Source organism: Dendrobates tinctorius, unplaced genomic scaffold, assembly GCF_039654945.1.
Source record: "Dendrobates tinctorius isolate UK_male_01 unplaced genomic scaffold, ASM3965494v1 ptg000075l, whole genome shotgun sequence".
Classification (NCBI taxonomy): domain Eukaryota; kingdom Metazoa; phylum Chordata; class Amphibia; order Anura; family Dendrobatidae; genus Dendrobates; species Dendrobates tinctorius.
The window spans coordinates 33,273,455-33,345,543 of record NW_027361743.1 but is presented as its reverse complement, the minus strand read 5'-3'; the positions used below and the strand labels follow the sequence as shown (position 1 = coordinate 33,345,543).

The 72,089-nt window shown below is 43.5% G+C and overlaps 1 protein-coding gene across 2 annotated transcripts; it reads left to right on the top strand.

Moving 5' to 3' along the window:
* Window positions 1-11,428: 11,428 nt before the first annotated feature.
* SLC7A1 (solute carrier family 7 member 1) lies at window positions 11,429-65,182 on the top strand. 2 transcript variants are annotated; one of them, XM_073583162.1, is made up of 13 exons: window positions 11,429-11,700; window positions 19,772-19,899; window positions 36,779-37,154; window positions 40,960-41,118; window positions 43,305-43,476; window positions 44,392-44,519; window positions 44,608-44,830; window positions 45,944-46,083; window positions 48,248-48,350; window positions 51,431-51,639; window positions 55,274-55,440; window positions 58,200-58,308; window positions 59,802-65,182. In XM_073583162.1, exons 3-13 carry the CDS (start codon window positions 36,785-36,787, stop codon window positions 59,960-59,962), a joined length of 1,941 nt encoding a protein of 646 aa, XP_073439263.1. In that variant the 5' UTR covers window positions 11,429-11,700; window positions 19,772-19,899; window positions 36,779-36,784; the 3' UTR covers window positions 59,963-65,182. The 2 variants fall into 2 exon arrangements, with proteins under 2 accessions (XP_073439263.1, XP_073439262.1); XM_073583161.1 differs by lacking the exon at window positions 19,772-19,899.
* The last annotated feature ends 6,907 nt before the right edge of the window (window positions 65,183-72,089 follow it).

Genomic DNA, 72,089 nt, shown 5'->3' with positions numbered 1-72,089 from the left:
AGCAACAGTTTTCCTTGCAACCAATCACTAAGCATCTTTAATTTCACCAGAGCTGGTTAAAAGAAGCTGAGCTGTGATTGGTTGCTATGAGCAAGTTTTCCCACTTGACAACACCTCAGCAGATACTGACATGGTGGGAGAAATCTAGCATCCCTGGGAACATATGCTCCCAGCTATTGTCTGCCCCCCAAAAAGGAGCAGAGAGCACATGACAGAAATGAATCCCCGCTCCCATGCCCATATACACATCACATATCCTCCATCCTATAGGCACATCTTCCCTCTTAAAGGGATCATTGGTATGGAAGTCAGAGCAAATCCATCCAGCACTTTGGTTTTGACCCCAGGCCTCTCTTAAAGGGATCCCCGGTATGGAAGTGAGGACCGTTCCACTCAGCTCTGTGGTTCTGACCCCAGGAGCTCTTAAAGGGATCATTGGTATGGAAGTTAGGGCAAATCCACTCTGCGCTTTGGTACTGACCCCAGGCTCTCTTAAAAGAATCTCCTGCATGGAAGTAAGGGCAAATCCATCAGCGCTTTGATTCTGACCTCAGGGTTCTATTAAAGGGATCATTGGTATGCAAGTCAGGGCAAATCCACTCAGCGCTCTGGTTCTGACCCAAGGCCCCTCTTAAATGGATCATTGGTATGGAAGTGAGGGCAAATCCACTCTGTGCTTTGGTACTGACCCCAGGCCTCTCTTAAAGGGATCTCCGGTATGGAAGTTAGGGTAAATCCCTCGGCGTTCTGATTCTCACCCCAGGCTTCTGTTAAAGGGATCATTGGTATGGAAGTCAGGGAAAATCCACTCAGCACTCTGGTTCTGATGCCAGACCTCTCTTAAAGGGATCCCCGGTATGGAAGTTAGGACCGTTCCACTCAGCGGTCTGGTTCTGACCCCAGGCTGATGGGGGATATTAGTGGTAGTAGTCCGGTGGCTCTGGCTGACCGGATGATGTGGGATATTAGGGGTAGTAGTCTGGTGGCTCTGGCTGATGGGATGATGTGGGATATTAGGGGTAGTAGTCCGGCCGCTGTGACGGGATGATGTGGGATATTAGTGGTAGTTGTCCGGTGGCTCTGGCTGACGGGATGATGTGGGATATTAGTGGTTGTAGTCTGGTGGCTCTGGCTGAGGGGATGTTGTGGGATATTGGGGGTAGTAGTCCGGTGGCTTTGACAGGATGATGTGGGATATTAGGGGGAGTAGTCTGGTGGATCTTACTGACGGGACGATGTGGGATATTAGGGGTAGTAGTCCGGTAGCTCTGGCTGACTGGATGATGTGGGATATTATAGTGAATGTGGCTATATGGAGTGGGCGGGGCTCTACACTCAGCTTTATGTATATAGATATAATCATTATAATTTGCTATAACTAACTGTAGTTAGTTACTATGCCCGGGCAGCGCTGGGCTCTTCTGCTAGTCTACTATATAATCGTCTTTGCCTGTCTGTAACGGAAATTCCGCGCCTCTGAATGGTCACGCCCGGCTGGCCACGACCAATCAGCGCATTCGAACGACGCATGCCCCCTGTCGGGAGATATGTGGCACGGAGAGAGAGAGATTCTAGAATACCAGATGCGTTAGAATTGGGCCACCACCTAGTTGAACATAAATGTTACACCAGTTGAGCAAATTCCAGAGAACTGCTCTAGCCGCACTGATAAATTGAATCGCAAAGAATCCTATTGGATTTTTAAAATGGGGACTTTACATCCGGACGGACTACATGAAGTCATTGAGGGAATATATAAAAAATATATAAAAAAAAAATGTGTTTTCCATAAATCTAATTAGCACTGCTTTTATAATCTATGTGTTTTAAACTTATTTTAGTCACATATAACCATTTAAATTCGCTATATAATTATATTGTAATTTTATGATTTTCATTAACATATTTTATATAATATCTGTTATAATCTAATTTTATTATGTTTTTTATATATTTATATAATACCTTTGCTTTTACTATCAATATGTCCTCTTGTAGACTTCTAACTTGTATAGCAGCTCTATAGTGGGTGTGTTAGTAACTCATTTTAGCGGTCCACACCCTATTTAGCATAATACTACTTCTTATAAAGCTATCCACAATTTTGGAACACTTATGACAACATACCTGAGAAAGACATTTTATACTGTCGAAACGCGTTGTATGTGCTTTTTCTTGAGAAATAATAAAAACCTTTTTCAGATAATAAGAAGCCTTGGATCCTACACCTACGGGAGCACAAATAACCTGGTATAAAATTTATTGGATTGCATTTGATGATAATGGATTTGATGGTGCTCCAGGGATCATCAGATACTAGTTTGTTTTTTTTTTAACCCAACCCTGACTTGTACTTCTCAACAATTTTGTCCCTGGCTTTTCTGGAGATCTCCTTGGTCTCCATGGTGTTTGGTCAGTGGTGCCTCTGGGTTGATGGTGTTGCAGCCTCTGTGGCCTTTCAGAAAAGATAAAGTGTATATACAGCACTGACAGACCATGTGAGACTTAAGGTACTGTCACACTTAGCGATGTACCAGCGATCCCGACCAGCGATATGATGCGGTCAGGATCGCTGGTACATCGCTAAGTGGTCGCTAGTGAGCTGCCACACAGGCCAATCTCACTAGCGACATCGCTGGGGACGGGGATCGCTACTTACCTGTCACACCAGGTGATCCTGCGTCCTCCCGCCCGGCTCCACGCGTCGCTCGTCGTCACAGCAGGAAGCGCCACAGGAAGCTGACGACGAGAAACAGTCCTGAACGTTCTCGCGCGATCAACGATAACCAGCGGGGGAGCGGGTCGTAGGTAAGTATCAGACACAGAGATATCGCTAGTAATATCGCTATAACGTCACTAGTTATAGCGATATTGCTAGCGATATCTCTTAGTGTGACATGCCCTTTAGATCGCACACAGGGGGATGTCCCGACACTAAGCATGTGACGTAAGGGGTGAAGATATATGCACATGATAATTTTTAGTTATTTGATCCCATAAATTTAATTTCTGACTATATTTTTCTTCCTTCACCAACTTAGACTATTTAGAGCTGATGCATCACACACATAAATCACATTACAAAAATGTTCAAACACAGGTTGCAATATAACAAAATAGATAAAAAGCCAAAGGGAGGGAATACTTTCGCAAGCCACTGTCAGTGACTTCGTTCGGCGATGGACTCGGATGCAGTGAAGTATCAGAACGCTGTATGTGAGTGGTGAGGGGGTATTGTGTGTTATCGGCAGTACTGTAGTGAGATAATGCACACAGTATGCAGCAGCATCATCCTCGTTACTTTTCTTTAAAAATAAACTTCCGCGCGTTCGATCTAGATGGGAAGGGTGAACCTCAGAAGCAACTCCTCTCGTGGACACTGTGTGACTCTGATCTGTAACATCAACATCACACAGATCATATATGTAGCATGGAGGCCATATGCTTCACCTCTGGTTATCGTGCACCAGGGAGACCGCGGTGTGACATAAGAGAGAACTGTGTAATGTGGGCTGCTCAGATACAGATAAGCAACTGATAGCAGAACAATTCAACCGACTTCTATAGAAAGATAATGCTAGTTTACGACTTCCTTAGCATGAAAGTCACACCCGACCCGAGTCACACCATATTCTTGTGCCAGGTATCACATGGCGCCATTAGTTGTCAATGCCTAGCAATGTGCAGTATATATTGTGTATATTAGATAGCTGTTGACTAAATGCCTGTTCAGCCAACGGCTATGTCTCCTGACTCCCTTCATACACATTTATGCATTGTGCGTGCATGTAATCGCCGTCAGAAGAGGCGATTATGCCTGGTAATAGCATATTTTCCCATGAACCGGTGTTCCTGCGCCCCTCTTACTGTACACAGCATGACCTTTTGTCCACTTGCTCAGAACCCTCCCAGGCCTCATCAAGTCCCGGCCTAGCACTAGAGGTCCAGGATATCAGCACTCATGGTGGCAATCAGAAGATGCGACGAGGACACGACGGGTGACGTGAGGCACAGAGGGACCAGAGGGGTGAGTGGTATGAGTCATATGTAGCAACTATTGTGTACCTTGCCCTCACCATCTTCCACTTCTGTTATAAAAAAAATCAACCAAATCTCTCACCTGTCCCAGGTCCCACGCTGAACGGCTTTGTCCTCTACTTCCTTCTCCTCAGTGGCTCAATGTTACTCTACAGCTGTATGCTCCCAGAAGCTGGCAGCGAAACGCGCATCGGGGTGAGGGGACGCCGAGGAGATCCCTGTGGCCACCTGTTACCGGTAATCTAACCTTTATTTTCATAGGTTTACCTGTTTGTGCACTTAGTAGACACTTTTGTTTCTGCTATTAGAGCATTATCATTACATCTAGCTACTAGTTTCTATGTGATTGAGACTTACATTACCCTACTGTGATATTACTTACCGATCTCAGGCAGTGCCAATAAGTGAGGTGCTGTTTATATTTAGCACTATGCTAGCGGGAGCTATTACATGTGCATTTATCACCATTATTATTATTAATAATATTTTGTACATTTTTGGTTCACCTCACCTACTGCTTGATGTCCCTTTTATGGCATTTTTCCTTTTTATTCCTTGTTTTTAATACTATATATTTAATAAAATGTATTTTAATTGTACTTGTGTTGGATCTCTTCCTATTCTCCCGAATGTACTACATGTGTGGGAGTTTTTGCTGTTGCAGCTGTACGCAGTATGGGACTGGGGTGCCAAGGGCCCACCAGAAACCTACTCCAGGGCCCCCCCTTTTAACTACATGCAAGTGTAACATTATTCTCAATCACAAATTTATATAACAAGGAGCTGGGTAGATTGTTAAATTAATGAGATGCCGTCTTTGTATATAGTGGTTCAAGTATGTAGTGCCAAGTGCTGCTCATCTAAGAGGTGGTGGATCACTCTTCCACAGGAGCCCACCGGATGATTCTCCTGTTCTCCTGTGGGCCGGTCCAAGCCTAGCTGTACACCAATCAAAGACCCACAGATTCAAGGGGCTTAATTATGTCATACCAGCATCAGTTTTCAAGCCTCGCCAGAGTTGTTAACATGTTGGCAGGGTTACTGTGACTGAAGAGTAAGCGTGGCACAGCGAAACAGTGGCTCTCTGGTCTGCAATAGTTTTCAACTGAGAAATGCAACAAGGGAGGAGTGTAGGTCTAGTCGTGTGATAAACTTATAGTACTGTAAACATCAATGATATATTATCCACACATCCCAAAGGACCGGACCTCACGTGTGACTAACAGAGCAGTCAGTAAAAACCAAAGGTAGAGAAGAGGGAAGTGCAAATCTGACCAAAAAAAGTCCCAGTAAAACAGAAATAATGAACCAAAATTACTATTTTATTTAAATAAGGTGATAGTCAAAGGATAACAGAACAAAGTAAGAAAAAATTAAAACAATATAATAAAAACAAGGTGCGCACACACAGGGATATGGACAAATGTCCGAAGGAGAGACCGAGAATCGAGATACAATACATACATAATACTGTAATACTGTGAAGTCCATGAGGATTGGCACATAGATAACTAACTTCATCTCTATGCTATAGGTATAAGATGTCAACCAGTACAGTAAATGATAAATAGAGCGAATAACAGGCAAATGCAAAAAGTGGTCAATTTTGTCAAATGCTATTTGGTTTGTAATATTGCATGATTAGTGGGTATAAGATCCATGCACATATAAAGTGCTAGTGCAATGAAACAAGGTAATAGACCCTGACCTTTAATATGAAAAAAAAAGATCAATCAAAATTCCTGCAGAATCATGAGTCCTATGTAGGACAGAAATAAAACTAAGGACTTACAGTGTCAGACTCCTTCATCCAAATTGATCTTTTAGTCCCAATTTTTTTTATATTCACAACAGGAGAAAATGGACCACAAAAATTGTTGTGAAATTTCTCCTAAGTACTGGCGATACCCCATATGTGGAAGAAAACAACTATATGGGCGCATGTGAGGGTTCAGAAGTGAAGGAATGACGTTTCAGAATGCAGACTTTGATGGATTGGTCGGCAGGAGTCTTGTCACGTTTGCAGAGCCCCTGATGTGCCTAAACCATGGAAATCCCCCACAAGTGACCCCATTTTGAAAACTAGGAATTTATGTAGATACTAGATGGTGGCCCAATTCTAATGCATCGGGTACTTTAGAATATGGCCAGCGAGGGTTATTCTCACCTTCCGACGGCCCCCGATCTCCTCTCCACGCTCCCAGCATCTTCCGGTCCCAGTAATGCTTAGCGCGAAGGACTGGAGATGACATCACTCGCGAGAGCACAATGTCATCAGCGGTCTTTCGCACAAAGCACTACTGGGACCGGAAGATGCCGGGCACGTGGTGAGAGGAGGGAAAGAGTCCTGGGTCGTCGGGAGGTGAGTATATCACTTTTTTATTTTAATTCTATTTTTTACAGGTTTATCGTACCCAGGGCCTGGAGGAGAGTGCTGTTTGCCATTTTTCTATTTATCAGTCAGTAATATTCGTCACCAACCAGCGCTCGACAGCTGTAGGACGCATGCATGGATGTGGTGCAAAAGGGGGAAAAAAAATAGATGGGAAGTCCATGCCAAAAGCAAGCGCAAGTGCTAATCATCGTTGTTTGTCTGATCAGCGGCAAAGAATGTGGGGGAAGCAGTTAGGGAAACAAAGTTGTGGAAAATAGCGAGCATGAGTGCAGATCAGTGATTTGCGTCACTGATCAACACTCGGCAGCTGCAGGGTGCACGCATGGAGGTGGTGCAAAGGGAGGAGAGAAAAATGGACAAGGGACAAAAAAAATCCAAGAAAACAGCAAGCATGGACATTGATCAGTGATTTGTGTCACTGATCAACGCTCGGTGGGTGCAGGATGCATGAGTAAGAATAAAACTGCCAAAAATCAAGCAATCAAGTACTCTGCTGCAGAAGGGGAGTGGGGAGAGGTGTGCAAGGGGCTAGAGGGGGATTGGGGAGGATGAGGAGCGATCAGGCAAGGATCAGGGATCAAGAACTCTTCTTTCTTTTCAGCTGGAGCAGGCACAGGCAGCAGCAACTGTGATGTCACAGGCTTCTATGGCATCACAAGGCAAGCATGCAAGGTACAAGTGCATGGTGGTCACTGCTAGTTCAAATCACCTGTTTGCCCTGATTGGTGCAATCCATGTCATAGTCGATCGCACCCCAATCAGAGCTGACCCTGGTGACTACCTAATTGCTAGGTTCCAGCCTATGATCGGTGCCCAATCGCAGGCATTTAACCCCTCTGATGCCATGGTCAGTAGTGACAGCGGCACAGAGAAGCATCACGCAGGGAAGCAGGGAGAGGGCTCCCTGCACGCTTCCATCGATTGCATTGGCCTGATGGTCTCCATGGAGACCCCCGGTACCAAGATGGCCGTGAGGTCCTTCCGGGTCCTTGCAGGGAGGTAGTTTGTGAGTGCCTGGTGAGAGCAGGCACCGTCATGCCTCCTTCCCTGCCTGTCAGATCGCTGATCTGATGCTAAGCAGTGAAATTGTCAGATCAGTGATCTGACATTGTATAGTGATGACCCATCCTGGGAAAATGTAAAAAAAGTAAAAAAAAAATAAAATATTAGAATGTGTAAAATGTAAAAATATTTTTTTTTAAATTTCTAAATAAAGAAAAAAATAAAGTGTTTTTCTAATAAATACATTTATTTATGTAAATAAACACTAAAAGTACACATATTTGGTATTGCCATGTCCGTAACGACCCACTCTATAAAACTATCCTACTGGTTAACCACTACAGTAAACACCGTGAAAAAAATAACTTAAAAACTAGGCAAAAAACAATGCTTCATTATCATACTGGCGAACAAAAAGTGCAATAAAACATGAACAAAAAGAGGAATGTAAATAAAAATGGTACAGATGAAAATGTTATTTTGTCCTGCAAAAACTAAGCTGCCATACAGCGTCATCAGCAGAAAAATAAAAAAGTTGTAGCTCTCAGAATAAAGTGATGCAAAAATAATTATTTTATTTGTAAAATAGTTTTTATTGTGTAAAAGCACCAAAACATAAAAAAGATATAAATGAGGTATTGCTGTAATCGTACTGACCCAAAGAATAAAGCGGTCTTATTAATTTTACCACACGTGGAACTGTATAAAAGAAAAAAGAAAGCAATTCCTGAATTGCTGGTTTTTGTTCCTTCTGTCCCCCAAAAATTGGAATAGAAAGTGATCAAAAAATGTCATGTGCCCAAAAATGATACCAACAAAAACGTCAGCTTGTCCTGCAAAAAAGCCCTCATATGACTCTGTCGGCTGAAATATTAAAAAATTATAGCTCTCAAAATGTGGTGATGCAAAAATTAGTTTTCGCAATAAAAGCGTCTTTTAATGTGTGACAGCTGTCAAACATAAAAACCCGCTTTAAATCTGGTATTGCTGCAATCACACCGACCCAAAGAATAAAGTCACCTAATCACTTATACTGTACGAGGAACGACATAAAAATAAATAAAACCAATTCTTCACATGCTGTTGATTTTTTTCATTCTGCCTCCCAAAGATCGCAGTAAGGCTCGGCGCACATTTATCCTGCACTGAGCGTTTACAACAGCGTTTCTGTGTAAATCTCTGAAATACATGATTCAGACAGAAACCCCGGCAATGGGGCAGATGGAGGCACTGTGGGCACCATAGGACCTGTGATCCGGCGGTGTCCGTCTTTATAGGATTGCCTAAAAGTGCTATCGACCACAGTTCTGTGCACTTCTGAAAAGAACAGAGTAAATCTGCTGCCTCATTATAGTGAATGGATCCCTCGGGGGTTTCATCTGTCACGTCACTCAGAGATTTAGATGGAAACCACAAAGTGCTCAGCATAGAGCGCCGGATAAATGTGATCCCTAATAAATAATAATGATTTTATTTCTATAGCGCCAACATATTCTGCAGAGCTTTACATTTCAGAGGGGACTTGTACAGACGATAGACATTACAGTATAACAATAATCACATAGAACATAACAGATACCAAGAGGAATGAGGGCCCTGCTCGCAAGCTTACAATCTATGAGGGGAGACATGAAAGGTGGATGGTGACAATTGCTCTCATTGTTCAGATCAGTCATAGTACATCAGCCTAAGTACGTAACAGTACAGACACAGAGGGCTATTAAATGCATAAAGCATGTGAGAACATGATATAAGGAACCTGGTTATGGTAAAAATCTTGAATGGGCAACACAGGGATAGTTAGGTTAATGCGTTCAGGCGGTAGGCCAGTCTGAACAAATGCGTTTTTAGGGCACTCTTAAAACTGTGGGGATTGGGGATTAATCGTATTAACCTGGCTAGTGCATTCCAAAGAAATGGTGCAGCATGTGAAAATTCTTGGAGACGGAAGTAGGAGGTTCTGATTATTGAGGATGTTAACCTCAGGTCATTAGCAGAGCGGAGGGCACAGGTAGGGTGGTAGGCTGAGACGAGGGAGGAGATGTGCGATAGTGCTGAGCCATGGAGAGCTTTGTAGGTGAGGGTGATAAGTTTTTACTGAATTCAGGAGTGGATGGGTAGCCAGTGTAATGACTGGCACAAGGTTGAGGCATCGGTGTAAAACAGTTTACACAAAAAAAAATATTTTAAATAAAAGTTAAATTATTGTTTACACTGGTTGTCTGTCATTTCTTTCTGCGGCGAAATATGTTTAAAAAAAAGGTTAAATACAGGGTATTTAAAAGGTAAAAAGGTATTCAAAACCAGGTATATAACTGTGGGTAAATTTTAGCTTTTTGCCACAGTTGTGTTCCTGGTTGTGTTTGAAGCAAAGTATTTCACCTGAAAAGTTGTGTTTATTGTTGGTGATTTCCTAACAATGTACACAACTTTTGTTAAAAGGTGAAATACTTTGCATAAAACACAACCAGGTACACACCTGTGGCCTAAAGCTAAAAATAGTAAGACCATGACAAGATAGCCAACTTTGGTTGGCAAAGGTATATACTGTTGGTCCAGAAGGTACACAAGTTTGGTTAGGGCACAAATCTTTCACACTCTGTCATCCTGCCAGTGTACTCTGCCTTGAGGTGACATAAAGTATAGTGCAAAATTGTCCCTCATTACTGAAACCGTCACAGAACTTCTAGTGGTAATATTTCCAATGACAACATCCATCTTCGCCAGTAACTTGCTCTTCTCTCCAACCTGCACTTTCTCCTCTACAACCTGTCAAAGAAGGGCTGTACGAACATGCTATATATAGTTTTCCAGTAGCCAATCCCGTTCGGAAGGCCACAAGGGTCAATTTTAAAAACCAGATCCGGCGTAATCCGTCGAAAAACGGATGAACCGGATGAGACAGATCCGGTTTTGTCTGTCAAGAACAAGACAGATCCGGCAGAAAACCGGATCCGGCACATCAGGTTTTACAAAACATTTGCCGGATCCGGCATTCCGGCACGACGCCGGATCGCGCCTGACGCCGAAAACCTGATGTGTGAAAGTAGCCTAACTGATGAATTATGAGTTACTTTGGGATGTCTTTATTGTCTACATCCAGGTACGGACTGGGGCTGAAATTCAGTTCTGGCATTTGAAATCACAGTCCCATGTTGTCTCCAAGCACCAGATGCAGATATATTACAAATATCACCCTGGATGGAGTACGGCACGTTTTACTACGAGACCAATATTCCTAATGATACCCGTGGCCTGCCGGGGTATGTGATGGAATCAGCCACTTTGTGCTCCGTCACAACTCTTAACAGTATAGGTGTCTTGAGAACATGGATTCTACTAACGATGTAGCAGACAAGGCGGCCCATGACCAGACAGGCCCTTGTGGCATTTGCCAGAATTGCCAGATGGCCAGTCCGGCCCTATGTCCCTTCTTAATTGGAAAGTGCTGCAGAATATGTTGTCGCTATATAAATGCCGGTAATATTGTTTTTAATATTACAGGCGTTTAGTATGTGTAGTTGAAGGACTGGGGCGTACTGCCCATAGCGGCAGACCATGCAGCCGCTATGGGCCCCGTCAGCTGGGGGGCCTGGTGCTTTGTACCACTGCCTCCCCCACTTGTCATCGCAATCTTACTGGTATGTGCAGCTAATAAAGTCATCTGTGGAGGAATTCTCACATGACCTATATGGTATCTGGTCTAGCCTCCTCTGATCCCATGGCATGGTTCTATTCTCAGTCACACTTGTGAGTCACCTCTCAGTTCCCTGAGGACCCGGATGTATTGCACCAGGTCACACACCCAGGCCTTGACCGTGACTGTAATAGTATATCCAGAATGCGTAATGATGGGCAGCTGACCACTACAGGAGAAGGGGGCATGGACCAGCATAACCCTGAGCTGTACCGGCGGCCCTGGATCTGTAGGGTCTTAGCAGCCAAGTCCACAAGGAGGAGGGAGAGGAGGGAGAGGAGGGAGAGGAGGGAGGAGGGGTGGCTGATGTAATACACCCAAGGAGTGGCGAGAGCCGGCAACATCCAGCACGCTGCCGCTCCACTATTACTACACGGCGACCTTGTGTGTGAGGAGCAGCGTGCCCCGGAGGACTGCAGCCACCCCAGCCAGCGCCCCGGAGGACTGCAGCCACCCCAGCCAGCGCCCCGGAGGACTGCAGCCACCCCAGCCAGCGCCCCGGAGGACTGCAGCCACCCCAGCCAGCGCCCCGGAGGACTGCAGCCACCCCAGCTCCGGCATCTACTGAGTGAGTACCGGCCTTATACTGCTGTACACACTGCGGTTCTTCTTCTCCTGACCCCCGGGGAAGAGGAGCGGATACAATAGAACGTTGGGGAAACACTGTATTTACAGAGCGGGTCACGTGTCCTAGAACGTTGGGGAGAGAATGTATCTTTTGGCGTCACGTGTCCGGATTCCATGGACCGTTGGGGATACAATGTGTCGGGTCCTCGGGTCACGTGTCCCGGCGCCTCTTCTCCTCATCCTGCTGCTTTTTCCTCTGTGTCACCCCCGATGAGGCCCCCTGGCTGGCTGCATTCTATGGCAGCTCTGTCTCCAGATAATGCCCGGCTCCTGGCAGGCTGCTGCACTGGGCTCTGCCGTCCACACATCGGTCCTTGTGTCTCCCCTGGGAACCCTCGCGCTAGATCCTGTCCCTTCCCGCACATTACAGCATGATGCAATGTTTCTGGTGGTTGCTGCCCGCCCTCTCCCCTCCATTCTGGGCATGTGGCATCTGTCAGGCTGCTCTTCTCGGATATTTCCAGCCCCAGATCGCCTGTGCCGCTGTAGATGCCAGGATTACATGGGGATGTTTGGGGCTTTCCATGAGATTTCTGCCTAAATCCATAGGTCTCAGTGTGTAGGATCCAGTGTCCCGCGCTGTCATCTGCAGCTCCACCTCCCCACGTCACCGCTCCACTACATTGCCCTTTATGGTGTGGGGAGAAGCACGTTGTCCTTGTTAGATTAGTTCTCCCATTAGAGGAGATGTGGGAAATCCAGGGACAGGCTGAAGGAAAGCCAAGATCTGAGGTTCTGCTGAAGCTCCATCATATGATGTGACTTGTATCATTATTGAGGCACTTTTTGATTGAGGCACATGGAAAGCGCGATGGAATAAATGGTGCTATAATAATAATAATTACTTATTAGTGCTACTATTCATGGCATTGCTTCATCTTCTGATCTGTCATTAGACTTGTCAGGGGGTATCATCATTGCAATCCCTGTGCTGAGACCACCATGACTGGCGGCAGGGGACGCAGCAGCGCTTCATCACTTTTCAGTTCTCATGTCTTCCATGACCTCCCAATTATAGGGACTTTCACTGGAACACATGGCTACTGATGTAGGGACACTAAATAAATCATCAGCTCAGGCTTCGATCTTCGGTTTCATGGACATGTCACTAAGCACACAGACCCGTGCTGCTGTTCATGAAGTGTGTTGTGGATTCACAATGCAAATTGCCTCTTCAGAGAGGACGAGGACTAGAACTGTAGAGCCAACTATTAAAAGTAGCGATCCTAAAGCTCAATGCCGGCCCTTTAATGAGCATTGCTATATGACTTAAGCAGGCTGTCCACTACTTTTACATTGATGACCTATCCTTGGGATAGGTCATCGATTTCTGATCGGTAGGGCTGTGTCACCCAGCAGCCCCACACATCAGCTGTTCTCAGTGAGGACAGTGGCCAGAAGTGCTCAGATACTGCGCTGCTCCTCCTGATAGTGGCCGCGGCCAGGTACTGCACATCCACCCCCTTTTCAATATCACTTCTGGCCAGCCGGCACCGAGAACAGCTGATCGGCGGGGGGCACCAATCAGACATTGATTACAATTCATATATTTCCATGCAGCTGTCACACTCGGGTCAGGAGCGCCACTGCCAGTCCGTGCATTGTGGTCTGTTCGCGGGCCGATTTATACAGTCATCTGACTGCGCCCTAATAGGTGGCGTTAGAGTTATAGTCCTCTTCCTCTGAAAAGGCAATTTGCATATCTAATTTCCCAGAGGAGCATTAAATGGCTTAAAGTTCTCCTTTTTCTGGCATGTCACTCTCTTCATTGAGAAATGTTACCCTTTGAATTCACAGAACATACCCTGGGACACTTCTAATGCTGTCACCAGGCCAGAGGAGAAGATGTGCTGGGGCAAAATTGGGGGTAGACAAGACTATTTTTGAGTCAGTATCATTGAATAGGCCGGTGTTTGGTATCTACTTTAGATGTTTCCTGAATGCAGTAGTAGATGGTACTTCCACATGAGACAGAATCGCTATAAATTTTACCTGTGGATTTGTGCGTCTACAATCCAAAGCTGGTTACAGTACTAGCAAGTGCATCCGATTTTACAACTCTCATTCTTATATTATGGACTGTTTCCATGCCAAAATTGATATACAGTGAAAACCTGCAGATCTTCATTGCTGAAATCACCCCTTTCAATTTAACAGGGCTGAACTCCGCTATGAATACGCCGCAGGATCCCCTTGCAGCGCTTGTGGATTTTTCTACTTAATTGAGGTCCTACCAAAAATGTCATGTTCATTCATACACAGACTCTTACTGCTGCCTGTCATTTAAAAAAAAAAAAAAACAAGTGAAATCCATCTACATGGATTTCACCTCTGAAAGTTCAGTGGTTGAAATTTGTAGTAGCATCTAAAGAAGTCCACAATAATCAAGGCCTGGCCAAGGTCTGAAATTCAGATCCTGAAATATATATAGCATGTCCCAATATCCGCAGCCTCATCTTTATTAATTCTGACCTAGGCGATGCTTCTTCTGCGTCTGCTCCTGATTGTTAAAATGCACTGAGTCGTGTAATATGAGCAACTTGAAAGGTTTCTACCGACTGGAACGTTGAATGGAAAATTAAAGCCGTGTGTACGTCACCCTGCGACCTGCCCACACGTTTGTGCCAGGTATCACAGGGTACTTGACAACCTCTACTATATTTGCCCTAAAAAAAAAAAATTCCCGTTTTCATAAAATAGCAAGATTAAAAGAATATATCAAAAAGAGAAAAGCGATGTGACACAGATTAGTTCAGCGGTGCCCAGCTGGTGTTGGAGTCATTGTGCCCGCTTGCCGTTCCCTCCTGGGTCACGCTGCCCCGTAGTCACTGCCAAACACACCTAGGGGCAGAATGTAACTCTTCTTCAATCCTTGATTGAAATTTGGGTAATTTTTTATTTTCCTCCTCCTTCTAAGGTTTACACTGACAGGTAGGAGGAGAAAAGGTCCAGACACGCTGTCATCTTATTAGTATCTATGATTGTGATGAAAGTGCAGCGTACATGGAATAATTGTGCCAAATGGTTATGTAACCGTAATAAGCAGAATTATGAAATACATTGATCTCCATGTTTTCATTTACTATATTGATACCAGGGCGACTTTTCCTTGTGTTTCCCGTCAGTCGATTTGCCAGCTATAGGAGCGTTTCCTATGTGTTTAGCGTCTATTGTAAGCATTATACTTGACCCCAGAGGACATGTAAGGTCGCCCTCATAGTGACGCTGCGGCTATGTTGTGTAAATGTGATGCTATTTGTTCACCTTGGAGATTTGCTTACTATAAACAGAAAGCTTGTGGGCGCTCAGCAGATTTAGTAGTCTAGCCGGGATTTATCGACCAAGGATAGATTTAGCTGCTCACTATGCATTGCATCCACCGACAATCTTCCACATTTTTTAGTTTAGAAAATTAAGATATTTCTTAGATGTAAAACTTAAGGGGTAGACTGTCCACATTGACGTCACCTGCGCTCAGAATTAAAGGGGCGTTCTCAACTTTAAGGCTATGTTCACACACAGCGTTTTTTTTAGCGTTTTTTTTTTAGCGGTTTTGTCTATAAAACTGCTAAAAATAAGCTTCCCATTAATTTCTATGCATTTTGCACTTTTTGTGCATATTGATGCGTTTTTTACCGCGAAAAAAAGCGCATCACGGTAAAAAACGCAGCATGCTCATTAATTTTGCGGATTTTTCCGCGTTTCTGGCTAGTTCAATGCGTTTTGAAAATGCGCCAGAAAAAAACGCATCAAAACCGCGCAAAAAAACACAACAAAATTGCGCGGAAAACGCAAAGACAAAAAAGGCGCGGTTTCTGGGAAGGGAGTCAGGTTTTTGAGCAGAAATTTTCTGCTACGTGTGCACTTAGCCTAAAAGTTATACCCTATCCACAAGGCAAGGGGTACTTTTTTTGATCGCTTGGGGTTTCCACAAGGCAAGGGGTACTTTTCTTTGATCGCTTGGGGTCTGACTACCGTGGCCCCCACCGATCCCAAGTGTGAGGGCGAATGGCGCGAAGGTCGATCATGTGCACTACCGCTCCACTCATTCTTAATGGGAATGCCGGAAAGCACAGAGCGCACTTCTCAACTGGCCATACCCGCTCCTTATTAAAATCAACATTAGGCTATGGGTTGAACTAGATGGACTTTAAGTCTCCCTTCAACCTTAAAAATAAAAAAAAAATACTACGGTATGTATGAATGGAGAAGCGGTAAGCGTAATCGACCTCCGCTCCGTGCAGACGGGGATCTTCAGAATCGCTGTTCTTGGAACCAGTAGGGGTCAGACCCCCAGCAATCAGACAGTTATCCCCTTTCCAATGAGTCTGGCTTCTTGCTGTAGTTTTGATGACAACACTTTTTCTTTTCCTGCTGCAAATCTGCTAGTTTGCTCGAAAATGAGATCAGTCTAAAGCTCCTCATACACATTAACATGTCTAATCACGGATGGATTTGAATTCTTTTTGGAGTAAATTCCACTGTTCCATCTTTTTTTTTCTTTATTTTCTGCGTTTCTCCATTTCTGAGATACGGTCCCTTGTTCTCTATAAGTAACTAATGTCTTTTTTAGTAGCCAACTAGGCTCGCGTAGAGAAGAGTTTTAGATCGTGCTCCCGTTGACATACAAAACTAGAATGGCATACAGAGAATAGGGGGCCGTATCTCAGGAATGGAGAAGGGAAGGGAAAAAGAAAACCATTGCCAGATCCAGAACAGCAGCATTGAGGCTGGATAAAACAATTACATATTATTGACAAGTAACAACTTGTGTATAAACAACTTTATGAATGGTAAATTATAGTTCATAAATGAATTCCATAAAGTGATTACTGAAGGTCATATACACATCTAGTATTACACTGATAATTCTGCATCCCCGCCATTCTTGGCTTGTTTGGTGTGTACACAGCGCTTGCTTTAGTGATTTTTGCATTCCAAACAGTGTATTCTTTATCATGGGAGTTGTACTATAATCCTCTTTTAAAAAATCTCTCCAAGAATTAAAGACGAGCTTAGATGTCAGGCGCGTCTGTTGTTACACTGTTGACCGACTCCAGTAACCATGTTTGTAAACTATAATGGTGTTAAGGTAAACTGTACACTTTAAATAGTGATTATTATTTACCTGTCCCAAAGCAGTGATGCCATAGGATATACGGTAAACTCTAGACCCCCTTTTTTAAATGCCAGGTTTTTATCATGTAAAAAATTATGCCAAGAAGAAGAATTCCAGATCTTTTTCCACCTTTAACGTCACTCATGATCTGTACAAATTAATTGAAAAACAAAATGAAGTCATTTTGAGGGTGGTAGATAAATATAACAAAGCTAAAATAATGTTGTTACATAAGTGTGAACACTTTCTTAATAATTTACAACAAAAGGTCCATAAACAGCTGACAACAAAGTTATCAGTCAGGGGAAGGGTACTAAAATTTCCAAGGCGTTAGATATAGCATGGAACACGGTGAAGAAAGTCATCAAGACATGGCTTAAATTTAGCACAACACTGACATTACCTAGAACTGAACATCCCCCAAAAAACTGATAAAAAGGCAAGAAGAAAATTGGTCCAGGAGACCGCCAAGAGGCCTACAGCAACATTGAAGGAGCTGCAGGAGTTTCTAGCAAGTGCTGGTTGTGTACTGCATTTGGCAGCAATCTCCTGTATTTTTATATGCCTGACCTATGTAGTAGAGTGGCAAGATGGAAGCCTTTTCTTACAAAGAAAAACATCACTGCCCGGCTATGCTTTTTCAAAATCTACATCAAGTCTGCCAAAAGCATGTGGGAAAATGTGTTATGGTCTGAAGAGACCAAGGTTGAGCTTTGTGCCCATAATTCCAAAAGGTATGTTTGTCACAAAACCAACATTGCCCATCATCAAATCAAAACCATACCCACAGTGAAGCATGTTGGAGGCAGCATTATAGTTTGGGACTGATTTTTGGCAATCGGAACTGGGGCTTTAGTCAAGGTAGAGGGCATTATGAACAGATTGAAATAACAGTGATTTTGAAACAAAACCTACCTTCAGGCCTCTGCTAAGAAGCTGAAGATGAATTTCAGCTGTTAGCACAACAATGACCCTAAGCATACCTCTAAATCAACAAAAGGATGGTTTCAGTGGAAGAAGATCAAAGTTTTGGAATGGCTCAACCAGAGACCTGACCTGTATCCACTTGAAGCTCTCTAGGTTGACCTGTAGAGGACGCTGTACACAGGAGATGCCATTGCAATTTGACAGATTTGGAGCACTGCTGGAAGGAAGAGAGGGCAAAGATTGCCAATTCTAAATGTGCCATGCTGATAGACTCCTTCCCAAAAAGACTGAATACTGTCAAAAATTGAAAGGGTACTTAAACAAAGTACTAGTTTAAGGGTGTGAACGTTTATGCATTCACATTATTGTTGTTCTTTATTTTTATGTTTCCACCCAAAAAGATTTCAGTTTATTTTGTAGCTAATTTGTACAGATTATGGGTAACATTAGGGTTGGAAAACGTTCTGAAATGATTCTTCTTGGTATGATTTGTTTACATGACAATATAATCTGGCATTTTAACAGGGGGGGTGTAAACTTTTTATATTCATTGTATGTGGAATTGTATCCATACTGGGCTTATTGTATGTACATATGTGCTGTCTTGTTGCTTCAAAAACATATGGGATAACTAATGAAGGTCTAGACTGTACGTGACCATCTGAGTTTTATATACAGGGTGGGCCATTATATGGATACACCTAAATAAAATGGGAATGGTTGGTGATACCAACTTCCTGTTTGTGGCACATTAGTATATGGGAGGGGGGAAACTTTTCAAGATGGGTGGTGACCTTGGTGGCCATTTTGAAGTCGGCCATTTTGGATTGCATCTTTATAAATGGCCCACCCCGGTGTATCCATAGAAATGGCCCACCCTGTACATTGGGTGGAGCAGCAGTGTGACTCCTGTTGTTGTGACGGGTGGGGCTTCCAATTTTTTGAACCCCTGCAATCACACATTTATTACCAGTCCTTCTCACATCTGGCTGATACAATGTAGCAAACACTGAGCAGACACAATAGTGGCGCTGTTGATGTTCAGCTGACATGTGGTTTCCTACATTGGTGGTAGCAGGCTCATAAAGTCAAGTTTTTGTTCTCATCCTGATTATAAATGGAGATCTTCAACCCCTTACTGACATCGGACGGTATAGTTATATTTTCCGGTATAACACATACCCATTATAGTCGACGACGGGACTGTTCACGTGGGTCCATAAGAATCGCAGAGAGCGCATCAGTGCTGTTCGTGATTCACATTGTCAGGGGTAGAAGAAGCTTTGTAATATTAGTGATCCACATGGGAAAAACACTGATGTTAGAAACTGATACACAGACCGGACGCTGATGAGACTTGTACCTTTTTTTTTGCAAATGTGATGAGACAGACGTTTGAATAAGGCCTAAAACAATAGCAGAACTGAAGCACAAAGTAGATCAGAAAACTAGAACTTTTCCTACGTAAAAAAATGGGTTGACCCCTCTAGAATTACCAAACAGACCGGTACGGCCAAGAAGCGGCATTTGACTTTGCGCCGCGCTGTCTGCCCATGTGAATCATCTCTGAGAGCGGTAATCTGGTCCGGTCTCTGTTTGGCCACTCTGTTGCATGCCCAAAGTGAACAATGCGCCCGTTGATCAGCACTTCACATGCTTGGTATACCGTCACACTGTGATATTTGTACTAGGTTGGGTTCAGGGGAGAGATGATAGGATTAGTTCCTATGTGGACACAGTCCAATAGGTGCTTCACAAGCCTCCATTATTCTTGCTACCTGTTGGCCAAATATTGTTCCTCTCTGGATTTTTATAACCTAAAGTATAATGTCTGTTGTTATTTTGCTTCCTGAATTGCAATCATGCACTTATCAATGAATTAAAATACCGATGCTATACATGCTATACTTTAAGAGATTCTTGTGTATCAATACAAATCCTGTGCCATATATTATTTTTATTTCAGTGTCCCTTTACAAAATTATCAGCAAACCATTCAGGCTAAAATAAACGGAGAAGCTCTATCCTCCCTCTCGCAGCAAGGAGTCCCAGCACTAAAGCGAATCCTCGTAACCACCGCTCAGCCACCTGCATGTAAATAAACACTTTATTTTGGCTAAAAAACTGCCTTTCACTGCATTCTGATCTAGATAATTGGGGGTATATATACAACTTTGCAAACAATACTTTTTTATGTTTTCCTGGAGGCATTCGTTTTGTCTCTCCTTGAACATATAAATTGAGGCTATACCACAGGCTTTAGTCTATTTTGTCGTATGGTAGATTGTAGCAGCGTATGTACAAGGCAAAAAAAAAAGAAGCTATAGCCAAGATACCTTGACTTCATCTTAATGAAGCTATCTTGAATGAACCAAAAGCTTGCCCTGTACTGATGGGGGGCAAAAACTCAGAAACAGCACTGTCTACAGATGGGTGTATCCGACTGTTCTCACTAGTTATTTTTCAAGGCTTAGGTTTCAGGGTAGCTATCGATCGGTGGCGTTAGTGTTCTTCCCTTTTGCTGGGGAGCTAATTTGTATACTTTTTCCCAGGAAGTATTGACTACAACTAGCTGGATTTCCAGAATGAGAACCTATACCTGCCATAAGGCTTTCCTTCTGCTTTTTTTTCCCCACTGCCTCAGTCATATTTAGTTTTTTCTTCTCCATTAATGATTGCTGGGCAGTAATTCTAATCACTGAGATAGCGGGTTGTGTGATTATCTGGGATATTCACAGCTGTGATCACACCAGCCAGAGGTTCGTTCCTACCCCAACACCCTATACAATACTGTAAGGTTACTGCAGGGTTTTGATTTTGATCCTTAAGGGCTGTTTAGTAGGAATTGTAAGCGACCTGTAACATGAAACAATCCTTAGTACGGGTAAATAGGCCATGTCCTTCTTAATCTCGCTGTAGGGATCACTAGTGAATATGGACAGATACCTGTGCAGGAAATCCGTGTCCTAGACGGCTGGATTTCCCTAACTTCTATATGATAAATTGATCACTGAGTGTCCCAATATGGGGACCAGCAGCGAGCATTGTCATTAATCTGTGGGTGTTCCCTGTGACGCCATTGTAAGGGAAATGAAGTGTTACACTTTCCCCCCCAATTTATCTCAGTGAGTTGTCCAAGTAAATCATAGACCTGCGAAAGTCTAGAAGAGCAAACTGTGTCCCTTCCAACATTGCAGAGCACATTGTGGTTTGATATAGTGATGGTTCTGTGCATGGGAACTAATGATTGGCGGGAGGCGGAATAGAGCAGTCATTGGCCGGCGAATGGTTCTCTTGTTTGTCGGAGACTGACGTCTTGTGTATCTTATGTCCTTCTGCTGATGAAATATTTCCTTACATTGCATCATCTCGCTGCAGTTCAGTGCGTCTCCGGTCTTAGTGCTACTTTACAAATCTCAGTAATTAGTAACTTTAGTGCCTTTATGTCATTGTCGTGCTGGACGACACAACCTTAGTGCCTGTGATAATTCATAGTTGTGGATGACTCCATGGAGCCTGGCCCAGTGGCCACCGTACGGGCTCTACGCATGCGCCATGTACAGTTCTACTCCCGCCTTGCCATTCCATATGGTAACTTCACTACTATGGTCCCCAACCTGTGCTTTGATAGATGTTGCAAAACCACAATTTTCAGGGCTGATAGTTCAAGTTTTATAACATCAGTTCAATGGAAGCAACGATCCCCACCCTCCCCCCTATAGACTACAATTTGTCGTGCATCCTTCTGGAAATGAGGAGTGTTTGGTTTGCCGTGAACACGTCACATAAGATCAGACATATTGACCCCTCCAGGAACATATATGTGGGATTCGGGAAGATTGCTGCATTGATCTCATTAGTCACAGCTGAGGAATGTTTGTCCTGGCTTCAATGCAATGTAAATTATGAAATCCGGTATGAAATACCTGGACCGGTGACATCACTGCCATATATAATGACTAGTTTCATAGATCCGAAATTTACAGTCGTGGTATGGACCACAAAATCCAGACTGCCTGTAGGACTCCTGACCCGAATTGCTCATAGGCATATATGGTGCCATTGAGTTTGGGTCAGGAGACCTAGCGCCGATACGAACCGTGAAAGTCATATGTGTGAACTGTGACTGCCAGCACAAGCCATAAAGGGGCTGTTACCTCAACAACCGCTTTCTATAAGGCTATTGCTACACACCTGCCTCATCTGGTGGACCAAGGCTTCTCTCCTACGGACACCACCCTTTGTTTTTCTCCATGTTGGGTCTTGCAAGTGGTCCAATCTTCTTCAGTGACATAATCTCCCATAGCTTTTTAAGGACCGTTATGACGCACCCCAATGTCTGAGTGTAGAGACTATGTGTCCACGTGCTGTTTGTTTGGAGTTTGCCACCATTCAGTTTCTTTTGTTGCTGTCCTCTCCTCAGTATCCTGTGATTTCTACAACTTGCATTCTTCTTCTGAGAACTTCTGGTTAACCCATCAATTACTGTAAGGATTTTGAACTTTGAAACCTTTTCACATTACACTACTACAGTCTTCTTCAACCTACATCCAAGTTTCGTTTCAGACCTACCATTTTTCTATTCATCGCCCCAGCTTGTTCCATTGCTTCTGGTGTTTCCTGCTTTGCTTGTTTGTCTGCCGTCCAGCATAGTCTGTTGTACAAATTCTTGCTATTCCATGTGCCCTCCATCCTAGTGTGGCAACCCCCTCAGTCAGTATGTTCAGCTTGGCATGTGGCATCACGAATCTGCCTCACCAGGTGAACCCTAACGTCTGTCAAGTTGTATGGACATCACATTATAGAAATTCTAACTAGTGGACCTGGCCCTTCCATGTATTGTATAGGGTCAAACATTCATGTATAATGGCTGCCATGTAATAATACATATAATACAATATTTCCCTCAGAGGTCACTGTTGTAGGAATGGCTTCTTTGTGCATGACTGTGAGCAATCGGTCATCGGTTTCTTGAACGCTATTAATGCCTATTCTAAACGAAGCAGTTTTCCTTTATCTGCTGTTTGTTTGTTTTTCGTTCCTGCTCTTCTCTTTTCCGTAGATATGGCCACCTCTCTCCTGTATGTAAATATAATATTTTTTTTTTATCTAACTGATGGTGATCAAAAAGACTCCCAACAGAGAAAGTTGATGACCACGCCTACTTGACTAACAACACTAGATTTGCATACAGGAATAAGTGGGTCATATCTCGGCAATGGAGAGGCATAAGAACAAAAGAAGAACAATGCCAGATTTAGGAGAACAGGGCTTTTACCCAGGATCAAAATTTTCATTTTTATAGCAAGTGACAGGTCCTCTTTAAGAAGTAAAAATCCCTTGGTTGTGAAGTAGTTTCGTGTTTTCCTTGTAGGTAAGCCTATGTTTTAGCCATTATTTCCTCTCTGTGGGGAGCCATTAACTGTAGATTTAGGATTTACAAGACATCTCAGCAATGAATTTCAATGATCACATTTCCGATGTTCGATGCACATATTCATTTCCATAATGTATGGAGCCCGGTAATCAGTGCTTATTATTAGCCTTCGGCCTCGTAGCTATATCAAGCGGCAGCAGCTTTCAGGCTTGATACACATTACGTCGGCCATGACATATGACTTATTAAACCTATAATCTGCTAATAAGGTCAGTTGTTCCCACACGGATGTTTACATAGTGAGAATACCCCTCGCCAGGGTGGCGTCTGCGCTAAATACGGGTTACAACAGGTTAATCTGTGATTAGTGCTAGTGGTTCTTGTGACGTCCGATTTGGTAACACAAGCGTGGTGGGAGCTGAATTCTAGCAATGTACGCGTTGGTGCCATGTGTGACCGGTTCAGGTGCTAAACATGGAGCTGACATAAAACCTATAGAAAGAAATGAGAATACTAATGACCGGCGTGACCAACATTAGAAACGGATGGTTATATGGCTGATGATGTCTGTGGGTAATTGCTCCATGAAGGCCAGCTATGGTCTGATGGACTAAGGGAGCAGCACATAAATGCTTTTTCCACTGGAGAAAAGGCAGGGTAGATCATGGGGCATATCGTGGTGGGCTACATAGAGGTGATGTCCCCTCATCCATGGCGGGTGGATGAATGTGCTGATAGCTTACAGAATAAAGTAGCTTTTAGAGTATTAAGACTAATTTTAGTGTGAGATAAGGATCTCCACCTTTATTCTCATCCATATACGAGTAGTGTCTGGACTAAAATGAGGAAAGAAAACCGAATTATAAAACCTGAAGATGTGTGTCAGATATTTGTCATCTGTTATTACTTCCTAGGCAATGGCCCAGCGGACTGCAATATACATGCGCTACAAGTGAACTAGCATTAAAGAAAATCTTATTAAATCAAAAACAGAAAATTTGTCCTTATCAAATAAGGTGCCACAATAGTGTAACATCTGGAGAGGTATGATCCCACACGGACTAGGTGAACACAGTCACAACTTTAGACAAAATATGTACAAATAGAATCTTTATTAACATAGGAAAAAAAAACATAAACAGGTTAAAACAAGGTTCTTTTAGTGTGAGAGACACAAGGACGTTTCATCCTCACTTACTCAGGGGACGTCATGCCCCCTGAGGAAGTGAGAATGAAACGTGCGTCGGGGCTGAGAGATGGGGGACACATCCAACCAGTGGCACTTCTTACTCATGATTTTCTATTGAGCTTTATAGCTGATAGATTTGCATGCTTACTTTGGTACCTTATATAGTGGGTCCCCAGCTTGTTATCACTTACTGTCACTATATCCTATCCATACTAATCTCCACTGTCCCCCCCTATATGCCAATTAGTGATGACAACTACATACAGTATGTGTTCTCCTTACCATAGGGTTACACCATTTTCTACTGTCCCTATAGAGGGTTCACATGCACTAGGCACTTTAACCTTCTGAATGCTGTATTTAGACAGCATTTTTTTTAGTCCAATTTTTGGGACCACGTCACCTCCTTTACCAATATATTGAATCGTTCCTTAAAGGCAAAACAGTGTAACTTACTTTTAGTAAGGATAATTCTTAGAAGGACAGATTATTTGTATGCATGTTTGTTGGAAAGGACGTTCCTGTGTCTCACACTAGAAGAACCTTGTTTTAAAACTATTTGTTTTTTCATTTGTTAATAAAGATTCTATTTGTACATGTTTTGTCTAAAGTTGTCACTGTGTTCACCTGGTCCATGTGGGATAATACCCCTCCAGGTGTTACACTTTTGATTTACCACTTTAAAGAAAAACTGTCCGCACAAAATGACGGTAACTTCAAACCCATCTCTCAGTGCACCCTTGGCGTGGTTACACGGTTCAGTGCCACTTCCCACTTACTTGTTTTCATCACTCTCTGTCCTCCTCTTTACAGGAGCCCTGACGAGGGTGCGGATAGATGGAAAACAAATGGGGCACTGAACTGCTCGGCCAAACCGTGGGTGCACCAATATCTGCGGCATTATATTCTTAAATTATTTCACCCCCAGAGTGATATGACTAATGCATATTCCCTCCACGTAGTAAAATACTTATCTGCCGCTGTCTTCTTCTGTTCTCAGCACCACTACAGGTGTTTTCTGCTGTTTGCTGGGTGATTGGAAAGTCACTTCTCAATGTAAGTGTATGAGAGCCATTACAACGATCCCATAGACTTACACTGAGAACTTGTGACCGTTACCTCTGACTTCTGGTCATTCAGGAGCTGCAGTTAAAAGATGGTGGATCGGGACCGGAGTGGCACTGGGAAGAGGAGAAGACGGAGGCTGGTAAGTATTTTACTGGGGGCAGAGAGCATACATTAGTGATACCACTTGGGTGGGGACATTTTAAAAAATCAATAAAAAGTTTGCGCTAAGAGTGAACCCCCTAATCCTGTAATACAGTTTTAAAAACTTATAAAGATAAAATGAATGGCTTCCAAGTAGGTGATAATTACCTTAAGTGGGTTCCTCAGGTTGATCGTCTGGACTCCTATTAGTCAGTTAGCGGTGATCGCTGAAAATCTTGATATGGAGTAAAAGGTGCTTTACATATGAAGTGTGGGTATGTGCCACGAGTCTTCTGGAGCGCTGTCCCGGCCAGTGACAGGCACTCCACGTACCCACTGTTCCAACGATGCGCTAGCGTGTTTTGTGCACGATGAGTAGCTGCGGCGTACAGGGAGCCTGCAGGACCTTTGTGACGTCACCAGTCCCGTGATGTATGAGCGCGGTGGACCAATTCCTCTCCGACTAGTTTCGTAAAAATCACGGTTTCCTTCATCAGGGATGGTCCAAGGGTGGATTTGGATACCTTAAATACCTTCCAGCACTACTCCTAATTAAAGGCAAATAGCTCAACCTCGCAATTTAACCCCTTTTGTGCGAGATTGTCCAGATTAAAAATCCAATGGCTCACCATGCGGGACATTTGTTTGATATAGTCCCCCATTTTAAAATGCTGGAGTGGTGCTTAAAAAAACTAAGTACTCCTACAAATATATTGCATCCCTTATGCGGATTCGGTCTGTGTTCTAATTCAGAACTGCATTTACAATTTTGCAGACTTCAGAGTTAAAGTCACTTAAAATCTGGATCAATTTGTGGTTCAGTTTCCGCACATGAAGATCACAGTTTTCCCATTTGACATTTTATGCCATGGGACTCTCATCTTGTGACCACAAGCCATCTGTTACGAAAACTGCATTGCCTTTGGATTTGTAGTCCCTGATTCCACTCAATTTTCGTTGTAGAGTGAATGGAACTACAACTTGAATATGACCTGTCTATGATTTAGCTGTATATATTTATTACTATTTATTTTCATTTTTTTTATTTTTTCTTTATTTACCCATGTATCTTCCGCCTTTGAATACACATTAGTATTTTTTTATAGAAACTGTCTACATTGAAAATATGATCTTTATATAGACACATCAAGCTACTTATCTTATACCCTCCAGAGCCTGTATTATGCTTCAGAGCTGAATTCATAATTCTGTGGATTAATAATAGCCTATTTTAGAGCTGCGATTTGGTGCTCTAAATTTACATAGACCGTTTCTATAAAAAAATACTAATTTATATTCAAAGGCGGAAGATACAGAGGTAAAAATACAGAACAATGAGCCAAACCACGTCCGGGGGTGGAGGTTTCACACTAGTTTGATGCAAAGTAATTCCGGTTTGATTTAGCTTCAGACCAGATACAGTATATCATGCCGACACATAATATTATATGAGTTTCTGTCTGTCATTTTTGTACGTTACGCCTGACTTTTAGGATTGTCTGTAATCATAACATTTAGAAGAACCTGCTACAGTTCTCTGCACGGTCAACTCGTTTATTCCGGACAAAACGTCTTTGTCTTTTAAAAAATGCAAATTCTTGGCATGAGCAGCGGATCATCACGCGAGCGATTTCCAAGGTCTCTGGGGTCATATACATGTATGAAGTACAAAAAGAGAGGTTTCTTCTAAGTAGCCGAACCTCTTGGAATCCATTTTTCTGGAGATTTCTAAAATATTAGTAATTGATAGGAGTATAAACTTTTGGTGGTTTTTAATCTTTTCTTTTTTCATGTCCTGTTAAAGTTTATCCCTACGAAAAACCTGATTACAGCTGTGTGTCAATAGATGGTAATCCACAGAAATTTGTGCCATATGCTCGGATTATAACAAGTCTGACTGTATTATCCACAAACTGATTGTAATATATTACTTTAAAGGGACTCTGTCACAAAAAGATGACTTCTCAGTGCACCATGGCATTGCCAAACCATTCAGTGCACCGTGCCACCAATTTGTTTTCCAGCTATCTCCATCCCCTTCTTTCTTATTTGACAGCTCAAACAAGTAGGTTGGAAGGTGCACTGAACTTGTTTTCCATCTATCTCCATCCTTCATTGGTTTCTGTAAAGTTAGAACTGTCGAAAGAAAGCGGGAGATGGAGATAGAGTGGAAACAAGAAGGTGGGATAGTGCACTGAACTGTCTGACAATGTCACAGTCCACCAAGTGCCCTTTAAACAGTCATTTTCTGCTGATAGACTCCCTTTGTGGAAATCTACAAAACAGGACATTTTTCTACCTATAACTTTCTACCAGATGCTATGAGGCCTCAGGGCTGTGAAGGACTTCTCGCTCTACAATAAGGGTGGGACGGGATATGTTACTAACCAACCTGGTCAAAGGTCTCTGAGCACCTCCTTCCATTATGGTATGCCTATCAGGCTTGAAAGTGATTTCTTTGCGTCAATAAACATTACAGTCGTCAAAATGCTCATACGGCCAACATTTATGTCACCAAACCTCTCAAACAAATGCTGTCCCTGCTCATGTCTAGTATGCATGGCTCCTGTTTGGGATGAGTAGAGTAAACTGGTGACTGACGTCTCCTGGCTGATCTTTTTTTAACCGGACATCATCTGTCAGGTTAGAGTCAGGAGGCCCCAACTTATTGGTGGGTTTAGCCAACTTTACGTCAGTTTAAAGGCGGGTACTGGTTTTGGCATTTAAAGTCAACTTTTCTCTGAGTCATGCTGCCCATGGGCAGCACGAATTGTGAGACTGGTTCCCTGAAAACAACCATGTACATACCACTTTGACTGGTCACTTCCTCCCTGGCTCATGCTTCCATTACATTTTTGTAAAAAAGGAAACTGTGTCTGGTTCAGGCAGCAAGAACATCGCTTTAATAGTTCTCCATTGCACCTTTTTTCACCCCTGCTCTGCCCTGTAGGTTATCCTTTGTGTAGAAGAACTGATAGAGGAGACCATTGTCCATCCTTTGGTTGGGCAACATCCAACTATACAGATTCCGGCCATAAGTACAGAACATACCTAAAAAGCCATTACTTTCCACAGCCACGGGACATGAGACAATATTTTAGATTTGATGGATATTTGGACCACACACATCTGATTGAACATCGGCATAATAAAAAAAAGTTATTTTCAAATGGTATTTGTGGGGTTTGGAGGTTAAAGTATTATAGGGGAAGTGATGCTCTGGCATCTGTGTAATCCAATTTATGCTGGATTAGATGAATTTCCCTTGTGTGTAGGCTGCAATGGTTTTTTTTTTTTTTGGTAATAATTTTTTACGCAAATAATATCTTAGTAAATATAGATATCCACTTACGTCTCATGTAGATAGTGCCCAGTTCCCAAAGTAGTGTTCTGTATTGTCTGTGTGTAAACATGTTCCGAATTCTCTTGAATTGTTCGTTCTGTTGACCTTAATATGAAGATTTGATCTCGCGTTTCTTGCTGTAAGTTATCTCTACTATAACGTTAATGAATTGTTTAGACAAGGCTGGAGCAGATACTCCCATCTGTGCGCTGCGCGGCCTTGGTCGCCGTCTAATTACTTTGGTAAGTTGTAAAATTCCACCCTGGGATGGGACTGGAACACATAATATTTCACAAAAAAACTGCAAATATTTTTATATGTGGAAAGCATCCATTGACACCGCATGACATTATTATAGTTGCTTAAAGAACAACATGAAGGAAAATATTAGTTTTGTTGGTCGGCTACATGACTCCGATGGTGGGAGGGCTAGAAAAAATATTTAAAACTCCTCTAGCAGCTTTCCGCTGTTCTCTTATAGTATCTCACATGCCCCGTGCTAGAGATAATAGAATGGAGGCGCCAAGTCGAATGAATGAAAAGTGAGATGTTTTAGGCTATGTTTCCACGTTCAGAGGTTATTCGGCTCAGTGCAGAATTTTGGCAAGCATTGTCAAAAAATTTTGCAAGTGATGCAAATTTTGGTTTTCAGAGTTTGCTGCTTTGCTGTTTTTTTTAGATCCTTTAGTCCGATATTTCAATGGTTACTCAGCGTTTCATAAGGCTTAAAACTTTTCTTGACAAATACATCAAGTTGAAGTCAAGACTCTACTTACAGCGTTAGACCCTGATTTCTCTAGTCTTCTGCACTTCGCCCTAGAAGCTTGGATATCATCTTCTGGGGCAAATCCTGACAGATTACCGCTCATTCTTGCCTCATCAGTGCTTGGAGTTTATCACAATGTCCCTGCTTTTGTTTCAGGACTCGCCACAGGTTTTCATTGGGATTGAAGTCTTGGGGAGGTTTCCTGCCATGGACCATAAAATCTCAATATTTTATTCACCTTGTCACTTATTTATCACTTTTGTATTGTGACATGGTGCTCTATCATGCTGGAAAAAGCAGTAATCTGTGTGAAAATTGCAACAGTTCTATTTTTCGTTTTTAATGGTTACTAAAGATTGTGATAGGAAAACAAAATTGTCCAACATTTTTAACAATACATTTAATTCAATATCCTGATTAAAACAATACATCATTTTCTGATGATGGCTTCCTTTTAAGGAGCAGTCGGAGCTTAAAGGCCCCCCCCCAAACAAAATGCATTTTAACTTATAGATTTTTAGAAAAATAATAAGTTCCATAACTGGATGTGTTAAAAAAAAAAAAGTTCTATGCTGAAATAATCTTATAAATGTGCCTTCGCTGTATATTGTTATGTGCTGTGTCATACCATACATAGCTGCTCAATTTCATGGTCAGCACATACAGCTTCTGGCTGAGGGGGAGAGCATAAGTCAATTATGATAAGTGAGTATACAGATGAAATAACGGGGCCTCACAACTGTTGCTTTCCAATGTAACACATATCCCTGTTTGAGCTATCACAGGAGTGAGCGTTTCTGCAACATCTCCAGATCTCACCAGTCCTGTGAGCTCATCATAATCAGAAGTCAAGACAGTGACATAGGTTTATCAACCTATGGAGCTCATGTGTTTTAATTACATGTTTTTAGGATGAGCTCACAGGACTGGTGAAGAAACACTCACTCCTGTGATAAAACAGACAAGGAAATGTGTTAACTCTGAAAGCAGCAGCTGGGAGAAACTACTATGTCATTTGTACACTCATTTCTCATAAGCAACTTATGCTCCGTCCTGGCCAGGAGCTGTAGTACGTGCCTGCCGACCATAAGCTGGAGCAGTTCTGTATGGTGAGACACAGACATTACACAGTACACAGCAGGGAGACATTTATAAGATTTTCTCTGCACAGGAACATTTTTTTTGAAACACATCCAATTGTGGAACTTCTTATTATTACAAATCTATGAAACAAAATGTACTTTGTTCATGGAACAACCCCTTTAAGGAACCAACTACCATGATGGTAGAACTTCCACATGCTCGAATAGGACCACACTGTGTGTAATATATCGAATGTGAATAATTTCTGAGTTTATAGACTACTTTGATTGTAGTGATATAAAAAATCACATACCAAATGGATGAATCCCATATGTCTACATGATCGATGCCAAAGCTGCGCAGTTTTTGCTTTCTTCTGCCAATTGGCAGATTTTCATTAGCAGCTTAGATTACTGATGCGGTTTAACTTGTCGACTTGAGAAAGATTTGTGCCTCTAGTTGACATTTCTCTGACGTCAGGCAGGACATACATCCGGCAGGTAGCGTTTACTAGGTGTGTTCTGTGTACGTATTTGGAGGGTGGAGTAATAGACGAGTAGATTAGTGAAGGAGACGCATGAACTACCTTGCACTGCTGTGCCTGGACCTCCTAAAGACATGGCATGTACCCCCCCTGAGGCTCCCGCGTTCACAGGCCGAGATTCTGGGCTCTAAACAATGCACCTTAGAATGGATTCCTTTGCAGATATCGTGTTACAATAGTAATATCCCTCACAGTCATCCCATTCATGATTGACCTGTAAATTCCGAGCCACGATAGCTGCAAAGCAAGAGGAAGTGACAGCAGGAAATAGTAATCCGAGCGTAACACGAGCAGAGTTATTTGTGTATACCTGTGAACTCCGCAGAGTAAAGACACTGTCCTGCCAACAGCACACAGTGAAGCGTCTTCAGCAGACCACCACTTTGAGAAGATCACCCCTTTGTCTAAACCCGATGTTCTGTGACCGATATTTATATACTTTGCATACCGGCAGTAGCGTAACTAGAGGCCCTTAGGCTCTAACGCAGAATCTCACAAACAGGGCCCCCCCCGGCGACGATCATGGATAATTGCGGTAATAGTGTTTTTCTATTAGTCATGGGCAGGCTCGGACTGGCCCATAGGGGAATCCCCCGGTGGGCCCCTGTGCAAATCAGGGCCCCCAACCCCACCGTATGGGCAGTACTTGTCATAATTCAATTGATTCACTCTGTACAGAAAAAAAAACAGCATCTCATCATTCATTAACCAAACTACCCAGTTTATTATTATATAGAGATATAAGTAAATTTGTTATCCAGGGTCGTGTAATATCTTTATACAGGTGAAAAGTGGGCCCCCAAAGTGAATGTTAATGGTGGGCCCTTGGCACCCAAGTCCGACACTGGTCATGAGGCATGACTTCCAACGTCATGCTGATTGACAGCCAGTACTCTGCAGTTATAGGCAGTGGGGAGCCGGCTGCCAATCAGCATGACATCAGCAGTTACGCCAACAGAGCAGAGCAGAAGAGATTCGCCAGCAGGACTTGACCGCTGTCTGCCGGGCACAACAGGCAGGTAGTTAGCAATCACCTAAAGGCACATTGTTAACATTTTTAGAAAAAAAATAGACCCGCATAACCCCTTTAAGCTGCTGAAAGAGACTTAGGAAATTAGATTCAGTGTGCACCTAACCTAAGTTTTTGTACCGGAAACCAAGCTCCCAAGGTTTAAGGAGTTTTGAATTTTTGAGGAGAATTTGAAGAGTTTCTTCTCAAAAACCTCAGTGTTCACATACCCCTATATTTACAGTTTTCCAGTAAACCCTGTAGAAAATCAATATTTTCAATCATTTTTATTGGTTGCTAATATGTTCTGATAACCTGAGAGCCCAGCGGAGTCTTTGAATTAGAAAATTGCTGACAGTATAGTGTCTATGGGAAACTATGAGATTCTCTGGTGTCTCCTTAAGAAAACCTAATACCTGGAGATAAACACATGCACATATACTATAGAACCATAGGTACTCAAAGGGCTGGCATAGGGCATCTCATTCAGCACTGTATTGCCGATGTATTTTCCCCTAGACACAATGGGCCTGACTCTTCAGCCAGATAACTGGTGAAAATCACCTTTGAAAAGCCAGAATTTTTGTGCAACGTAGAGTTGCACCAAATTTTTGCGAATTTTGGAAATTTCACACCAATTGGAAGCAGCTCAGCCAAAATGGGCCAAGCTATGGAGGAACTGGGACGTGTTCACCACTTGAATTCGGCAAAACAGCTGGCGATTTCTTATGCCAGAAATGCCAGTCCTTGACTGGAGTTATATTTCTGGCGAGGCGCACGCCACTGAGAAGTTGGCCAAAATCCAATAAGTAGCGTGGGCCTCTTAATGAATTCAGCGTTTCGTACTACAGCGAGCCGTTTGGTAACACTAGTCTTAATGAATCAGCCCCAATGTTTCTCAAGGAATACACATAGGGCCCAATTCATTACTGCATTCCCCCCAGCTTGTTGGAGTGAATACCTCTCAATTAGAGACTTTTTGACTTTCAACAAATGCATCAAATGTTTTGCGTCTTTCTTTTTTACTTGCCTTTTGTGGTTTAGTGTTCTGATTTTTTTTTTTTACATCAATGTGGCTTTTTTAGAAAAAAAAAAGTCACTAAATTTGACGCTGTTTACGCCGGTCCTCTCCTGGAGTGGACGCCATCTACTTTGGTACGTTCTTTTGCAACAGTTTGCAAAACAAGCGACTTTTCCAGCAAGAAAATCGCAAAACCACTTAATGACTGAAATAGGCAATTTTTGACTTAGGGCAAACATTAATAACTGCACTCGCTGATTAGATAAACTTGGCGCAAAAAACGTCAGCGAAAACCACAAGTCAGAAAAGGAAAGTGACTTGAAAAAAGAATACAAATGATGAATCTGGCCCTTAGTCCTTAATGCAGAAACTTACAGAACATAAGGCAGAATCTGATATTAGAGGCATGCGGAAGTGCGGTGGGGCATACAGACCTCTATGGGTCCTGTCCTTGAATGGAGCAGTAATACAGCCGAGTGATCGGGAGATGGAAGATTGCATTGATATTAAACACAAGGCTTTGCTCCCAATTTATTTGCCGTGTCTCCATACTTGGCTGGCAGTCGCCTTCGCTGTAGGACTAGTTCATATCGGTAAGCTAGTTCCCTCCTCCTTGGAATATGGCAGATTTGACTATTTACTGACTTGCTCTAGTTAAATAATTAACCCTTGGAGTTTCAGCATATTTCATGTTTGCTTTTTGGGCTTGACTTCTGCTTTTCAGATTTACATCTCCACTTGCCTATATGTGACAACTATATTTCTTTAAAGACTGAACTAACCAGTTCTTTTCAGTTGCTGAGAATTATTGCATTAGATAGGTAGATGCGTTCTTATTCTATATGGTGACTATATAGATCACTTTCATTTTTTTCTTCTTGCTTAAAGGGGTTTTCTAGGACTATTGTATTTTTTTAAATTCTTGGCCTAAAAACCTACTGGCAGGTACTTGCTAACTGAGGCAACTGCCTGCCTGCTCTACTTGGCGCTGTCTCAGAGTGGTCACCGACCGCTGCTGCCAGTGATCCAGCTGCCCCATGTAAACCGAGCAGCTCTTCTTCTTCTGGGCTGCTCTGTTGACGGATGTCATGTCTCATCAAAAGAGCAGAGTGGAAGAGAATCCGCTGCTGTCAGGCCGTTGAATCGCTGGCAGGAGCGTTCTGTGACTGTTTTGTGCCAGCAGAGAGCGGCGCCGGTTACAACAGGCAGGTAGGTAGCAACTACCTGTCTTTTAGTCATTAGGCCCATAGTAAATAAAAAGATAGTCTTGGACAGTACCGTCTCCCGGTTTTCATGAGCCCCATGCAAAAGAGTCGCAGTGCTCCCCTTTAACACATGCCATGATTCATGATGCACAGATATGGCAGAGAAATATAGGTATAGTACAATGCCAAAGATTTCACTTCTTACATTACATGAGTGATATCTATTGTACATTCTACAATAGCTCAGAAACCGGCGAATCTATCCATACTGTCCATACAATATTATGAGCAACACGTAGTCCTACATACAGTATTATGGACACCATATATTGTTCTATACAACGTTATGGGCCCCATGTATTGCTCCATATTATATAATGGGCCCCATATAATGCTTCATACAGTATATTGGCCCCATATATAATGCTCCATACCGAAGAATGGGCCCCATATATTGATCCATACAGTATAATGGTCCCCATATAATGCTCCATACAGAATAATGGGTCCTATATCATCCTCTATATAGAATAATGTGCCCAATATAATGCTCTATATAGAATAATGGGCCCAATATAATGCTCCAAACAGTGTAATGGACTCCATATATTGCTTTAGTATATAATGGCCCCATATAATGTTCCATACAGTATACTGTATAATGGTCTCATATAATGCGCCATACCATATATGATGGCCCCATATATTGCTCCATATAGTATATAATTGCCCAATGTATTGCTGCATACAGTATAATGAGCACCATATAATGCTTCATATAGTGTTTAATGGCCCCATATATTGCTTCATGCAGTAAGCAACAAAAGCACAAAAAGAGGACTTAAAATCCTCAAAAAAAATTCAAAAATAGCAGAAAAAAGGCAGCGCCATTTACCTGCCCAGGCCTCCAAACAAATGAAGCGGACCCATGTAGTTAAGATCGCAGCAACACAGATGCAAAAATACAGATGAGGCAACCACTCACGGCCTACCAATGCATGGAGGGGCGGTTGCTTGGTATATTGATTCACAATGGAGGCTTGTATGGGGCGCTATTCACATATAGGTATTGCACAGCGTCCAGGTTAACAGCCTATTAGTGATGCCAACACTATTCAGGCGGGCTGCCCAGCGCTATCCAAATGCATCCCTTGTGAACAGACACCACAGTTCACTAGACCAAATGGGCCTAGCTGCACCCTGAAAAAAAAAAAGTGCAGTAAATACATATAAAAATATGTGAGGTATATTTAATCAATATTTTGACCAAGATATGCAAGCTCGCAACCGGCGCCAAGGGTCCTCATGCTTGCTAGTCCTAACACTAAAGAACAAAAGCACAAAAAGAGGACGCGAAAGTCCCCCAAAAATTCAAAAACAGCAGAAAAAGGCAGCAAAGTTTACCTGCCCAGGATGCAGTGGACCCATGTAGTTAAGATGGCGGTAACACAGGTGCAAAAACACAAATACAGTATAATGACCCCATATAAGGCTCTAAACAGTATGATGGACCCATATATTGCTACATACATTAAAAAATACCTCTCTTTCCCACTGCTGCGGTCGCCTCACTGTCTTGTGACAGAGTTAGAAAACGCTGAAGAGACCTGAGCAGCCTGGAACGGGGAGAGGTAAGTATTTGAGGGCGGGCCAAGGGTCAGCGACTCACGGGCCCCCCAACAGATTGTTTTCAGGATTTCCTTAGTATTGCATAGGTGATGAAGTAATTTTCAATGCATCAGAAATTGCCACAGGTTCTCTCACGTCTGTGCAGTATTAAGAAAATCTTAAAAACATGATCTGTTGGGGGTCATGAGGAATGAAGTCTGGGAATCCCTGATCTAAGTGCTAGATAGTCAGTTTGTCAGATTCCACTTCCCATAGTGCTAAAGTTCTGGTTCCTGTGGGAGAAAGGTTATGGAGCTGCACTTGTCTGCACGCCCTTGTGATGAATTGGTAGCCTAATTTTCATGCTGCCCAAACACAAAAATTTTTAGCAAACTATTTCTCAGAATGGCTGATGACAGGTGACATGTTCTTGCAAGCCCACTTTGTTTTTGTTAGTTTTTTTGATTTCTCAGTTTTTCCTATCATGTTGCTGGTGGGCTTGTTCGTATAATCAGCCATATTCAAAATCTCGAGTTCCTGAAGAAGATATATATTGGTAGTAATTCAGACTAGTCACATAGAATATTGGTCCTTACATACTTCTCTTTTTGTTTTTCAGATCAAAATGAGCTGCAACGTTCTTCTCGGTTTTGGACAGCAACTGTTTCGTCGTAAGGTCGTGGGATCTGACTCTAAGGAAAGCAGATTGGCTCGATGTCTCAACACCTTTGACTTAGTCGCTTTGGGAGTGGGCAGTACTCTTGGTGCCGGGGTATATGTCTTAGCCGGAGCTGTGGCACGAGAAAATGCTGGACCTGCTATCGTTCTCTGCTTCCTCATTGCTGCTCTTGCTTCTGTTCTTGCTGGATTATGCTATGGAGAATTCGGTGCAAGAGTTCCAAAAACTGGCTCTGCCTATCTGTACAGTTATGTCACAGTTGGGGAATTCTTGGCTTTTATAACAGGATGGAATTTAATTTTGTCATATGTTATCGGTAAGTCAGTCATAATATTCACCGGGTAGGCTGAAAATTGTTAAATCAGTGCGTGTCCTACTGCTAGGACCCTTGGACCCTTTTGGCTACAAAGGCACTTGGCCACTTTTACCACTGCACCCCCTATAGGCTATGACTCTCTTGTATGTACAGTGCCTTGCGAAAGTATTCGGCCCCCTGGAACTTTTCAAACTTTTCCCACATATGCTTCAAACAGAAGGATACCAAATGTAAATTTTTGGTGAAGAATCAACAAGTGGGACATAATTGTGAAGCTGAAAGAAATTTATTGGTTATTTTAAATTTTTGTGGAAATTCAAAAACTGAAAAGTGGGGCGTGCAATATTATTCGGCCCCTTTAACTTAATACTATGTTGCGCCACCTTTTGCTGCGATTACAGCTGCAAGTCGCTTGGGGTATGTCTCTATCAGTTTTGACCATCGAGAGACTGAAATTCTTGCCCATTCTTCCTTGGCAAACAGCTCGAGCTCAGTGAGGTTGGATGGAGATCGTTTGTGAACAGCAGTTTTCAGCTCTTTCCACAGATTCTCAATTGGATTCAGGTCTGGACTTTGACTTGGCCATTCTAACACCTGAATACGTTTATTTGTGAACCATTCCATTGTAGATTTTGCTTTATGTTTGGGATCATTGTCTTGTTGGAAGACAAATCTCCGTCCCAGTCTCAGGTCTTTTGCAGACTCCAACAGGTTTTCTTCAAGAATGGTCCTGTATTTGGCTCCATCCATCTTCCCATCAATTTTAACCATCTTCCCAGTCCCTGTTGAAGAAAAGCAGGCCCAAACCATGTTGCTGCCACCACCATGTTTGACAGTGGGGATGGTGTGTTCACGGTGATGAGCTGTGTTGCCTTTATGCCAAACATATCGTTTGGCATTGTTGCCAAAAAGTTCGATTTTTGGTTTCATCTGACCACAGCACCTTCTGCCACATGTTTGGTGTGTCTCCCAGGTGGCTTGTTGCAAACTTTAAACGACACTTTTTATGGATATCTTTGAGAAACGGCTTTCTTCTTGCCACTCTTCCATAAAGGCTAGATTTATGCAGTGTACGACTGATTGTTGTCCTATGGACAGACTGTCCCACCTCAGCTGTAGATCTCTGCAGTTCATCCAGAGTGATCATTGGCCTTTTGGCTGCATCTCTGAGCAGTCTTCTCCTTGTTTGAGATGAAAGTTTAGAGGGACGGCCGGGTCTTGGTAGCTTTGCAGTGGTGTGATACTCCTTCCATTTCAATATGATCGCTTGCACAGTGCCCCTTGGGATGTTTTGGAAATCATTTTGTATCCAAATTCAACTTTAAACTTCTCCACAACAGTATCACTGACCTGCCTGTTGTGTTCCTTGGTCTTCATGATGCTCTCTGTTCTTCAAACAGAACCCTGAGACTATCACAGAGCAGGTGCATTTATACGGAGACTTAATTATGGGTCGGTCGCCCTCACCCAGGGCAGCGAGGTACTCGGTACCGGGCCCGTGGAGTTCAATGGGAGATGTCACGGTAGCTGTGACCCGGTCCGTGGCCCCGGGCGTCCATTGTAAAGGGGGAATGTTGAGTGCGTGGATGATGATTAAAGTTTATTAGTGAATGATTTGTGACGCCACCTGTGGTGTTCGGCAATGAAGATGTTAAGCCGACGCTGCAGACAGATCCTCTGGGACAGATGGTGTAGTGCAGCAATGATGTTGTGGCCCTCCACAGGTATTGCTGTAGTCCCAGGGCAGTGTAGGTGAAGAGAGAGGGAGAAGACGTAAATGGTGCGGTGTCAGGCACAGTGATGTAGCAGTGCTGAGTGTGTTGGCGCCGGAATAAGTGGAGGACACCAGGGCATGTAGTTCCAAAGCTTTACTCACAGTCTGTTGTGCATACAGGTGCCCGCATTCATGCTGTGCCCTCCAGTTCAGGAGCTCAGCCAACCTCCAGGCAAGATGAAGTACTCCGTTCCACCACTCCGCCAACACAAGTGCCTTTTCTGAACGTCTCCCTCCTTAGCGCTCGTAGTGAAGTACTCACAGGACTGAGTTACACTGGAGTTCCTCCTGTCAGATGTTCTTAGAACTCTACTTGTACGGCAGACAGCTGTAGCCTGCTTCGGGGACTCCTTGCTACTAAGTCCCGGCTCACTCACGTTGCTGTTGTGCCCCCAAGTCTTGTGTGGGAATAAAGTGATGACAACTTCTATTCCTCGGGTGTCTTTCGCAGGACCATTAGTATCCGTACAACCTCGGGGACCGGACCCCGGCCATGCGCTTAGAACTTGATGAAGGGCTCTGCTCTAACCCTAACCCTTAGTTCTCTTATTCTCCTTACGTTCCGCACTAATCTTTCTTTCTTTTATGGAGAATTAGGCTTTCTAAATATCTCTTTCCTGTGCCAGCAGACTCAGGTCACTGAGGTCTGCTGCAGCACTTCCTTCATCTATCCCACTCAGGGGATCTTCTCTCTGACTCTTCGTCAGACTGACTGACCTAGTCCCAATCATCTCCCGCTCTCTGGTGCAGACTAAGCTCCACCCACCTCCCAGCACTCTTCGTGTTCCAAGCAGGGAGCCACCAAAGGTGCTTTGCTACACTACTATGTTGTGTGGGATGCAGGTGTTGGAGTATGGTCAGGTGTCTCCACCTTACCTGGATGGTGGGGCACCACACCTCAGGAGGAGGTGCAGTACCTCTGTGGCAACTGAACCCTCAGGGGCGCCACAATTACACACAGGTGGATTATATTTATCATCATTAGTCATTTAGGACAACATTGGATAATTCAGAGATCCACAATGAACTTCTGGAGTGAGTTTGCTGCACTGAAAGTAAAGGGGTCGAATAATATTGCACGCCCCACTTTTCAGTTTTTGACTTTCCACAAAAATTTAAAATAACCAATACATTTCGTTCATCTTCACAATTGTGTCCCACTTGTTGTTGATTCTTCACCAAAAATTTACATTTGGTATCTTTATGTTTGAACCATGATATGTGGGAAAAGGTTGAAAAGTTCCAGGGGGCCGAATACTTTCGCAAGGCACTGTATATAAAAGCGAGCAGCAGAGCCATATTGGGTGCAAACCTCCTCTAAAGACACTGGCTATATATCCTTTTCCTTATATAAAAGTCCCCAAAATGAAGCAGCATATCCAAAATTGATGAAAAAAAGTGATGGGACCCTTTATTCACCTGAACCAGTAACATTTCCAATTTCCCTGTTGAGCCTTTCTCAAGTAAGTGGGCCACATTTGTCAAATCTATAGATGAACAAATCAATTCGTAATTAATTGAATTCATGCGAAATCTAAAATTTCGGAGATTCAATTCCCAAGAATTCAGCAACATTTGTCCCAGGAGATGATTACCTAGCTGTGAGTTGTTGAAGTATACAACAGCCGCAGGCTTATGCCTGAAAAAAAAAGATGTTCAGTAGATGGCGTTGTCTTAATTTTTAGATTTTTTTGATACTGTACTGCTTTACCTCTTTAGTTTGTCAATTCCTGTAATCCTCCATGTTGTGGTGATATAAATATGAACGACCCAAGTAAAACAGTTCTTTCTCCCACAATGTCTGAGTACCAGCGGTTCTGCTGAAATAAATTTTCAAGAATAAATACCCAAGGTGTCCAGCGTATGACCTTGTGCACACTATCTCACATCCTGATCCTCAAGTTCACATCTAACAAAGCTAAAGCAGAAGAACATTTCCCATTAAAATGTCTTTGTCATATCTGTTTTTGGCAAATGTGGGTGACTATAGGATGGATTTGCCTCTGATATATTTCCCCCTTTGTGTTTAAGGGACCTCAAGTGTGGCTCGCGCGTGGAGTGCGACCTTTGACGAACTTATTGGCAAACATATAGAGACCTTTTGTGGACGGTATTTTTCCATGAATATGCCAGGTGTACTGGCCAAGTATCCAGACCTGTTCTCTGTCATCCTAATCGTGGTGTTGACAGGTACGTTTAATATAAGAAATTCTCCAGTACACGGATCTATGATCAAAAGGTTCCACATGGGAAAACACTTTACATAATTCCTGCTTTTTTTTACGCAAGATTTTGTGAGAACAGATGTTTTCAACCCTAGAACTCATACAGATGATTGTGAAAAATGATCTATGTAAAGATCGTGATGCCCAGCCGGCCGAGGATCTCCTTACATGAAGTTGACAGCCTCATAGGCAAATGTGATCTGTTGAGTTTGGATCAGGAGACCCACAGCCAGTCACAGTGCATACCCTTAGCTATACCCAGTGCATATACCCTTAGTCTATGTTCACACAGAGTTGTTTTTATTTTTTTTTTAGAAAGATTTTGAAGAGGATCTACTCCATAATCCTCCTAAAAAGCAATTTAAGCCATATACTCTTCCACAATTTAATAGAAAATCCACTCTCTTCTTCCTTCAGTGGGTTTTTGTCTTTTTTTCCTGATAAAGTTTGGAAAATCTTACCACGGGTCAAAAATGTGGAATGTCACTTCTTGGAGTCAGATTCTTCTTAGAATCTTCTCCAAACTATCAAGTGAAAAGGCTACAAAACAAAATGCAGCCAAAACCTCTAAAAAAAAAAATACTTTAAGACTATGTGCACACGGCGCCTTCATGAAGCCACTTCAGGAAAATTGCAGTGACTTTGCTGCCGTTCTTGTGGTGGCCCCCAACCATCGGCGTCTTCTACCCTACGCTGTGAAATATAGAGAATGACGGGCTCGGAAGAGTTTTCAGAGCAGAAACTGAGCAAAACCTTCAAGTGTTTGAGGAGTTTTGCATATTTTTAAGGAGGAGTCTTGGAGTCTCGTCTCAGTTGCTTCTTAGTTTCCACCTCAAAAAGACTCCGTGTGCACATAGCCACTTGTTTGAGTTTTTTTCCACCTTCAAAAAACTGTATGAATCTGGTCTCAGGGTATAGTCACACATGGCAGATTTGTTGCAGGAAGTTTCCACATTTGAAAATCCCTACAATCCCTGTGTACCGAGTGGTTTCTGCAAATGCCATTCAGAAGACTGTACGAGCTCGGGCACACGACCGATTATATCCATGGTCCATGGTTTTCACGTATAGCACTCGTACCCATGATACTCTTTGGGGTTGTTCACATGTCCAATTACTTGGTCCCTAGGATAAAATCGGAGATATGTCTGATTTTTGTGTCAGATCAAAATTGGCAGTGCAAGTTTGTGGGTCCATGAAAAATTCAGACCATACTCGCATGACGTCTGAGAAAAACGGTTCGATTATTTTGATCAGAGTTTGAATCAGGGTGGCATCAGTTTTTCTTGGAGGAGAGAAAAAAAATGTTTCTCCACCCTCGCCATTCTGTCTGTCCGTGAAAATTTTACTGCTCTCAGTTGTCATCCGAGCACAGTCCAGCAGTTCTCACGGATCCATACAGATCCATAGACTTGCATTTCTGATTTTGATCCGACGCTCAGCTCAGAATCAGACATTTCTCTGAATATCGGACATGTGCACAGTCCCATAGAATAACATACGAGTGCTATCCGTGAAAACCACGCATGGAACTCATCAGACATAGCTGGTCGTGTGACGAGCCCTAACCGTCACAAAAATGTCTGCAAAGTGTCCCTAATGGAGACTGAAACGAGTTTCTGCGTTTATTGATAATTGGCCACTTTCTAATAACATTTCTAAAATGCCATAATTTGGTGTGCTCTGCCGCAGAAAACTCAATCTACGCATTCCTTTCCACAGCTGCCAATGGCTAGGGTGGGTAATCAATGGATGGCGGCAGTCTCCATGTCCAAAGCAACTGAGATGGCAGCGCTCATGTGTTTTACCCTCAGATGAAGGCATCCAGCTTATGCACAAACCTGGAGATTGCGATGCCTGTACCTGTGTCAAGGGTACAGCCAGAGAAGTAGTTATGTTGGTAAATAACGTGAGCGCCACCATCGGAGAAACCACCACTGTCCACTATCTACATGATATTCATGGGTAGCATGGAGTTTTTTTGCACTGGCAGTGCCCTGTGCTTTCTGGAGCTTCCTTCACTTACAGGAAGCTCCAGAAAGCAGGTGGAAGGGCTGAAGGTTATGGCCTCATTACTAAACCCTTTTGTTGGGACTTCAGGGCTGGGTCTTCATATTTGGCATTATCACCATTTTCTTCACTCTTCCTCAGCTCTTTTATCCATTGGAGTGAAGGAATCAGCCATGGTCAACAAGGTCTTCACATGCGTCAATGTTCTGGTCCTGGCTTTTGTTATCGTATCCGGATTTGTGAAAGGATCCGTTAAGAACTGGCAGCTCTCGGATCATGACTTCAATAGGACCGTGAATATGTCTTCAGAGAAGTACGTTCTGGAAGCTCTCAGCTGTTGCCCTCGATATCCCTTGAGTGGGTGATATGCGCAGCAGCTAGGCACTTAGTGAATGTGGGAACCATTCGTAATGATCTGTCCAGTATCAGGTGTCGTACGAGTGTGAAGTTTTGAATGTTTATGTAAACTCCTTTCAATAATCTACTGGTGCTGACATTTCCTCGTGTGCCAAAGTCAATCCGTTAAGAGATAATCATAACTATTGAATGTTGCTGAGGCTCAACCTTCTCTTATGGGATTATGGGATGTGGATGATGAATGACCAAGTCTTGGCAACCCTTCATTCATGATATTAGTACGGTGGTCCCAACTTCTGTTCCACTACTCAAAAATAAAAAAAGGCCAAGCATGTCAGAACATCGGCCTGTGTGAACATCACAGCCTTAGTTTAATTCATTACGTTTAGGCTAAAGTGTCCCCTTAGTCTAGGCTTTACTTTTTTATAGCAATAAGAGTCTATGAATTCTCGTGTCTTGTATGTACAAAGTGAGACCGCTGAGACTGATGTTTGACTGTAGTGTGGTCATGTTGATGTATGTTTTACAATCCTTACACATTTTTAGCTCCAGTATAAGCCCTTTAAATAATAGTCTTATATCTCCCTGAAGTCACCACTAGAGGGAGAGTAATTTCAAAAGCAATAAAAAAACACCTGTATGCAGCTAGCTGCTGAGCTCCCTCTAGTGGTGGCTGCAGACAGTATAATTTTAACTATTTCAGCTGTAATGCAGGAAATTTGGACTTTGTAGTTACTAAATCAGAATTCAGAGTGCTTCACAGATTCACACCAATCAGTCACAGTAAAGGTGGTTTTTGGACACCGTTATAGTCTCTATGATTTTTGCTTACGCAACTCGCAAGGTTTCTTTGCTTTTTTTTTCATTTCAGTGTTACAGAGGTGAACAATTGGGATTACGGCGCTGGTGGATTCATGCCATACGGTTTTGCCGGAGTCCTCTCTGGGGCTGCTACCTGCTTCTACGCATTTGTTGGCTTTGACTGCATTGCCACCACCGGTATGGCTGTATGCTGGTTTATTGCTGAAAATACATTTTTGTGATGTTCCTGGATTTGTAACTATGTATAAAATAATACATATTTTAGGTGAAGAAGTAAAGAATCCTCAGAAAGCGATTCCCATTGGCATTGTGGCTTCCCTCCTCATCTGTTTTGTGGCGTACTTTGGGGTGTCTGCAGCGCTCACGCTCATGATGCCTTATTATCTTCTGGATAAAAACAGTCCATTGCCCGTGGCTTTCAATTATGTGGGATGGTCCGGTGCGAAATATGCTGTTGCTGTGGGATCCCTATGTGCGCTCTCTACCAGGTAGATCTTGGTGTTGGTACAAAGTGTACACTTAGAAGATGGCAATAATCAGAATGTAGAACCGTTTTCCTTTATTTTATTTTGGACCCCTCCAATATCGGGGCCTCTTGGCTGATTGCTCCCCATCCTATTAATTGCACTAAAGCGGTATGGTAGTGGAAATGCTCAGGCTGTTTTGTTATCTTCCTTGTGTTATACCTGCGTAGCCCATGGTATAGCCTTTAGAGATGAGCGAATATTTTGAAATTTGTAAGCTTTTGCCGAATTTTGCCGCAAATTGAAAGTACTCCAAGGCCTCCAATTGCCCACAACAGACTGTGTCCTTCCCACAGTCAGTGACTCCTTTATCACTCTTTCCTTATTAATTAAATCTGTATAATTCTCTTTTCCTCACACACTAATATTCTTCACTAATGTACTGTCGCACACTATCTGTACAGTTTCTTCAGTGTTTTATTACTTACCCTCCCATCCCTTGCTGAGCTATGAGCCATGACGTACTCTCAGTTTCCAGATTCACCCTAAATGGCAGCTGCATTTCTTTCTTCTGCTTTTATGCGGTCTACGATAGTCCTTCTTGACTGCACTAGACCATGTGATGTGAAGCTGCAGGGTATTCTGGGGTAGCCTAACTGGCCGTGCCCGAGGTCATGTGAATCCTCTCTGGCTGATGTAGTCTTCGGCAATGTGTAAAATGGCAGTGGCCAATTTAGGTCATTTGTACAAATCGTTAATTATTATAATTCGCCAGGTTCAGCAAATTCCTGAAAATTTTTGACACAAATTTGATTTCTATAAAATTGATTGGCTCATCTCTAATAGCCCCTAAAAGATCATTACAGGAGCTGTCTGATAAAGCTGCCATATGCTTTAGCGTAAAATTGTGAAATTGGTTCATTGGAGAAAATTATTGCACATGAGGGCGCAGCCTTAATTCTTAGCTGTTGTGTTTCGGTTTTTTTTAAAAAATTTTCAGAAATCTGTTTATATATTGTTTTATTATCCCACATGTAATCTATTGCTTTATTGTATAATTCCTTACTTTTTTATCATTCCTTCATGCAATCGTCCAATGTTGAGTTGGTCTTCAGACTTATATTTTTCCTTTTCTAGTCTCCTTGGTTCCATGTTCCCCATGCCTCGTGTGATTTATGCCATGGCAGATGATGGACTGCTATTTAAAGTTTTAGCCAGAGTCAGTGAAAAGAGCAAAACTCCAGTAATAGCCACCGTGTCCTCTGGAGCAGTTGCAGGTACGGTCACTCACGTGTGGACATACATATCCCTGGTGCATTGTGCTACCTGAACTACGCTGATAACTCTGTAATGTTGCAGGTGGTAATCTGATTAAGACCGGGGTCACACTTGTGAGTGCAATGCGAGAAACTCACGCGAGTCTCTCGCATCAATACCCGGCACTACCGTCGGGACCGGAGTGTGCGGCTGCATGTATTTCTATGCAGCTGAACGCTCCGGTCAGAGAGCCGGCGGCAGTGCCGAGTATTGATGCGAAAGGCTTGCGCGAGTTTCTCCCATTGCACTCGTAAGTGTGACCCCGGCCTAAATGCTTTGTTACTAGTGTGAGATCATATAGAGGGGGCACCTTTTATTGTCAGCAGTTCAGCCTTTATGGGACCCTCAGATGACGCTTTTTTTGACTACATTCCTGATACTATTAGGATAATATTCCGATTTTTGGATATCGATACCTTTGTGGTATTTCTACTGCATGAAAAATGATGAAAAATCCACAGAGGGTGAAACCTGAACTGACACTGAGCATAAATTAACAATGCCGTGGAGTTTACATTGCAAAATTTTTCCACCATGTCAAAAGTCCACAGGGTAATTGGCAGAAAATCAAAAATGTGGATTTGCAGCTAAATCCACATATATTGCATTGAGATTGTGTTGGAAGTTTATTGTGGATTTCACTCCACTCAACAAAAGGGGCGGGATCTGTGCCAAAAATCGGCACTGTATGTAGAGTTGGTGTTGAATATGATCCCAAGGTTATTTTCCGCACTAAGTTTTTCATCTGATGTTGGTAAGATTTGCTAACATCTGATCTGTTTTGCTGCTACTGTAATACACTTATGGTTGTTCTCAAGAAATTCAGGAAGGAAAATCCACAAGGCAAAATCGCCTGTGGGAGCATACTCCATTGCCCCGTGCACATGGCTTGCAAAAGTAGGTTCTGCTTGGAGTCCCTACAAGTCCATATTACAGACCCATAGACACTTTCTCCTCTTGAAAAATGTCATTTGGAAATGCTACAACCTCTGTATGAAATTGTTAGTGCATAAAGATATTCTATGGGCCTCTATACTCCAATATAGTTCCAGATTACTCACCCATAAGTATCTTCTCCATTAGGCCTGGATCACACTTCCGTTTTTTCAAATCCGTCAAAATCCGTCGGTTTCCGTCAAACAACGGATCCGCCATTTTTTTGGAGGATCCGTTTTTTTGTCCCATAGACTTCCATTAGCGGTTACCGCGGATCCGTCAAAAAACGGATCCGTTTTAAAAAAAAAACGGATCCATATGCGGCAAAAAACGGAAACGGATCCGTTTGGCGGACACAAAAAACGGATGTGTGAAACAGGCCTTATACGACAGGACCTAGAAAATAAGTTAGGAAAACTAAAAGAAAAAGCTAATCCAGATTTTCTGCTTTTGGGCAGTTTTTGTTAGATGCTGGGATGAGATATGGCGCCACTTTCAAAATTTTATATAATTTCTAGACTGGTTTCACATATCAGACTTTCATGGTCTGATTCCACTCTGTGAAGTTTGGACTGGTCGTGGGTCTCGACCCAAACTCAACAGGCTCATAGGAATTAAGAAGCTGTTGAGTTCGGGTCATGTCACCCGTGGCCAGTTTGGACATCACGATTCATACTTGGACCATAAATTTTAGCCATGTGAACCTGACCTTAAAGAATTTTTTTCTTAATAATCCCTCCCAGACCCAATTGTCTTTAGGCAGGTGAATACTTGGCCCAGCTTTCCACATGATTTTTTGTGATCATAAAGCAGATGGATGTCACTGGTTGTGATTTACAAACAGCTTTTTAAGGATTGAGGATCCTACAGTATGACGAGCCCTTGAGGAGATATTTTTAGTATTGCCTAATGTACTACCCCTCCTATTTGGGCATTATGGTGCTGTTCTTGGCTGAGTTCCTTGTATGTTGGTATTCATAGTCCTTCTGATGAGGAAGACCATGGTATTACAGTCATTTTACTAATCTTCATATTTTGTGCTTAAAATAAATCACAATAAAATGGTAAAAAATAGAAATGATGTGGAATGAACCTGGGCCTCTCTGTACCGATTTATTACACATTTAGAACGTGGTAAATTATTTTCTTGTCCCTCATCTAAAATAATTTATTTTCATGTCTTTTTAGCTTTGATGGCTTTCTTGTTTGATTTAAAAGACCTGGTGGATTTAATGTCCATTGGGACACTACTGGCCTACTCACTGGTGGCCGCCTGTGTGCTGGTTTTAAGGTAATCTTTAAATATACACTTTATTTAGTTGTGAATAATTTGTAAAAGAAAAAAAAAAATCTGTTCAAGAGTGTGTGTATGTATGGATGTATGTGTGTGTGTATATACGGTATGTATATATGATTATCACTCACAAATAATCTGTTTCTATAATATATAGATTGATAGATACAGTAGATAGATATATATATATATATATATATATATATATATATATATATATATATATATATATGAGCTTGATTATTTCTGTTAATGTTGATGATTATGGCTTACAGCCAATAAAAACCTAGAAGTCATTATCTCAGTAAATTGGAATAATTGGCAAAAAACACCTGCAAAGGCTTCCTAAGCATTTTAAAATGGTCCATTAGTCTGTTTCAGTAGCTCCACAATCATGGTGAAGACTGCTGACTTGACAGATGTCCAGAAGGCAGTCATTGACACACTCCACAAGGAGGGTAAACCACAAAAGGTCATTGCTAAAGAAGTTGGCTGTTCACAGAGTGCTGTATCCAAGCATATTAATGGAAAGTTGAGTGGAATGAAAAAGTGTGGTAGAAAAAGGTGCACAAGCAACCGAGATAACCACAGCTTTGAAAGGATTATTAAGAAAAGGCCATTCAAAAATTGGTGGGAAATTCACAATGGGTATCCAGGACATGGGCTACAAGTGTCACATTCCTGGTGTCAAGCCACTTATGACCAATAGACAACGCCAGAAGCGTCTTACCGTGGCCAAGGAGAAAAAGAACTGGACTGTTGCTCAGTGGTCCAAGGTGATGTTTTCAAATTAAAGCATTTCATTTGGAAATCAAGCTCCCAGAGTCTGGAGGAAGAGTGGAGAGACCACAATCCAAGCTGCTTGAGGTCTAGAGTGAAGTTTGCATAATCAGTGATGGTTTGGGGAGCCATGTCATCTGCTGGTGTAGGTCCACTGTGTTTTATCAAGACCAAAGTCAGCGCAGCTGTTTGCCAGGAAATTTTAGAGCACTTCATGCTTCCCTCTGCCGACAAGTTTTTGGAGAAGGAAATGTCATTCTCCAGCAGGACTTGGCACCTGCCCACACTGCCAAAAGTACCAATACCTGGTTTACAAGCAACAGTATCACTGTGCTTGTTTGGCAGCAAACTCGCCTGACCTTAACCCCATAGAGAATCTGTGGGATATTGTCAAGAGGAAGATGAGAGACACCAGACCCAACAATGCAGACGAGCTGAAGGCTGCTATCAAAGCAACCTGGGCTTCCATAACCCCTCAGCAGTGCCACAGCCTGATCACCTCCATTCCAGGCCGCATTGATGCAGTAATTGATGCAAAAGGAGCCCCGACCAAGTATTGAGTGCATTTACTGTACATACATTTCAGTAGGCCAACATTTTGTTGTATTATAAAATCATTTTTCAAGCTGGTGTTATAAAGTATTCTTATTTACTGAGATAATGACTTCTGGGTCTTCATTGGCTGTAAGCCATTATTATTAACAGAAATAAACATTTGAAATAGATCACTCTGTAATGACTCTATATAATATAGGAGTTTCACTTTTTATTGAAGAACTGAAATAAATTAGCTATTTGATGATATTCTAATTTTGTGAGAAGCACCTGTATATGTACAGATTACTTGTGATTGATTTCTAAAAGATAAATTCCATTGGCACTTTTGGACCTTCTGGGAACGTTGTTGTATTAGAGAAAAAACAAAGAAATGAGCCGGAGCATAAGTTGGTAAACATGCAGTGTATAAGAGCATGTTCACACTGGCCATTTAACAGGCAAAGCCTAAAATAGAAACAAAATGAGCATACACCCTACTGTAAGTAAGTAAATAGCAATATTACATATAAATAACATAGGATATTTAATAAAACATTGTTTTCGTTCAAAAAAGTGTAAAAGCCATCCTACCGCAACAAGGTGTACCCAGACAGGGATGGTCCTATCCTCTAGCATTAAAACCTCACCTTGTGTCAGGTGACCTCAATGTAGATGGGGCAGAGCAGGACTTAAGTCTGATTGTTCAGACACCCGTACATGGGAAGCTATATTGATGACATGAGTAGCTCAAAAAAGGGGGCCACACTCCTGTTTGTACAAAGTACAAGAAATTACAGCAAAACCAAAGAAATGAGCCGGAGCATAAGTACAACATGTAAGAGCACGTTCATACTGTGGCCATCTTTTCTCGTAGAGCCTGTCCCCACCAGCGGATCCTTTGATGGTGGTCCAGAGCACAATCTCATTGCATTCAGTGCTCTATAGTCACAGCCCTGTCTTAGACCTGCTTGAACAGATGCAATTGTATAATGTATATACTCTTTATTTGTTACTGTGTAATAATAATTTTCTTTTCATGTGGGTGCACTGTTCAGTCCAGCAAATAGCACGCCATTCTTTCAACCTATGTACAAATAATAGGGGTTTAAGCAGAGGTGAACTGCAATACCAGACAGCGCCCTTGGACAAGAGGGCACGGTTTTTTTCAATTTTAGCCTAGTTTCAGACAAAGATTTTTTTTTTTTTAACTTTTTTTTTTTTAGGTGGAGTCCTAAAGTTTTTTTTACATCAAAATGTTACTTTAGAAATGTTATTAAAATATGATTCATTTTGGCATTTTTTGTTTTGGGGGGGGGGTGTTCACATAAATTCTTTTTTTTTTTTTCTCCTACAGTTCTCCATAGGATTTCTAAACACCAGCGTGTGTGTGTGTATATATGTGTATATATAATATACTGCATATAGAGAGAAAGTAATATTTATATACTGTATATATATATTTAATGTACAGTCCGTTTGTTTCAAACTTAAAGGGGTTGCATGGGTTCATGGAAATCATGACTGGTTTCCTCCAGGAATCATGCCCTATCTGTCCAAAGAGTGTGCGGGTTGTTGTAGTTCAACTCCATTAAAGTAAAATTGGTTGACGCTGTGAAATCAGGCACCACCCGAGGATATATATCCCTTGGACTTAGGCAAATGTGACTTTATTATCCTGTATAGCCGCTTTGAGGAGGACTTTAGGAGGATTTCTTCATTACCAAACCTCTTTACTTAACAGCTATGTTGTTGCTTCACAGGTATCAGCCAGAACAGCCAAATCTCGCCTATCAAATGGCCAGCACTAATGAAGAGGCAGATATAAATGAATCCGCCAGTACCAGTGAGTCTCAAAATGCGATCCTGGGTGAATATGAGAAGTTCAGTTTTCAGATGCTCTTCTGTCCACAAAACCAAGAACCAACCAGAATATCAGGATCTGTGGTCAATATTGCCGCTGGCATTGTAGGTGAGTGGGAAAATAGCCATTCTCCATCATAGAATTGAGTGTTTTACGGCCACCGATTATGAGTAAGGATTAAATAGTCCTGTCAGAAAATGTAACTCCAGAGCAAATGCTACATGTCATCCTAAAATCACCTCTAGGATGGAAAAAAAAGAAAAACTCCTCCAGATTTGGGAGAACAGCGGCATTTCCAATGGATCAAAAAATTTACATATTTCTGGAAATGTACAGGTCCATTTTTTTTAAAAAAAAGAATGTCACCGTGAAAAAACAGCTGTGCGCTACTATATTACTTACTGTCCCGCCAAGCGAGCCGCGTCCTGCTGTAAGGTTGCCAGATCTGCAGGGTCTGGGGGATATGTCACAGAGCAGATCATTGGCCGTGTGTGGGCGGACTGCACGGGCAGTTCAGAGATAAGGATTCCACCCCTGGATCTGTGATCCTTCACCTATATGAACTGTATAGAAGTCCAATACTGTTTTTCAGAGATTTTCTTTAAAGGGAAGGTGCCATCCAAAAAATTTTTTTTTCAGCAATTGAAAAAATGTAAAGAATTAATGTTTACATTTTCTTAAATATTATCATTTGTTTTTAATTTTGCAAAATATGAAAAATAATTTTAAAATGTTTGGCATTTCCACTTGTTAACACTAGGGGGAGCAGATACTGACATTTGGCACAAAAACCTATGACATCTAGGAACACAGTGAGCAGCCATTTTGATGGGGCCTGCAAAGTTACTGACTGTCTTTGAATGTAAAGTCTGGATCAGAACAGGCCATCAATCAGCAGAAATGTTTCCTGGATTTCTGTGGAGCAGACAAGCAGACGGTTCATCCATGTGTATAAAACATAGCGCTCTATGTACAATCCCTGGCACTGAACAGGGCGCCCCCCATAGACCAGCACACTGCTCTCCTGAAATACTCTGTGCTGCTGTCACCCTGCTCCTTCCACCATATATCAGGCCCCTGTCGCCTCGCTTTCACACATCGCCAGGACAGGATCTGAGGAGAGGAATGGGGTCTTCGGTCACTGAGGATGGCAGGCAGCAAGGATTCTGGGAGCAGGGTGACAGCAGCACAGAGTATTTCAGGAGAGCAGTGTGCTGGTCTATGGGGGGCACAGAGGGAGATGTATGGGGGAGGAGCAGGGTGACAGCAGCACAGAGTATTTCAGGAGAGCAGTGTGCTGGTCTATGGGGGGCACAGAGGGAGATGTATGGGGGAGGAGCAGGGTGACAGCAGCACAGAGTATTTCAGGAGAGCAGTGTGCTGGTCTATGGGGGGCACAGAGGGAGATGTATGGGGGAGGAGCAGGGTGACAGCAGCACAGAGTATTTCAGGAGAGCAGTGTGCTGGTCTATGGGGGGCACAGAGGGAGATATATGGGGGAGGAGCAGGGAGACAGCAGCACAGAAATCCAGGAAACATTTCTGCTGATTGATGGCCTGTTCTGATCCAGACTTTGCATGCAAAGACCCCATTCCCCTCCTCAGATCCTGTCCTGGCGATGTGTGAAAGCGAGGCGACAGGCGCAGTCCGGGGTGACGCTGGGAAGCAGGCTGGGGGGGAATGGAGCCATACAGTACCGATAAAAATGAGACCCCTCTCTTCAGCTGCTTCACCAGCCCTCCCCTAACTGCACCTATTACCCCTGACCCGTGTGCAGGTGCTCAGCCAGAACCACCCTAGAATGCTTTTAGCAGATAATACTGCCATAGTGTTCTCACATAATACCGCCATATACTTCACACATAATGCCGCCATATAGATCATACCACCATGTAGATCACACATAAAACCAGCAGGGTGACAGCAGCACAGAGTATTTCAGGAGAGCAGTATCACACGGGATAGGATTAGATACACGGCTCAGCAGACAGTATCACACAAGAGAGGATTAGATACACAGCTCTGCAGACAGTATCACACAGGAGAGGATTAGATACACAGCTCTGCAGACAGTATCACACAGGAGAGGATTAGATACACGGCTCAGCAGTCAGTATCACACAGGAGAGGACTAGATACACGGCTCAGCAGTCAGTATCACACAGGGGAGGATTAGATACACGGCTCAGCAGGCAGTATCACACAGGATAGGATTAGATGCACAGCTCAGCAGACAGTATCACACAAGAGAGGATTAGATACACAGCTCTGCAGACAGTATCACACAGGAGAGGATTAGATACACGGCTCAGCAGTCAGTATCACACAGGGGAGGATTAGATACACGGCTCAGCAGGCAGTATCACAGGATAGGATTAGATACACGGCTCAGCAGGCAGTATCACACAGGAGAGGATTAGATACACAGCTCAGCAGTCAGTATCACACAGGAGAGGATTAGATACACAGCTCAGCAGTCAGTATCACACAGGAGAGGATTAGATACACAGCTCAGCAGTCAGTATCACAAAGGGGAGGATTAGATACATGGCTCAGCAGGCAGTATCACACAGGGGAGGATTAGATACACGGCTCAGCAGTCAGTATCACACAGGAGAGGATTAGATACACAGCTCAGCAGTCAGTATCACACAGGAGAGGATTAGATACACAGCTCAGCAGTCAGTATCACACAGGAGAGGATTAGATACACAGCTCAGCAGTCAGTATCACACAGGAGAGGATTAGATACACGGTTCAGCAGTCAGTATCACACAGGAGAGGATTAGATACACCGCTCAGCAGACTATCACACCAGACAGTATTACAGATATGCCCACACTGGTGAAACTTCCAGCCCCCCCAATTATACACTAGACTATGGGCTGTATATGTCACTGTCCTCAGACAGCCATAAAAGCTGTCATAAAAAGGAAGGTGTCAGATTACCGGAGATCACTGGGGCTGTGTGTGAGTGAGGAGGGCGGAGACAGAGCAGGAGGACAGTGGAGCAGGAAGCACAGTGCAGAAAGTCGAGCTCAGCAGAATGAGCAGATAGCACTGGGCTACAGTAAAATGGCGCCCAGCCACACCTACAGCAGTGAGTGGTGCAGCCCACAGGGGCGTGCCCAGTTCACTGCTAATGAGGCTGCATGGTGGGGTCGGGAGCCGACCGCAGTCTCCTATGTCCATGGACAGCCATATTTGCAGACTGTATGAGTCCTCCACAGATCTGCAAATCAATATGGCAGCGCCCAGTGGCTACATTAATAATAATAATCTTTATTTTTATATAGCGCTAACATATTCCGCAGCGCTTTACAGTTTTCACACATTTTCACTGTCCCCAATGGGGCTCACAATCTAAATTCCCTATCAGTATGTCTTCGGAGTGTGGGAGGAAACCGGAGTACCCGGAGGAAACCCACGCAAACACGGGGAGAACATACAAACTCCTTGCAGATGTTGTCCTTGGTAACCACTGAGCCACCGTGCTGCCCATGCATTAAAACATTATTACAAACAAGCCATAAATCCTAGTTAGTACAACATTTGCTGAAACAACATGTTTTGTTAATTCCTCTTTTTTTGCAAATCATATAAAATTGCTGCACCTTCCCTTTAAAGTTCTAGTATTATCCAAAGAAGATCTTGAGTATCTGAGAGCCTAGAGGGGCATTTCTTGGCGCTAGTATTTTCCTGCTGCAAAGATGATCCCATTTTCCACAATTTCTCTTTTCAGGGGCACTCATCATTACCTTTTGCTGCCTGATGGTTTTCGGTCAAGATAGCTTGATAAATGGAGAAGCCTCTATTATAATTCCACTTGCGATCACTTTTCTGTTATCTTTAGTTTTTACCGTCATCATTTGGAGACAACCAGAGAGCAAAACTAAACTCTCCTTTAAGGTACGCTGCATAGTTTCACATGTCCGGGGACAGCTAGTGGGGGCAGACGGGACCGGGTGCTGGTACCTGATGGGGACCGAAAGCCCCTCTACCACATAAGAACAAAAACCGTTGGCACAACCCTGAAGGTTAAAGGTGGTGCCCAAGTAGGATCCCAATCCGTGAATCTGATATATGTAAGAACTTGGCACACACCAGGAGCTCTGATGCAGAAAGGTGATTTTTAATAGATAACAGTACATACATACACAGACGTTTCGGTCTAGGACCTTCATTAATGTACTGTGAAATATAAATAAAGATGAAACTAATAAAATAATACAAAGAAAGTATATACAATAATATATGGGTATTTCAAATAGGTAATTGAAAATATGCTGGGACATCTGTAACATTATAGCACATACTAAGTCTTGACACAGAAGAAGCAACAATCATGAAAAGCAAGATCAAGGCTGAAAAAAGCACATACCGATATACTGCACTGTGAGATTCTTAGTGACTGGGCTCTGTGAAATGGATCTAAGGGAGGATGAAAAGTGCTGTAGTCATAAGAATAACTTTGTGAGTGATAAGATGGTTGTGTAGCCTAAGGTACATACCAGTCCTATGAGGAGGCTCATGTAGCCGTCCCACTGTTAGAGACAGACAGCGCTGGAGTCATACTAAAGTGATGTGACATGCAGCCACTAATCTGATTGTATGATGCATATAGATCTTACCGTGGTAGTATGCAGAGTGTGGACGCGGTATCCGCCGCGAATCCAAGGCGCTGTGATGTGTGGGAGTGACAGGGTTATATATCCCTGTAAATAATGAAGCCGAGTTAGGGGCGCGCCACCGGAAGTAGGTGGGCGCGCCACCGGAAGTAGGTGGGCGTGTACTAGACACGTCATCATGTGCTTCTGACGCTGGGAGACCCAGAGGGCGGGTGTCAGTAACGAGCACTGGGAGTGTACTGCAGCCTGTCATGCTGGCTTGCAGGGCAGTGTGGTGGAGATAAGTAATCCTGAGAACTAACGTGGCGTCAAAATCACAGGTGCCCATGGTGCAGAAAGTGGCTATTCAGTGCTTTGAGAGTGACGATTCAGACAATCACAGTTGTTGGTTCTGTAAATGAGACATAATATAATTAGTACCGATGGCATACAGTATTACAGTAGCATTCAAAAAGAATATAAAAAGAAATAAAGATGTCCATTATTATGACATTATCACAGTGGTGATATTGCGGCCAGGTTAGGCAGTGTAGGACATTATGATTGTAGGAAGGCCTGTGTGTCATAGTCTTTGTTTAACCCCTTTGGTGTCAGAGTATTGAGCTCATGGATCCAATAGGCCTCTCTCCTTTTTAATAAGTTGATACGGTTGCCTCCTCTGCGTAAAGTGTGAATTTGCTCGATTACTTGAAATTTCAATTGGGCAATGGTATGGCCAGCAGAAATAAAATGATGCGGAATGGGAAGAAGCATATTCTTGCACCTAATTGTGGATTTATGCTTAGATATACGGTCCCTAATATGTTGTGTGGTTTCCCCTACATAGAGTAGACCACACGGGCATTTAATAATGTATACTACGAATGAGCTGTCACAGGTGTAATATTCACGAATATTGTATTTTTTGCCGGTATAAGGGTGATAGAAGAAATTGCCTTTCTGTACATTATTGCATTGCGTGCATTGCAGACAGGGGAAAGTGCCGAATTTTGGATTTGATAAGAACCGTTGTTGTTTCTTTAGGGGGCCAGGGGAGCCAATATCTGCTTTAATTAGGGTGTCCCGGATATTCCGTGGTCTCCTAAAGCAAGATAGAAAGGGTTCTGTGAATGACTCTATGTTCGGGTGTGCTGTGGAGAGAAGATGCCAGTGACGTCTGATGCTGGAATGAATACGGTATGCAAAAGGATGGTAATCATGGACGAACGCAATGCGATTGGCAGTCTTGGATCTCCTTGGAGGGGAGAGATCTATGTCATTAAGTACACTTGTTGGGTATCCCCTCTCAAGGAATTTTGTCCGCATTTCGTCAGTGCGTGTTTTTTGAATCTCTGTGTTTGACACTATCTTCTGTACCCTTTTGAACTGTGACTTGGGTATCGCATTTTTCATTTTAGTGGGATGAAAGCTTTCGTAGTGTAGCAGGCTGTTGCAATCAGTGGGTTTCCTGTAGAGATCAGTGGATAGGTGTCCCACGTCATCCTTCATAACTAATGTATCAAGGAAATTAATTTGTTTAAGGTGATGAGTCATAGTGAAACTCAGTCCAGGCCAGGATGTTTGTAGCATGGAAAAGAAGGATTGTAGTGTATCTAGTGATCCCCCCCAGATACAGAAAATATCGTCGATATATCTCCTCCACACTAACGCATGAGTGCGGAAGAGAGAATCACGATAGATGATACTATCCTCCAAATGGGCTACGTAACAATTTGCATACGGAGGTCCGAAACGTCTGTGTATGTATGTACTGTTATCTATTAAAAATCACCTTTCTGCATCAGAGCTCCTGGTGTGTGCCAAGTTCTTACATATACCTCTACCACATAAGACGCTAGTCTTATATATGGCACACTGTAGGTGACGGACTGGCACAGACTTTTCACTGGCGCCCATACGATTCAACGTAAGCCATTAGATACCAGGTACTTGAGACTTGCACAAAACATTGCATGTAATGACACTTTACCATAGACAGATACGTAGAATTACGCCCAGGAGAACCGTGATCCCCCCGTAATGATCTGTGTGTCCTCACAGGTACCGTGTGTTCCTGTTATCCCCATCTTGAGCATTTTTGTGAATGTATACCTGATGATGCAGCTCGGAGGGGGCACCTGGATACGATTCGCCATTTGGATGGTAATAGGTAAGTTACGATGTACAGACTAACCTTTGGGCTTATCACTTTGCTCTAACACATCAGGTTATATTAAAGGGAATCTGATATCTCTGCAGCATTTCAGAGAAAAACATAGCTTAAAAGCCATGAGCTGCACTTGGCAGACAGGTGGGTCCTTAGCAGTATTTTGGAAAGACAGGTTTCTCCCTATAGGTGCATGCAGGGAGAGACCTTTCAGCCACAGGCAGCGGGCAGGTAGAAGCCACCAGGGACCTGGCTGTTCAACAAGCTTCCCGTGCAGCTTCAAAACTGTTTTTCTCCACAGCGTGTCACAGTGAAACATTTAAAGGGGTATTTCCAGCTCCAAGATCCTACCCCAATATGTAGTAGGTGTAATAATAATATTATCAAATATCTCCAGTTAGAAATGTAGTATAGGTTTTCTGATTCACTTTTTCCTCGTGCTGGCATTGCAGGACCTTAGGTATCCATGGTTGCGACCACTAGCTAACTAACATTCACTTTATCAGTGGTTGTAACCATGGATACCTAAGGTCCTGCAATACCTGCACATGAGGAAAGAGAGAAAATCAGAAAAGCTATACTACATTTATAACTGGATGTATTTGCTAATATTATTATTATTATTATTATTATTATTATTATTATTATTACACCTTCTGCATATTGGGATAGAATCTTGGAGATGGGAAAACCCCTTTAAGGCTGAGATCATGCAGCCAGTGTCTGATACATACTGCCCGTTTATCAGTTGTCAGGTTTCTTTTTAAAAGGTTGTTCTCACTTGTCTTCTTTAGCCTCCCGGCTTCCTGATTGCAGGGGGGGGGGGGGCTGTGAGCTTCTGATGATTGGTCCGAACTGTGAGCTCACTGATACTGTAGCAGCATGTAAGGCCGAGGTCACACTTCTGAGAAACTCGCACGAGTCTTGCGTCTCAATACCCGGCACTGCCGCCAACACTCGGGACCGGAGTGTGCGGCCTAACGCAGGGACACTAAGGCGGGCTGGATCGGGCACTCCAGACATCCGGATAGCTTCAGATCAGTGCTCTATTGAAAGGGGCTTGTAAGGACTGCTCATGCTCAGCCACTCTGCTAGATCGCCGGGTGGCTGGTAACCAAGACAACAAGAAAAATTAACTCCTTACATGGTGTGGTCAGTGGTGATTACGCCCTGTAAGGACATTGACAGAGGGAGATCAGTTGTGGGGAGTTGATGGTTGTTATGGTAAACGGAGGCCTCAAATTGGCCACAAATCAATAACTATTACATCGTGCCAAGGCATAACCCGACACACTGGATAATGCACTATTAGGTAGCGCAGAATGTTACCTATGCGATTAAAGGATCTCTAAATGCTATTATGAGCCATGTGTTGTTCAGGAGAATGGTGGGTGGATTCGTGGATTGCAGCTTATTGGGCAGAGCAATGTTTTTTTTTTTGCAAGCCTTTGACGCGAGTAACAATTTTTCTAAATTTTTTTTTTTTCCTTTTGCAGGTTTGCTGATCTACTTCTTTTATGGCATGTCTCACAGCAACGAAGCTATTGGCTCCACACCAGACAAGAATACAGGCGATTACAAAAGGACCAATGTATTAAATAACGAGAAACAAGCTTTTCTGGACGACCCAGAAGCTGCTAACTCAGTGACTGCCTGAAAGCCGGAAACTTGGAACAGTACCACATTCATGTAATCATCATAAAGGATCGTACCCGAAGCTTGCAACCTGCACAAACCATACGACACCAGACAAGTGGCGTCACCTCCGAATGGTCAAACCAGAGTGCCGCTCGTCTCCTAATGCTGCTATTCTCTGACAACACAATTATGGATCTTGCTTTAAAGAACAGACAGCGTGTCCGGTAGAAACTCATTAATCCACGTATAGTCTCTTCAGAGATTTTTACAACTTTAGTCCATTGTTTTTATTTTTTTTTTTATTTGGTCAGTGGTGGAAATGTTGTGGGTATTAGAAAGGGAACATGAACTCAGTCACTGAAAGTGGGGAACTAAAACGATAATGAGGGCGATATTTCGGACAAATAATTTCCTGCAGATGATCCTTGCAGAGAAATGCGTTTACAGCCAAAGTAGCACAAATTGTGTTCATTTTATACCTTGAAGAAAACTTAATTTATTGTTTTTAGACATTTTTTTAATCTATTTTTTTATTTTACTCTTGTATTGCAGAGCACTTAATAGGGAGATCTCTACCGAAATTCCAGTCTTGTCAATTTTTATATGCTATGCAGAAAGCGGCAAAATACGTACTTTGGGTTTGTAGCCCAGTGGCTTCCAACAATTTGACATCTTCACTGGAGAGATGGTTGGTTGTGTAGCCTCAAAGATCTTCAGGTTATGATGGGTTACTCAGGCAGCCCATAGGATTGCTGCCTCCATGATGCTTCTTGGAGGGGTCACACAATTGACCTCATTCCCCTCTACCATGGCAGTCTAAACCTTCATTACAACATCTAACAAGGTTGAGGGCCAAGCGGTGAGACCGGCCATGGCTCTTGGAAGGACTAAGAAGCGTCCTTATATACTTGGATGGGATGTGGCAATGTGAACTTCCTCCTCAAAATTGCATCCTAAGGGTATGTTCACACATTTTAGAGCTGATCCCCCGAAAAATGAGTTTCAAAATCTCTAGAAAACCTCTTTCAAATCAATTCTATGGGAAATCCATTTTGCTATTCACAAGGAGGTTTTTTTTCGTAGCCTGTTTTGTTTCTTGTAGAAGGTTTTGAAGAATGCCTAGTGGAAAAAAAAAGTGCATTTCATTTCTTTGAAGATAATCTTGAAAGAAACATCTCAAGATGGCCCTGACCAATGAAAAGTCTGCGAAAAAAAAAAACATACTTCAGGAAAAATTTCTTACAAAATCTCTTTGGGGAAAGAAAAACTTCTCTAAAAACGCCTCCATAAAATGAGAGTTTCCTGAAGCAGTTTCTGCTTAAAAAAACTCAGTTTTTGAACTGCTCAAAAAAAAAATTCGGCATAATCATAGCCAGACTTGTAATACTAGATATGTCATCCCATCATCGGTCTTCTCTGTCTCCCAGAGTGATTTTTCTAATTTTATTATTGATCCTACTTTTATTTAAGTGCTTATTATAAGTCATTTTTTGTTACATAGGGTGAAACTTTATGGCTGAAATTTCCACCTGGCTGTCGGTATTGACTGAAACTTGAAGCATTAACAGTTCTACAGCTATTAAATTAAGGAACCAGTCAGCACAGCCATTAAGGAGTTGGTAGTTTTTCCTGATCAGTTTTTTAGATCAGGTACCTAAAAACGGATTATTTAACTGGTTAAGATATTCTTGGGCCTTCGTCACTGACACATCAAATACTTTATTGCAATGTTTATATCATTACGTTCTCGTGGCTAACACCAAGTAACATCTAATCATCCTCCATCAAGATGCTCAGTGTCTCAGATGCTAACCGTGGCTCATCGGCATCTTGTAAGTTAGACAATCGCGGGTAGAATTCTCCCACAGTGCCTGGAACTCTGATACATAACATGTTGGCAATCTAAACTCAACACTTGGATCCTCCTAAAGTAGATGTTCTCCTTTCTATGTATATTGTCTTGTAACTGCTTTTTGGGTCTTTTTTTCTTGGTTACATGCTCACTTTGTAACTCAGTTGGACAGCGCTAATCCTAGGATTATGATCCACTGTGTCATTCGAAACAAAATACGTTCAAGGCCCACAATTGGCCATGGACCCTTTGTCACAAATGGTTCTAGAGTTACACCTACAGAATGTCTGTCTGTCATATTTGATCATATCTCAAGCCATCAAACCATAATCCAAACTTAAAGGTTTTCCATTTTTTTGCCTTTACCTTCATAGTCTTGTAAAACAGTAAAGTTATGACTTTTATACTGGATATACTATCAGAATTTCCAGATCTGGGACTAACTAGTCTAAAAGATGGAAAGTTGAGTGGCGGTGTAGCCTGAGCTTTAGGACCATGAGCCCTCACTTTAAAATTAGACAAATTCATAGGGAAACATTATAAACCAAGACTATGATTTAGTTTGGATAACATGGTCAAGGATTGGGGTGACCACTTTCTTACTTGAAGCTTTTAGGCACCAATACAGAAAATCTTTTACTAAGCCCCCACGTAGCATTTAGACATTTTTTTCCTTACATGGTATGAAGACCTTTGGGCTCAGATGCAACTTCTACCTCGACACCCCTTAAAGCTTTATGCTCACTTCTGGCAGACGTTCCAATTCTCATTTCCCTACATCTACCATTCTAGAATATTTTTAAAAGATTTCTTATCTTTGAGCTGGCTTAGATATAGGATGACCTCATCATCACCATTTTATTGGCGGAGATCACTGTACGGTAACTAAGTAACTTGGAATTTGATTGGAAGGACACAAATTGTAATACCATGTCCAACTTAGCTCAGAGGAGACCTAGCCGAGTGTTTTGATATAACTTTTTCTTACTATTCCAAACTGATAATGAAATTTAACATGGGGTACATGTTCACACTATTAGGACTGACCTAAAACAGTTGTATGTAAAAGTGTAACTGTTTTCGGTGATAATCCGATGCTGGAAGTTTCTATGTCTGATGCTTTCCTGGACATCATGTAAATAAAGTGTATATATGTAATATTTGCTTTTTGGTTGTCCTATATGAAAGCCATAAAATCTCTTGGATTTTCTTCTTGGGAGGCAAATTTCTTCTAATATTATGTTTTTGATTAGTCTTTTCTGCTTATTGATGGGATCATGTAACCTGGTGCTCTGCTCAGAGACTTTGCTGTTTATTCGAGCACCAAACCAATGCTGCATCCCTTGATTATCAAGATTTTTGGGAGCCCTAAGGGTCAAACCTCCACTAATCCTAAAAGGAATGGTACTGTATATGCTAAAATGGGCGTTCCTTAAAGGGGATCTGTCAGCAAAATTTCACCCCCTCCAAAATAAACCGATTTATATGTACATGTAACTCTTTCGTAGACAAGTCCAACAATATCTTTACATGTACGGTCCTTTCCTTCATTACCGAGAAATCAGTGTTTGAATTAATTACAAACCAGCCTCATTTTCATGAACTGAAGCATCTGTCACTCCAGCTCTATTCCCCACCCGGTGCTGCCTCTTTCTTCACTGACAGCCTCTATTTTGTGTGACTGCAGGCAAAGGAACTATCAGTCAAGCAGGAAGAGGTGGTGCTGGGCGTGGAATAGAGGCTTCACATCTACAAATAGTTCTTCAGCCTCATTTGCATTTAAATTCAAACACTGATTTCTCAGTAATGGAGGAACGGACTGGTAATGTAAAGGTATTGCTGGACTTGTCTTTGAAAGAGCTACATGCACATATAAATAGTTTGGGGTGTGAGAGCCCGCTGACAGATTCCCTTTAAGGAGTTAAAGCCAGGCTCCAGTTCGGAGACACATTATTATTTGAGGGAATTGTGAGCAGTACTCTTCGAATAGTGGTATTATTGGAAATATCGCTTTATCAGCTGCAGTTCCAATATCTTGTACATAGCAACACAAACAAATTGCAAACCATGTGGATCCTATAAGGGATGAGAAATATCATTTTTGTTTCATAACACTTGAATGTCTAACTTTTAAAGGGACAGAAAATCTGTTATTTAATTAAAGCCCCAAAAATGTCTCCTCATGAATGTTACCAAAGTGTATTCACAAGTATCTGACTATATACCTCAGGGTTCCTATCTTGGATCTCTCACTAGTTGCTGCAAAAATACAACTCCCATCATGTTCTAATAGGACAAGCTAAGAGCTATGACTTAGAAACAGTTGCGGCGCTACCAGTTCAGAAACACTGGTGTCTAAAGTAAAGAAGATATAGGACCCTTGAAGACTCCATTCACTGGTGATACATTCTCAGTTGTTCCTACAGATGTGTCCACCCTTAGTATATCTAGAATTTAGGTAACAATTCCAATTTTTCACAAACTAAACTAATTCAATACAATATTGTAACTTGCGAGAGAAATGCTTAACGGGCTGCAATGCACAGCGCAAGCATCGGGTGGCCACACCTAGACACTAATAGCATAGACATCTTCCGACAGAGCATCGTGAAATCATGTTGTTTTTTTATTTTTTTTAATTAAAAACTGTTAATTTCGCATCTTTCATCTCATAATATGTTGAGATAAAAGTAAGGAGGGACACATCTGTATTTCGCCATGTGAGCCTAGAAGAGGAAAGGAAGAAACCATTACCTTAGCTCTTCTTTTTCTCAGACTTGCGCTCTCACATCTTCGATGAATTGTTTCCAATGACATCTTGAATGCTGGTGTAAAATTGTTAGATTTCATCAGTCCATCATAAATTTGCCATACTATCTGGATAAATGGTCACCTATGTTCACCAGTGAAAGAGCGGCCATATTGCGATTGTGTAAAATGTAAGCGTTATAGATCATCTCTACTCTGTCTTGTCGGATCATCAGTCTTTCTAGATTTCAGCTATTTTGCTGCATATGCTATAATATTTATGTCCCGATTCCCACTAAAGCCGTGCCTTCCATTCTTGTACTATACTTTATTATGGTTTTCGCTTTAGTGATGTGAATCTTTCTTCTCGTTTGTTTTTCGTTTTACGTTAGACGTCGACTTTTTGTAGCCACGAGTTTTTACCGTAGCGTCAATTTTTAAAGTCTCTCCTTCCTTCTGTAAATATGTTTCTAATATTTATCTTATTTTAAGTAACTGTCTAGATATTTTCTTGCTTCTCAGTTCAATTTTGTATTTTTAAAGAAAATTCCTAGGGCAAGACGTAAAGGTAGTTGTGTAATGTGCATTTGTGAATTCGGCTGCGTGTAAAAATAAAACTCGCACATTCTTGAAATCCCATATGTTTCTGTTGTCTCTGTTTTGCATAATGAACCTACATTTCATTATTTCTACTGGACTTTTTTTTTTAAATGTAATTATTAGTTTTATTTTACATTTTTTCCTTGAAACAGCGATGTTGAAGACACATGTTTCCTATACGGAGAGCACTACATGGTCATGGTGTGTGTTAGCTTTAGGGCCCTTATGCTTCCAACTTCATGTAAAGGTTTTTTCTCTGATACGTATGTACAGAATCCTAACTGAAAATATCATGTACAAGAGAAGAATATTTTCCCTCTCAACCTATGCAAATCTTTCTGTAGCATACTAGGGAGCTCTATGGCCTCATTACACTGCCATCCAGGCTTCATGCATAGTACTGGGATATACTATCAGAATTTCCAGATCTTGGAATAACTAGTCTAAAAGATGGAAAGTTGAGTGGTGGTATAGCTGAGCTTTAGGACAATGATCCCTCACGTTAAAAATGAGACAAATTTATAGGGAAACATTATATCTCAAGACTATAACATAAGACAAGACCACACAATTTTGTGGGATAGGCTTTATTATTATTGACAGTGGAAACCACCAAATTTTTGGTAGCTTAAATAAACAAGAAAAGCTACAAATCCTGAATGAAACAATCATGAGAAGGAAATTGAATTATTACAGTATCCATCATACACTGTGTATACTAGGGGTGCACAAGTGTAGGAGGGAGAGTCCCCACTGTGTAACCGGACCGGAACCAAGGAGACTGTCACCAAGGTTCCTAGGGAGACTGTTTCCGGGGGACATAATTAGAGGACGGATAGGAGACAGTTCTAGAAGGAGTGGGGGCGGAGCAGGTATAAAAGGAGCTGAGAATGCCAGCAGGGGGCACTCGACACAACAGGAGAGGAGCAGGAAGCCTAGGTGGCGCCAGAGCCAGAAGGAGTGAGTGACGACCAGAGAGATTGGAGGGTGACTCACCACGGTCAGGGAGGAGACAGCACCGAGCAGCCCAGCAGAGGGACGCCGACTGAACGACCCCGCCCTCCCTCCCGTCACTCCAGCCCACGGCCAACACTGCCCGACTTCAGCCCGTGGTTGCGGCACCCGCGGCCGTCACTGCCCGACTCCAGCTTGCCCTGCAGCCTGCCTGCTGCCGCCCACGGCCGCCGCTGTCCGACTCCAGCCTGCGGTTGCGGCCTGCCCGCTGCCACCCGCGGCCACCGCTGCTTGGCCCCAGCCTGCGGCTGTAGCCTACACACCCCGGGCCCCAGTTATTGCCATCCCGCCTTCGCCGGGAGGTGTAACGCAGAGGAACTCTTCAGGGGCCTGTTGTGCCCACACTCCACCTGGGGGTAGGAACGCCAGAAGCTTGCTTCAACTCCTGGTCAGCTGGGCCCAGCGGCTGAGACACTGAATAGACACCGACCTCCACTCTGCCGGACGTCAGAGGAGGATATGATCAATCAGTTCCTGGACCCGTAGTCGGCCATCCTGAGGCCCTCATAGTTACCATTTCTGACCGGGTAGATATTATCGTGTTACCTGTGTATTATTGTTCTGATCCCTGTGAGGTTAACTTGTTAGCTTGCTGGTTACTCGAGAGAGCCCCTATAGATAGATATAGATATATATATATATATATGATACATTCTAAGCTCACTCCGGCTCCCGTCTCGTCACTGCATCCCGCGTATCAGCGATTACTACATTTTGGCGTAGGCAGGATGCAGTCTCCGAGCGCGAGCGGAGATGCAGGGGGGCGATGGCGGCCCCCGGTCCAGTTTATCCTTGGGGGCTATGCTGAGTAACCTGCCCAGGTTCTCTGGCAGCAATACTATGCTGTGGAGCTGGACGAAACGGATGCGGGGTCTATTTAGGATGCATCCGATGACCCCTGACCTAGAGGCAGAAGTGGCCCTAATGGCGTTGGACGGGGAGGCCTGGGATTCTGTGATGTTGAGGCCCCCGGGACAGCGAAACACTTATCAGGGTCTTACAGATCTTGGAGGAGACTCATGGGGACCCGACGCACGTGGGAGAATTGAGAACCCGGTTATTCAGATGTATACAAGGGGAGACGATCACCTGATACATGAACATCCTTCAAGAGCTATACTTGGCCATTGAGCGGAAGGACGGTGTAGGCGTAGGACCCATTGACATAACCCTACGTGACCTCTTAGTGACCGGGCTCCGAGACCCCCTGACTAAACAAGCATTGCGGGAGCGGGTCCGGGTAAATCCGCGTATGGCTTTCTCCAAGGTAGGGAGTCAGGCGCGCGCCCGAGAACAAGAACAAGGGCTTACAGTCCCCGGGGGAAAGGTACGGAGCACTGAAGTCTCCATGAACACCATTGGAGAGCCCCAATGGGTGGAAGAAATGAAACGAGCTGAAGAGCATTAGGGGCAAATTGGCTGAGGTGAAGAGAAGGGCTGAGACCACAAGTGGTCGGCCTGGGCCGGGCCCAGCACCCTAGGGCCCTCGTAATCCCAGGGGCAGTCAGTCCCTGTGGCCTCGGGAATGCTTTGAATGTGGCGAACTGGGCCACTTTGCCCGAGAGTGCCCACGACATGGGAGATACCCACCCCGGCAGCCATTAAACTGAAGGGCTCTGAGCTGGGGGGATGCCACTCGGTGCCAGAACCCACAACGCGGGGTGGTGGATGTCCCGAAGATCTGATTGCAAAGTGTCCGTTGATATGGGCAGAGTTTGAAGGACATGCAGTGCGCTGTCTGGTGGATACGGGGTCGCAAGTTACGACCATGCCGGAGACCTATTTCCATTAGCTGCTAACCAGCTACCAGTCCCTGTCGTCGGAGTAGCCTGGATGCAAATTTCATTGTGCGACAAACAACTCGGCCATCGAGGTGTGATTCTGACCCAGGGAGACGCAAACGAAAAACACCCTGTCACCCTTGGTATGAACATATTGAGGGAGTTTTGCGGTCTATTCCTTAGCGACCCTACACAAGAGACCCTGAAACAATGGGGCTCCCGCACTCCCAAAGGGCAGGTCTTCCGACAGCTGGTGCAGGGGGCGCGGGTCCTACAGGACTGCCAGGAGGGAGAGGTGCTGGGAAGAGTGATCGCACCAGCGGCCCCTCAGCTCATGCTGACGCCAGGGCAGATGGTGGTTTCCCTGCCCGTCTGGGCCCATGTACTTCTGGAGGGAGTAGAGGTGCAGGTGGAGCCATGCTTCTCAGAGCACCTACCCCCTGGAATCCTAGTGGCCCGCGCTTTGGCCACCGTGAGGAAGGGGATAGTTCTCATGCACTGTGTCAACCTAGAAGATCAAGATGTCGTCCTAAAACCACGCGCCGAAATGGCGAAACTGGTGAAACCTCTGGAGGAAGTGTTTCCGACCCCAGCATGACAGCTAAAAGTGAAGGCGGGGGACCCATGGGCAGTGACTATTCGTTCCATCCAAACTGCCGGGTCCTCGCCCGAAGAGAAGGGCCGAGCCATCCTAGAGAAAATGCGAGCAGAACTCTCTGGCCTAACGCCGGCCCAAATACATCAAGTAGAAGCACTCCTGGGTCAGTACCGAGAGGTTTTTGCCAATCATGAAGATGACTTCAGGTGCACCACGGCCATCACGCGTGGCATTCCCACCAAAGGACCGGCCCCTATCAGGGAGTGATACCGACAGATTCCTCCGCAGCTATACCAAGAGGTAAAAACACTACTGGGCCAAATGCTGTGGAAAGGGGTTATCCGGGAAAGCCAGAGTCCTTGGGCAGCCCCCATTGTGATGGTCCGAAAGAAAGACGGCACCTTGCGGTTCTGAGTGGATTACTGAAAGTTGAACGCCTGTACCATCAAAGACTCATACCCGCTGCCCCGTATACAGGAGTCCCTATCAGCCCTTGGGAAGGCGATGTACTTTTCTAGAAAACACCAAAAACAGGCAGAGATGCTTACCTGTGTAAACAAGCCTCAATACATCTGCACTAAACAGGGTGCAGCGGACCCAAGTAAAATGGCAACTGCACAGGTGCAAAATACCAAATGAGACAGCCAGCCCACAATCAGGGATTGGCCGTGTGGCACACCAGTGCAAAAAAATAATCCGTATGTGGCAGTGTTCACACAGGGAATGCAGAGCATCAGGTTCACAGCCTCGATAATGCATCCCGTGAGAACAGAGGCCACACGGGATGCATTATAGTAAGCACTGGGCAGCCCCCCTATATGGTGTTACTAAGAGGCTGTGAACCTGCCAACGCCCCCGGGACCTTCCAACGGCTAATAGAGCGATGTCTCGGAGATTTCAACTTCGAGGCCACTTTGATATACCTGGACAACATCATCATCTACGCTGCCACGTTTGAAGACCACTTGCAGCGGTTGGGGCAGGTGCTCGGTCGGCTGCAAAAGTACGGGTTGAAGGTAAAACCCCAGAAATGCCACCTGTTCCATACGCAGATTGAATACCTAGGGAATACAGTCTCTGCCGAGGGCATTAGACCGTCTATGTAGAAGGTCGCTGCAATCCAGGGGTGGCCTACTCCCGCGACGGTAAAAGATGTACGAGCCTTTCTGGGGTTGGCCGGATATTACCGTCGCTTCGTAAAAAACTTCCCCGGCCGGGCCCGAGCCCTGCAGGACCTGTTGAAGAGGGCCCTTACCAGGGCCAATAGTTGGAAGATCCAGTGGCGGGAACCACAGGAAGAGGCCTTCCAAGATCTCAAAACCGCGCTCTCGGAAGCCCCAGTGTTGGCCTATGCAGATTTCTCGCAGCCGTTCATACTGCACAACGATGGGAGCTGTATTGTCACAAGTCCAAGACGGCCAGAAAAGAGTGATCGCTTACGTTAGCCGATCACTCCATGACTCCGAACGCAATCCCGACAATTACAGCTCCTTTAAGCTCAAGCTTCTCGCTATAGTGTGGGCCATGACGGAGCGGTTCGGAGTACCTGGCAGGCTCTGAGGAAGTGGTATGGACTGACCCACCTCGACAATGCCAAATTGGGGGCCCTGAAACAACGGTGGGTTGCCCGGATGGCCAAATTCAAATATAAAATCATCTACAAACGGAGAATATGCATGCCGATGCCCTCTCCAGAATTTGAGGTGCGGCCCTAGGGCAAAGCTGGGATGAAGAGATGGAAGGAGAAGAGACGTTGTTCTCTCTGGCCCCTGCCGGAATCACAGCCATAACCTGAGAGCAATCCCATACAGGACCCGCTAGGGGCATGTTAGAACAATCCCGGGATGAATGGATCCAACAGCAGCAAGAAGATGGAGAGATTGGCCCCCTGCATCAATGGGTTGCCACGAGACAGCTACCCAACGACACCCAAATAAAGTCATTGACTCGAGACACTCTGCTAATGCTACGCCAGTGGGAGAAACTAGTAATCAAAGGAGGACTTTTGTACCGAAAGGCAGTGCTGCGCACAGCACCAACGGCAGCCGGGCAGGTGGTAATACCGGGAGCCCGGCTCACTGAACTTGCTCGCGAGGCTCATGAAAAAGGGACTCATTTTGGGGCACAAAAGACTTTTCAGTGGTTACAACAAATAGATCACCATCCCCATTTACAAGCCGAAGTGGAAGGAATTTGCCGTGCATGCTGCCTGTGTGTGCTAACTAAAACACCTGAGCAACAGGCTCCCGTACAAACAATAGTGATGTCGGCACCCCTCGAACTCCTGATGATAGACTATTTAACCATCGGTCCCGCTCACCAGGGGTACGAACATTGTCTAGTCATGGTGGACCATTTTACCAAATTCACTGTGGTGACCCCTACTCGGGATCAAACAGCAGAATTGACCGCCTTCGCGATCTGTAAGAGCTTTATTCAAGTATACGGCTTCCCCCAGCGGATTCATTCAGACCAAGGTGCGTGCTTCCTGGGAAAAGTAATGGAAGAACTACATCGCTGATACGGTAACGATAAATCCTGAACCACACCCTAACATCCTCAAGGGAATGGGGCCTGCGAGCGATTTAACTGGACATTAATCCAAATGCTATGTACCCTGGAGGACGACTGAAAAGCCCTCTGGCCCGAATACATCCCCGAACTGGTCTGGGTATATAACAACGGGTACACCGAGACACCGGCTATACTCCGTATTCGCTACTGTTCGGCCGGGAAGGCAAGGGGATCACCTAGGTGGAGTTGAATCCGGAGGAGGAACAACCATGGACGGGAGTCTCCTTGTGGGTCCGGAATCACTGGTATCGACTACAAACCGTGCACTGGATCGTCCATGCAAAACTTCAGGACCTGGAACATCTGGGGAAGACCCTGTCCCAACCCACCCAATTTGAAGCAGGGGATCATATACTCGTACGAGATCAGCGCCCCAAAACAAATTGGGACACCGCTGGGAAGAAAGTCCTTACCGAGTACTGCGACGAGTAAGCCCAGATGGGCCGGTGTACGAAATGCAATCCGAAAAAGAGGGGGATCACCACGCCCAAACAGTACATCGCCAAATGTTGCAACCCTGTACTTCCACAGATCCTGAACAACCCGAGGCCCCTCCTCAGGCCCCAGAACCTCCGCCAGCAGTATGGAATGAGGACGATGAGTAAGACCTTCCGGCAGTACAAACGGACACTTCAAAAACCAATACCCCAACAACCCTAGTCTATCCACCATCTTCCACCACAGTTGAACCACGATGCCCCGAGCGGTCCACAGCTGGCAAACCCCCTGAACGCTATGAACAGGACCAGTTCGTGTGGCAGAAAAGACTTTTACATAAAGAGGCAGGGCCAGACGCCTCCAAGCCCTCGCCCGAGGACTGGCGCGCATACAGGATGGGGGAGTGTAGGAAGGAGAGTCCCCACTGTGTAACCGGACCGGAACCAAGGAGACTGTCACCAAGGTTCCTAGGAAGACTGTTTCTGGCGGACATAATTAGAGGACGGACCGGAGACAGTTCTAGAAGGAGTGGGGCGGATCA

Bases quoted from the DNA above. Each gene is read 5' to 3' on its own strand.
- SLC7A1 (XM_073583161.1), top strand. From the start codon at position 36,785: ATGAGCTGCAACGTTCTTCTCGGTTTTGGACAGCAACTGTTTCGTCGT. The intron at 44,520-44,607 runs GTATGGCTGTAT...TACATATTTTAG, and splicing joins TGACTGCATTGCCACCACCG to GTGAAGAAGTAAAGAATCCT. The intron at 46,084-48,247 runs GTACGGTCACTC...ATGTCTTTTTAG, and splicing joins GTCCTCTGGAGCAGTTGCAG to CTTTGATGGCTTTCTTGTTT.